Source organism: Dermacentor albipictus, chromosome 10 (genome assembly GCF_038994185.2).
Source record: "Dermacentor albipictus isolate Rhodes 1998 colony chromosome 10, USDA_Dalb.pri_finalv2, whole genome shotgun sequence".
Classification (NCBI taxonomy): Eukaryota; Metazoa; Arthropoda; class Arachnida; order Ixodida; family Ixodidae; genus Dermacentor; species Dermacentor albipictus.
Window position 1 is genome coordinate 25,972,417 of NC_091830.1, and position 60,158 is coordinate 26,032,574.

The 60,158-nt window shown below is 44.8% G+C and overlaps 2 protein-coding genes across 8 annotated transcripts; both read left to right on the top strand.

The window, feature by feature from the left end:
- The first annotated feature begins 2,846 nt into the window (after positions 1-2,846).
- Positions 2,847-33,418, top strand: LOC139050918 (uncharacterized). 7 transcript variants are annotated; one of them, XM_070527771.1, is made up of 6 exons: positions 2,847-3,294; positions 4,286-4,390; positions 9,032-9,176; positions 20,156-20,732; positions 23,126-23,326; positions 28,786-33,418. In XM_070527771.1, exons 4-6 carry the CDS (start codon positions 20,172-20,174, stop codon positions 29,512-29,514), a joined length of 1,491 nt encoding a protein of 496 aa, XP_070383872.1. In that variant the 5' UTR covers positions 2,847-3,294; positions 4,286-4,390; positions 9,032-9,176; positions 20,156-20,171; the 3' UTR covers positions 29,515-33,418. The 7 variants fall into 7 exon arrangements, with proteins under 7 accessions (XP_070383872.1, XP_070383875.1, XP_070383877.1 ...); XM_070527774.1 differs by having other exon boundaries at positions 20,180-20,732; XM_070527776.1 differs by having other exon boundaries at positions 9,032-9,163; positions 20,180-20,732.
- A 9,300-nt stretch (positions 33,419-42,718) lies between these two features.
- LOC139051017 (uncharacterized) lies at positions 42,719-58,767 on the top strand. The gene is made up of 4 exons (XM_070528000.1): positions 42,719-42,894; positions 47,082-47,656; positions 50,374-50,580; positions 56,858-58,767. The coding sequence occupies exons 1-4, from the start codon at positions 42,891-42,893 to the stop codon at positions 57,578-57,580; spliced, it is 1,509 nt and encodes a 502-aa protein (XP_070384101.1). The 5' UTR covers positions 42,719-42,890; the 3' UTR covers positions 57,581-58,767.
- The last annotated feature ends 1,391 nt before the right edge of the window (positions 58,768-60,158 follow it).

The window sequence follows — 60,158 nt, forward strand, 5'->3', positions numbered from 1 at the left end:
CAAATGTTTCTGTGGGATTAGTAACGACCGTGGTGGATCCCGGGCCGCGTATATTGAATATCTAGAAGGCAGAGCGCCTTAGCAACCGCGGTTGAACTCAAGTGGCTGACAGGCCGCAAGTAACGATGACTGACCCAGTACCAGCGCCGCAAGTGCGACAAATCTGTCCGACGTACCTTCAGAGGCAAAGTTCTGACTGATGTTGCAGAAGTCGCAGGGCGTGGTAGTGCTGAACTTAGCGTCACAAGTTGGCGGCTGGACGTAATTATATTTATTCAATCGTGTTCTTCACTAATTGCAACAACGTGTCATTTTTTTCGCATTATTCGTGGCGCCTCCAGGAAACCAAAGCGGCATTAGCTAGGGACACCAAAGCTAGCACCCGGACTGGTCCGTGGGTGGGGGCTCGCCGAGGCCTGCGCGTGCCAGGCGTGTACGAGATCGGCTGTCCGCTATCACGGACATGCAATTTTTTATGCCAGCACCCCCTGGAACGCTTCAGCCTGCGGCCCCAACCAACGTGCCACCCTGCTTCCAGCCGTGATGCCCCCCCCCCCCGCCCTCCCCTCTACCCCATAGAATAAAACTGGCTGTGGCTTAGCTAAGGTTAAGCCCAGGATGCGAAGCATACTAGCCTTTATTTTAACGCGACAGCGTTAAGGAGCTCGTGTCGCAGAAAAGCCGGTGTCGTCGGCGTCGGCTCAGGCGTGCGGCGCTTGCTCAGGTGCACATTTCGTTGTCGCGCCGAACGCTGCGTTGCTCGACGCTCACCGCGTCCGATGCGGGGCGCGTAGTCGCTGCGCCGTAGCAAAGCCAGTCGTAGAAACAGTCTCTGTAGCACGCCGCAACCTTCGCTTCTCATTCCAACGAGCAGCTCTGACTCCAGGAGGCATCTCACCTCGTGAGTGTCTAGCAGAGGCAAGCGCAGCTGCTTATATACCGCCGCGAGCGACGGCGCGAGTTGGAGCCCCGTTTCTCCTCTGTCGTGACGTCACGGTGTCACGTGGTCAGCCTTGAAGGCGACGCCGCGAGTTGGAGCCCCGTTTCTCCTCTGTCGTGACGTCACGGTGTCACGTGGTATTGAAGGCGACACCGCCGCGCCGGAGGAGCTGGGTTGAGCTCCAGTAATATGCTTCGCATAAAAGAACCAGCTACCCCTTGGATGCCCTGAACATCCTGCGCCACGTGCTTTACTGTGCTCTCCAGAGGCCTCCGTAATTGCGGTTACATGTGCCCTCCTAGAGCAGTGCTTGTAAAAAATCCAGCCTGTCGTCGCGACGAAAAGAGCGACCCGCGACTTATACAACACCAGTCAGAAATTAACATGCCCCTTCAGACACAGCGATCACCAAATGGGGCGCCCGTGCCCACTGCCTCACCGCGCGGGCAGCCAGCGGCGGAGCGTAAAAAATTACCGACGATTACGTTACTTCCTAATGCGAAATTTGAGCGCAGCAAATAAGCTGTTTCACCTTTTCGATAGATTGAGGCAAAGAAATCGAGCAACACATGTATGCGCTATCACAGAATTTTTTTTTATTTTTCACACGTATTCCTTTAACAAAGACTCCACTAACAGTTCTTGACAGTCATGAAGGAAGCTTTGTGGTCGGAGAAATAGACTGATATATGTTCGACTTGGTACACCAATGCTTGATTCTCAAAGACGAGATCTATACAAGTGCCTCGCGAGGTTGTCACAGCCGTGGGACGCGTTACGAGCGAGAGGAACGGGATGTTCTCCCGCATAAGTGTTAGGAAATTGCTGTTTGTCTTTATGTCAACATTAAAGTCCCCTACTACTAACATCGGTGTGGATCGATGGACGGTTAATGCGAGTTGCAGGAAGTGCACGACGTCTTTCGTGAGTGCGGTAGGGGCGGTGCACATATACAGATCCGCCGCCACCGATCTGGCTCTCTGATTGCCACCGCACAGGGCGAACGGCTGCGGCAATTTCGGCTCGGGCGGTGCACATATACAGATCCGCCGCCACCGATCTGGCTCTCTGATTGCCACCGCACAGGGGTTGCATTGGAGGAGGAGCGAAGAAAGGAATTAAGTTCGAGCCGGCGCTTTGACAACCGGAGACTCGCAGGAAGAGGGGGGAGGGGCGCGGCGTGTACACCCAGCGGCAAACGATGGGGGCAGAAGCGCGCGCAGCAAGCGGACAACACGATAAAGGGAGGAGGGAAGAGATAGCAGCGACTGACTGATGCCGCTGACGCCGATAGTGAGTCAACCCCAGCTGCGGAGTTGGTTTCAGGGACAACGCCGCCGATGCCGACACAAACAATATGATACCCTCGCTCTTCCGCAGCGCTAAGTCTAGCCGTGGGAAGGTGGTCATGTATTCGTCGACGTGCCGGGGCCTACGTGAAATAACCGGCGCGTTGGCAACTGAAGAGCACCCTATCCGCCACACAAGAACAGGGGGGGGGGGGGGGGGGACCCTTTCCTCCTCTTTCTGCATGGCGGCGACGGTGTTCTATGCAGTCACGTTATCTTGACTCTCTAGCGGCGTCAGCGGCATCCAGCGGTATCAGTCGGTCGCTGCTAGCGCTGGGGGGATGAAAGGGGGGCGGAGCTGGTTACGAGGCCGACGACAACGCCGACGACGACGCGAAACCCAGGAACGGACGCCAAAGAGCTGCGCTCTAAAACTCGACCGCACTCCGCAATGCCGGCACGTCTAGGGGACAAACCCATGCAACGCGCGCTAAGAAACCTCCTCCGTAGTGCCTAGGCAGAGTCATATATTCAGGGAGCAAAAGCCCCCAGATTTTCTCTCTCGCGCCCGCTCTTACTCGCGCCTGCGCACAAACGACTGGCGATCCCTCAAATGAACGTCTCGTGCTACGCGAGAGTGCCATAGGTGTTCTGTGAGAGTGCGCTCTAGATTTGATGCCGGTCGACGTGGTTGTTTACCCGTGTGTACGCTGTGCCGAGAGACATTGTGGTGCATTTTGTATGCATTGAGAATCACAAAGCCCCTGGGACCGCGTAATGTAGCTCGCACTATCTTTCATGCGGTGCGCCAATGTCGAATATTGTAGGTATGACTCTTCGCGCTTTCTTAGTTCCGGGCTCATGAGAAGCCTGTCTTAAGAATCTCCTCCTCTGGCACTCTCGCATTGTATCACACTGTACGAAAGAATTTGGTGAAAGTTGTGCTATTACGTCCTGTAGTTGATCCGCGATTGAACAGTGTGTGCGCCGGAAAGACCGTCATTGCAGTCGATGCCGCGGCACCTGTGACACTAAAAGCAGCGTTTCCCGAGTACGCCTAGAAAGGTAAGTTCGGCGCTTGCGCGCATTCTTCCAGTCTATGGTTTGTGAAGTGTGCGTTGTTGTACAGATCGCAAGATCCGTGCAACGACCGAATCCGGATTAGTAAAGCAACAAGAATTATCAATGTGCTTTTCAGATGTTCGTTTCTTAATGTCGCAGTGCATGTTTAGCAAAAAGTTGCATGGAAATTGCGCTAAAACGTATTGATGTTGCCAACAGCTTTATGTATGGTTTATTTGCTTTCTCCTATGAAGCACGCTAGCGCGGATGGTTCTTTGATCTAAATGGGCACAAAAATTCAAGCAAGGAAAGCTACTGTTCGTGTACGTAATTTTTCGTTGACAAATGGTATAGGCATTTCCAGAAGTAGTACGTCGATGTGTCATCTTCACAGCTAACAGCTGCGCGAGATATCACCCGATTGCTGTGTCGACGCATGGCCAGATGTTTAGCTTGTATGCAAATTCTTCTGTTTGTAGAGTGTCGTCAGGTGGCGTGTATTGGTGTCCTATGTGTTTTCGCGTATCTGTAAAGGGTTCCGATCTTGCAGACAAGACGAAATTCCAACAGCAATGTTTTTTTTTTAATCGAAAAATCTTTCTCTTTTCTGTATTGTCTCTCCAGAAAAGGAGGTGGTCTGTTGTAATTTTGAGTGCATAGTCCTTTCTGACAGTGTTTTGTTCCGCCCATAAACAAATTAGGTTTTGCAACGCCTTTCATGTCCTAAGCAATTTTCTTGATAGTACAATTCACATTTCACTTTATACAGATGTAGGTTTGTGGGAAGCTTTTCATAGTAGATACATGTTTGCTACAGTTTGATTTACGTGTTACATAACCGCCTGTGATATAACAATCAGATATTTGCACAACCAGATGCAGCTTCATGTAACTGGCTGTATGAGACTTTTCAAAATGTAACATGATCTTGTTATATCACAAGTTTGCAGTTTCATCAGGGATTACAATAAATTAAACATTTCTTATTGTTTAGGGATGTCAAGATTTTGTGAACCAGAGGCACCTCCACATATGCACCTGCGGCACTTCTGCAGCCTCAACAGCACGGCAAAGTATCTGATGGGCGTGCTGCGACAAGGTCTGTACAAAGCAGTCGCTGCAACTTACACAAGCTGCAGATTTTGTTGGTATCATTCATATTTGGAAACTCTCCTGAATTTTTCGTCGGTTTACAAATTTGGGCTCATTTTACAATTTTATGAATGTCACTTTAGAAAGAGAATGAAGTTGTGTTGGTTAGGATGTTTTAAAGCTGTTGAGAGATGGGTGGCATGACATCATAATGCATGTAAAAACTTATTGTAATGGTACTTGTACTGCTTTATTATTAGCAATGCAATATCTCTAGCGAGAACATCAGAGGGGCACCTGCTTTACGGAAGTTTGGTCAGATAAATTCCTGAAGCAACCTAAAGCGGCAGCAGCAAACACACTGAAAAAGCTCTGTAATCTAAAAAAAAAAAAAAAAATTGTCAGTTACTGGTTCCAAGTTCGCTGCTGCTTTTTGTGCTGCACGACAAGTTTAATAATGATTGATTATGTGTGTGTGATGTAATAGTTCTGTGGAAACCCATGAGGTGGAGATAGATAGTGGAGATATAGTAGAGTAGAGAGTAGGAGGTGGAGATACTCCATACCTGTTCGCCACTTTCTTGAGATTGTGGCTAATCCTGTGAAAGGTACAGGATCATTTGTGCCTTTTTTCGAACGCTACACTGAACTTCATTGCTCTCCTTAGGCTTTTTCTTGCCTTTCAGCTTCCGGAGCAAAGTAGACGACTAGCGAGGGTAGCCGGCTTTTAGAAGCCGCTCGATCTGATTTTCAAAACTCGTCTTGATCCTATGAACATGCATACTTTAAGTGCAGACCCGAGGCAGGTTGCTGCGATCCCTCGTTTTACAATTTTCGAATGGGCGGAATCGTTTGGTAACAGCTCATTTTTAGAGCATGGTGAGTAGTACAGACAAACGTGTTCTTTTAAAAACATCATATTTAAATCTAAAGACTGCAGCACGTCCTCCACTGGAATCTCATGGGTAAAACACAGGGCCTTGTCATGAAGCGTAAAAAGCCTTAAAACTGCGCTGATTTCATTATTGTCAGTTGAAGAACACTGCTGGTCCAAAAGGACTACAAAATTGTCTACATATCTAAAAATCTTTATCATGTGCGCGTTCTTAACACATTTGTCGAGGGTTATATCCATTTCAGAAAGAAATTGGTCGCGTAGCAGAGGCACTACCTGAGTACAGGTGACAGTAAGTACAGTTGATTGCCAAAAAGAATAAAAGTACTTTTGAGACAGCCTTCCAATAAAGCAGGCCTTATTCTGTGAAGGTATGAAACATACTTTCACAGGGTTAGCCACAGTCTCAAGAAAATGGTGTACGCGTATGGAGTACCTGTGGTCTTCACCATCCCGAACAAGCTGGCCCGTCTCTGCTGCTGAATCACGGGTGTCCCTACGAACGGGTGTACAGTACAGCTCGTTAAGCGTTACGTGCATTGCTCCATTGGAGTGGTTTACCTGATTCGGCTCGGCTGTGGCTGGGCAAACTGGGCGTTGCGTCAACGACCGAATGAGAGAGCATGCAAGTTATGACTGCATGCTGAATGAGAGCATGCAAGATATGACTGACCACTGTTGCTTAACATCAGGATCTTAGGCAGAAGGAAAAACACAACTGCATGTGAACTGTTCGAGGCCTTCCATATCCATACCACTGGTCTACCTCACGCGAGTCAAACTTCTGTTACGCTTTATGATTTGGAATTCAGATTGCGAAGCATATAAAAATTCACAACAGTGCCTTTGGCTGACTGACATCCTTTGCTTGTTTTATGCGATTGTGCATGTGCATTTTTGTGTGTACAGTATATGGGATGCTCTGTTTTTTAGAATAAACAGTTGTAAGTATAGCGCTTGTCTTTCCTTTACTTTTGCCTCTCACTGTCTTCTTTTTTTTCGAGTTTTCAGCGCTAGAAAGCAACATTTTAAGTGAGCACCAACTTACCCAAGAAGAATTTATCCTCGACAACTTGCATGCATAGCCGAAATAGGGCACCACAGATGCAGCAGCATATTGTGGTAGCATTTTATTTTCTGAAAGGATTTTTGCAAATGGTTAATTAAAGTTGAACTCATTCCTTCATCCCTGCGAAAGCCACCCATCATTCTGCTTTCACAATTAGTGAAGTAGGCTATAGGCATTGCTCTCACTCCTGTGTTGCCGGAGTAGGGGCTCCTATTTTTGAGGTGGCAATCCTAATGGAAAAATTCTGCTTACGAAATTTCTACGTGATATTGGAACCCCTGCAGGTATAGCTACCTCGAGAATGAGCATTTAATTGTGCCACAAATGACCCGGCTCCTAAGAAATCTGTTCTCAGTCCCTTTAAAACTCTGCCGTTGCGTCACACACGGAACATCCCATTTGTCCCTCTCTTTACAGTGACTCCTGTTGTTCAGTTTTGTGTTGCATGGAATACCAAGGTACTTTAAACGAGGCCAAGAATAAGTGCACGGTTTGAATGCCTATAGGATGACGAGGGTCACATGACTCGGTAAACAAGCTTAGAAATTTAGCTTTAAAGGAATGCTAAAAAGAAACATTAAATAATTTTATATGGATTAAGTATTCTCTAACGACACTTTCTCTAGTAAATTTTGTAGTAATAGTTTAATTATGAAGAGTGAAAATGAAGGTGAAAATTCTATTTTTCAAATCTTGTGCCAGGATTTCACTGCCAGCATGTTAGGGGCACATCATGCATTCCGGAGTATTTTCTTGTATATTGGCTATTGCGGTTCGGTTCCCTTGCTTAAAACTTGCTAAGTTCAGTTTCTGGCTCACTTATAATGCAATGTTGTCAATACATGCCTAAGTCAAAATAATTAGACTCCTAACAGGCTGCGCCAAAATTCAAGGCATCAGGGCAAGTTGGTGCGGGAACCTTATTGTGGTTTCACCGTCCATATTTCATTCTGTCTTTTTTGGCATATGAAGCCTCCTCTCTTGGTAACTATAGTTTTTTGGTATTGCAGTAGAGTGATTTACTAATGCAGCTCAAATAATTATTTTCTGTGTAGCGCCCTTTAAAGTTTTGCATGAATCATGTGGCATGAGATGACACTGCCCGAGAGTTCAGTTGCATGTCAGCAGTTTGTGATATATAATCACCAGCACTGTCCTCAGGCGCTCAGAGATGTCACATCACTGGCTCCTCATTGTAATCATTCCCTGAAAATCCATAAAGAGGATCTATTTATTATCCTCAGCAGTAAGCTCAATCGTACTGGAGGAGTGACAAACCATGACAGCAGAAAAGCACTAAATAACTCTAAATATTTGCTTTTTAACATTTTTAATTCTGATATGCTGTCTCCTCCAAAGCATGTTGAGTGTGTCGGGAATGCTTCATCACTTGTTTTTACCTCAACAGTCATGGAAAGACCAGTTCACCATTTTGTCTCCTGCATACTTCTACCTGGCTTGATCTCTGGAGTTGACTGCGTGATTGTTTTTTACACAATAATTAAGATGGTTTTCAATGATGCCACCTTTCCACAATACTCCGTAACCACCAGTTTGTCGAAGTAATTGAACAAATGCAGTCTTCTGTAAAACAAGCTTGCTTTGCACAGAAAATCGAATAAGCCTTTTTCAGTGCAGTGGCAGGTATAGGATATTGGTAGAAAGCTGTTTCATCAAGATGTACTGCATCAGAAGGTATGTTTCTTGCTCATTCTATCCAACATAACATTATCTGGTCTTTATGTTCCTTTCAGTTCTATTGACAATGCATACACACTAAAGTTATAAGGGACAGGCAGATGTGGTGTTCACAGTGCACACATATCAAGGAAATAACAATTAGAGGTTGAAAGAGCACAGCGCTCTTTCACTTTGATTGTGAGCACCGTCAAAATGAACTCTTGTCAATTTTCCCAAGCTTCAACTGTTGTGGTTGGTGCCTTCTGTCTACAAAATGCTCATATGCGATTCGTTGCACTGGTGATTTTTGTATGTATGGAAAAGGCTTATGCAAATCCAGAATAATTTCGCTTGTTCAAAACATGGTACGGAACTTGCCACTGTTTGTTTTAAAGGGTGAATTGGATAGGGAGCTATTGTGGTATTCTTTATGGTGCCCTGGTGCGTTAAGCTTGTGCAGTTGCCTAAAGCTTGTACTATGTTGATAAAAATGAGGTTGAAGCGATAGAAGAATGATTATCGAAGTGTAATAATGGCTTCCGGGCACACACGCCAAGTTATGCTTCTGGGGACACTTATTACTTAACCTTATCAGATAATACCATTAGCCTTATGGGTGCTATAATGTTGCAGTGCCTACAGGATGGCCAGCATTACAATACACATTGACATTACTGTACAACTCATGCAGTGGTGTCAGGATTGGCCCACCAAGTGACAACCTTTGAGTACACTATACCTGGGATCAGCCTGGCTTACTCAGCCAGGGAGACATCCATGCATAAGGGGAGGGGCATGCCAAAAAGAGAGCGTTCGAGTAATCTTTCCCACATAGATAGCTCATACATATAATCTTTCTTCACTTGGATGCTTTGTTGCTCAAAATGAGGTTAGTTATGAGCATAATGTCTGCATTTTCGATCCTATTTATGCCTAACAAAAGTTGCTTTATTCATTGTCACTTTTTATATCATTTCGCTTGTGACACTAAGCTCGTTTTATAGCTGCTATAGGTATGGCTGCACCAGGAGAAGAAGTGTAAGCAGGCCATGCTATGTTGCTGATCTGCGCCGATATCCACATCCAAGCTTATACCGCTACAGCTGGGTACCACTGTGCCTTGCTTCATTGACAAGGTGATATAATATGGTGAGCTTGTACCTCAATATTGGTATGGAAAAATATGTTAAGGAAAAAAAAAACAAGGGTTGGCATTTATGATAGATACACTCACGTTCTTTCTTAAAGGCGCTCTTTTGACACTGTTCTGCATGGACGTATTTTTAGAGAATGCTAACACTCCTTTATTGCAAACTGCCATGGAGCTAGTTTATGTGTAAAATTAGCACTCTTTCACACAAAAAAAGCCTTATTTAGCCCACAATACACAAGCATGGAAAGGAGGCAACAGGACAGAGCGCTACTAACAGTTCAGTTTTATTACTCGCACAGTGATATCGTGCGAAAGGTGAAAAGGGGAGAATAGATCTGAATACATGCTGCTCACACAGAAACGAAAAGGACACATGGCATGGCTAGCATGACACTTGTTTTACAATGATAATAAGCAGTCTCAGTGTGTAGTAATTCTCTGCATGGGTAGCTAGTGCTAGGTTCCCTTTCATACATATAAGAAAAGCCTCAGATATCTCTCCAGTGCTTTTGTCTGATACATAGTCTTCTGGTATCTTTTGAATTTTTCATGTTTACTGAAACATGGTGTGCACAAGAAAATGATCTCATCTCGAAAGAATCATTCTTGCGCTTTTTCTTGAACAGAGGGACCCGTGGGGGCGGCCTGGCAGTCTATATTAAACCTTGTTACGCATTCGAGCTTGTTGATGAATTTTCAGCTATAACAAATGACTATGAAATTATCACATTACGTCATAACCATCAAATCTTTTCGGTAGTTTAGAGGCCCCCGAGCGGACGCAGTGACCAGTTTCTCAACTATGCTGAAAAATTTCTAGAATTTTGCTCTAATAACCGTTACATTGTGGTCTTGGGTGGCGATTTCAATATAAATGTAGCTGAAGATAATTACACGTCACTTAGTCTTGCCAACATAATCAAATCGAATGGTTTTACAAGCGTGGCAGTGTCTCCTACGAGAATTACTGCTTTCATCCAGACAACTATAGATTTATACTATGTGAACGCAGGCACTACTGTCGAATGTGCTGGTACATTGTTGTCCGAGCTTAGTGACCACTGTCCAGTTTTTGTGTCGGTTGTACAAAGACTTTCAACTTTCACTAGAAAAGTCCTTACTACCTATCAGTCGATTAATGACACCAATCCTAATAAATTTACAGAAATAAACAGTGCTGACTGGTCCGAAATTTATACTTATAGCAGTGCAGATGAAGCGTACAATATATCTATAAATAAATTACGTGAAATATACGATGCATGTTTCCGTGATCCACAAAGCGCCAATAAAAAAAAAGAAAACCGTGAATTATGCCGTCTCTTTATAAACAGATAAAAAAGAAAGACAAGATGTATCAAGAAATTTTTATCCAGCCGAGATGTGGCTGACCTGACCTTACTGCCTTCAAACAGTTCATAAATAAATTAAACAGTCAGTTGCATAATGTGGGTAAGGAATATTATATGAATGTTATTTGAAAAAGACTGCTGCTATGATGGGAAATTAGTTTGGAAAACAATAAACACAGTCATTGATATGCTCAAGCCCTTCAATTCAATAGGAGGTCTTACAATAAACTGTGTAACCTTAATAGGTACCGAGCTAGCGGATAGCTTTAGTAAACACTTTATTGGTCTCCCTTAAACCGACTACAACAAAGATGCTACCTGCCTAATTTTTGTGCAGACACTTGACTCCTTTTTCTCCACCCATTCGAAGTTTTTGCTACACTAATGGCCTTGAAGGATAGCTCCAGCCTTTACGCAGAGGGTCTGTCAGTAAAACCAATTAAATTTGTAGCTGATCTTCTTGCACCTTACTTGTCGTGTATATTTAACTTATCGATATCCTTCTCTGCCTTCCCAGACAGACTAAAACTAGCCAAAGGGATTGTTATCCATAAATCTGAAATGACACAAGACATGGGCAACTATCGACCAGTATCGATTCTGCCAATTTTCGTGAAACCACTAGAAAAAATGTTGCTTAGGCACTTGGAAATTTACTTTAACGATAATCGACTGTTTACAAATTCCCAACTTGGTTTTAGACTAGGCTTATCTACAGAATCTCCGCTACTTGAACAAAAAGAACTAAATTTGCAGAACATTGAAAATTAACTTCTAACAATGGGTATTTTTGTTGATTTCAGCAAAGCATTTGACTGTATTAATCGTAACATTCTTTTAGATAAGCTTTAAGCATACTGTATAAGAGGCAATCCGCTTAAGCTGATACAGGCATACCTTAAAAAACGGCAGCAATCTCTATGTGTCAATGGTTGTAGCTCCAGTATTTAATATATAAGATGCGGAGTACCGCAGGGCAGTATCTGAGGTCCGTTCCCTTTAACGTGTATATAAACGATCTTGTCCATATCTCCAAGAAAGCTAAATTTATAATATATACCGACGCTAGTTTACTTTCACCTGGAAACTCATCGAACAAACTCCTGCTTGAAGCGAACATCATATTAGAAAGCCTCCATAACTGGTTACATATAAACAGCTTAAAGATGAATTATAATAAAACAAAGGCGGTTATTTTTCGTTCGTGAAATCGGAATGTTACGATATCAATCCCACTGCTTACTGGAGACTACGCCATCAAAATCGTAAGTAATTATAAATATATTGGCGTAATATTTGACGAACATCTTAAATGGGTGGATCGCTTCAGTTATCTTTGTTTTAACTTGTCAAAATCTGTAGGAGCTCTATAGCAACGTCGCGACTTGTTCCCGGCAAAAGTTAAAAAATTAATGTATCATTCATTATTTCATTCTCAAATAAGCTACTGACATCTTGTGTGGGGAACTGCAGCTCGCGTGCATGTAAACCAACTACTACTGAAAAAAAAAAAGCTATCCCCATAGTTTCTAGCTCGGAGTACCTAGCTCAAACCAGACAATTGTTTATTAAACATAGAATATCTCCCATCCATCATCTAGTTGTCATTTACCACGCTTCGCACCTTGAATAACTTGAGCTTACCTCGCGCTAAGTTCATAATCCAATAATCCAACACTAATACAAGCACCAGACGCAAAGAGAAATGGCATCTACCCCGACTTCACAGAGCGTATGGCTCCCAAATGTTGCATTTCCTGGTTTCGAACACCCTTAACACAAACAACTGATACACAAAAAATATGAACCTAAACAAAAAACTACTGTACAGCAATTTTTTTAGGTCTGGTGGGCGCAGACCCAAATTAGGGTATTATTTTTATATTTTTCTCCATGGTATAAAAGGAAAAATACTACAGTAGAAGCTCGTTAATTTGAACCGCAAGGGGAAGCCACTTCAGTTCAAACTAACGAAAGTGAAGGAGAACAGCAGTATACTGCGATTTGGAAGCAGTAGGGCATGTCATACCTGCCAACCCTCCCAATTCGCCCGGGAGACTCCCGATTTTTTACTGAACTTTCCGATTGTACGATCACTACCTTATATCTCCCTAAAAATGATCTGTTCATGCAAAAGCGGTTTTTCCGAAACCGACACCGCTGAATCTACAGCCGCATCGTAATCGTCAGCATCAACAACGGCCGGGAGACTCCCAATTTTTACTGAACTTTCCGATTGTACGATCACTACCTTATATCTCCCTAAAAATGATCTGTTCATGCAAAAGCGGTTTTTCCGAAACTGACACCGCTGAATCTACAGCCGCATCGTAATCGTCAGCATCAACAACGGCCGGGAGACTCCCGATTTTTTACTGAACTTTCCGATTGTACGATCACTACCTTATATCTCCCTAAAAATGATCTGTTCATGCAAAAGCGGTTTTTCCGAAACTGACACCGCTGAATCTACAGCCGCATCGTAATCGTCAGCATCAACAACGGCCGGGAGACTCCCGATTTTTTACTGAACTTTCCGATTGTACGATCACTACCTTATATCTCCCTAAAAATGATCTGTTCATGCAAAAGCGGTTTTTCCGAAACTGACACCGCTGAATCTACAGCCGCATCGTAATCGTCAGCATCAACATTGGCCGGGAGACTCCCGATTTTTTACTGAACTTTCCGATTGTACGATCACTACCTTATATCTCCCTAAAAATGATCTGTTCATGCAAAAGCGGTTTTTCCGAAACCGACACCGCTGAATCTACAGCCGCATCGTAATCGTCAGCATCAACAACGGCAGCACTAGCACTATCGGTATCATCGACTAAGCAGCTGACTACAGCGCCTAGTAAGCTGACCAAAGCCAGAGCCAATGTAGTTCTTGCATTTAATGCATGCCTTCCTCCATGGTGCATCTTGTTGCTGTTACTTTTGTGTATGATTAGTGTTGGCTAGGCCGTGTGTGCGGTGCACCATTTAGAGTTAGAATTCTCGAGTGCTTGATGCCATGGCGCTACCAAAGTCGAAGAAAAGGTATTTGCAGAAGTTATTGCGAACTTCTGAATTTCCGTGCTTTTTGACATCAAGAAAAGGAGAACATTTTGCATTTCGTAGAATGTTTGGATGTGACGTCAGCGTGTCTCACGGTGTCAACGGCGACTTGAAACTGCACGTTTCCACGGCGAAGCATGAAAGCTATGTTCGTACCGCTGAGCGGCAAGGCAACATAGTGAACATTCTCCTGAACAAGTGCGACGACAGTGTCATACGTGTGGAGTGCCTGTTTACGGGATTCCTCGCGAACGCAACCTACCCCTTAGTGTCAGCGACTACGTTGGGCCTCTTCTACGGAAAATATTTCTGAAATGAGACGAGGCGAAGCGCTATAGATGTAGATGCGACTCTGAAACGCAACTATGAAGAATGCGGAGGTGGGCAACCTGAAATATATTACACAGGCATCACTCTCCAGTCTTCGTTTCTTTATTCAGAGTTTCCCTCAGATGCTGCCCCGAGAAAACAATGAATCTGCTGAAGATGCTTTAGATGCTCTCGAAGCTGAGTTTGCCACACTACAGGCATATAGTCTTCCAGAGGACATTCTTAATGAAGAAAGGTGGGATATGCAGTGGTCTATGGTTGGAAAAATGAAAAACGCTGATGGAAAACATGTTTCATCAAGTTGCTAAGGGCAACGGAAGTTGAAGCAGTGATGCAAACCCCCCCCTCCCCCCTTTGGCATGAGCGAATAAAGTCTCCCGATTTTTTATCTCGCCAGGTTGGCAGGTATGGCATGTCAGAAATTTGGCGCGTAAGATAGTGATGGCGTGTACCTAGGGCACACGCCATCTTCAAGTCGCAGCTCTGGGCCCAACTGTGCCACATCGCCGATGTCCACCGAAACGAACGTTAGCCGAGGCTTCGCACCATCACAAAGAATCGCGACGGCCAGTACCTCGTAAGCTGAAAACAGACGTGCAAAACCGATGAAGACTGTCGAGACAAAGATGCTGAACTTGTGAAGGTGGCAAAGACCCCGATTCATCAGTTCTTGATTGCAAGCGCACCTGCGATGCACTTGATTCACTGTGTTTTGGTGCTTGCCACGCCATCTGCCACACATTAGCAGCTACAAAAGATTTGCAAAGCCTCCGAGATTCGCGACGGGCAAGAAGTCTCGGAGGTCACGTAGAACTGAGAGGAGGCAGCCACCGCTATGTTCTGTCCGAGCGTGCGCCGGTTAGATTTTTCCCGATTTTGCCACAGAGTTTCTTATTAGTATACCTAGAGGGAAATCTGGCGCTGCGATCGTTCAACCATCATGGGAATGATGGAAAGTACAGGCTTCGGATTGGCATTCTGACGACTGGCAAACTAGTCTACAAGTATTTTTTGATAGTTTTGGTTTCGGTCCAAGCGCAATTGATGTAACCTGCAGTGGGACAGTACAACGCAAAGCTCTCTGCCTTTGTTATGCTGCTCGAAGTGGCGATAGCGCGCTCGGCCAGCGACTGGGACGATGCTTGTGTCGCGGTGTGGCATCGAAGCCGTGACGAGAAAGCGGCGGCATCGTAAACGTTGAAAGAACATGTTTTGAGCGTTTGAACGTTACGTGCTTTATGAAACTTTAGAATAGGACAAAGAAGGCACTACTGATACAAGACATGTACAGTTGTACTTCTAGTGGCTTGACAATACAATTTTATTGAGGGCTTCATTAAGTGCTCGTTTATGTGCACGCTCATTGAAATGCACGAATCCGAAGAAGTTCGCTTGAAGAACGATCGAGGATTCTTTGTATCAAATAAACAGTGCTGTATCTTACTCAATGACACATTTTCATCATCTTTTTCACAAGTTGCATCAATAACCGTTCCTATTATTTCTGCAGTGACTTCTTTCAAATGGACCCTATCCTTATCGATTGGGTAGGCATTTGTAAACTCATTCAAGTTGCTTAACTCTCATCGTCAGCTGGCACCGATGGTATCAACTACAAGTTTCTGAAAAACACCCAGACTTATTCATCCATTATACTGTCGTATGTCTTTTCTCAGTCATTGCAGAGCGCCACGTTGCCGGACGACTGGAAGGTGGGAAAGGTGGTTTCGGTGCTTAAATCTGGTGATGTTCATAGCCCCCACAACTACAGGCCTATCTCATTAACATCAATTCCATGCAAACTTCTTGAACGTATCATATATTCTAACCTCGCATCTAGAATCAAACTGTTTCTTCGTACCTAATCAGCATGGTTTCCGCAAACACCACTCCTGTGAAACTCAACTGGTCGCGTCTACTAATGACTTGTTTTTCATTTTGGACTGTTCATCACTTGTGGTTTGCATTTTTTTAGATTTCGCGAAAGCATTTGATACTGTATCTCATCAACTACTACTTCTCAAGCTTAGGAAACTAAACCTAGATACTAATCTGATGAAGTGGATCGAGTGTTTTTTGCAGGGCCGTACCCAGTACGTTTCAATTAATAACTGTGACTCACCTGCATGCCCCGTAACATCCGGAGTTCCCCAAGGCTCCGTACTAGGTCCTCTGCTTTTTCTAATTTATATTAACGACCTTCCTGATTCCATTGACTCACAAATTAGACTCTATGCTAATGATTGCGTAATTTACAGAGAAATATCTAAACCTTCTGATGCAGCCATTCTTCAATTTGATCTGGATAACATCTCCACTTGGTGTCACACCTGGTCTATGAAACTAAATATTGGTAAGTGCAAAGCAATGAGAATAACGCGCACACCTAACCAGCCTTCATGCACCTACTTCCTTAATAACTCCTCTTTAACTTCAGTCTCTGATTATAAGTATCTTGGCGTATACATTACTGCCAACCTATCATGGAAAAAGCACGTTGAACATATCACTAATAATGCTAACCGCACACTTGGTTTCCTTCGCAGTAATGTTTCCCTGGCTCCTGTGTCCCTAAAACTACTTCTATATAATACTCTTGTGCGCCCAAAACTAGAATATATGCTTCTTCCGTTTGGGATTCTCACACCAAATCACTCATACAAGCCCTCGAATCCATCCAAAATCGTTCTGTTCGTTTTATACTCTCTAACTATTCTCGTTCAGCCAGTGTAATTAACGCTAATGAAGAAAACATTAGATCTTCCTGACCTTTCCTTACACCGTCGTATTTCTCGATTATGCCTCTTTCACAAAATATATTTCACCTCTGACACTCGCAATCACTCTTTACTACTCCTACTTACTTTGCATCCCGCATGGACCACCGGTTCAAAGTTGGCGTGCCAAGCTGCAGGACTAATCTTTATTTTGATTCGTTTGTTCCGAAGACAAGCGCGGACTGGAACCACCTTCCTGCCTCCGTCGTGTCCATCGCAGTACCCGAAGTCTTCAAGTCTGCTGTATACGATCACCTTCATTAAGCTTCCTGCTAAAAAAAAAAAAAGAAAACAATGTATTCGTGTATAGCCATTTGCATTTTTGTATACCCACTCCTCTCTGTAACGCCGAACGGCCCTGAGAGTAAATAAATGAAATGAAATGAAATGCGCGTTTTAAGACTTTGAGAACACAAACTTAGTTGTGGTAGAAAAGGTTGCTGCTTCCTGGCTGTAGTCTAGTGTCGTAAAATGGGTACGTGCAAAGCCACGCCGGAACACTTCGGAAGCGGTACATCAATATAAAATATGATGAAGCATACTCGTAGGAGGCCACAGGCATCCCAACTAGCAGTGCAGCAGATGTGCTTGAAAGTACTTGAAGACGTTCAGCAGGTTCAGCAATCGTGACAGCCAACGCAACCTTTCGAAAGAGCGAGAGAGTTCGCAAGTGCCTGTCGTCTGCGAGAAACGTCTCGCGTTTGCAGCGAGCAGGCGTCGTAGCAGACGACACTTCTAGCATTCCGCTCAAGGGCGCAACGCTTTGTCACAATACAACATTTTTATTTCCAGAAATACTTGATGAGTATGTTTATATAAGTACATGCACGGTTGTTTTGTTGTTGCAAAAATGAATAAATAATTATTCTTTGGCGTTAAATTGGGAACAGAATCGCACAAAAATGCATACCCTGGTGTGTCCTGGTGACATACCATAGTAAACCATGCTTCCATCTCAAAGTCATACAAAGTTTATGCAGCGTGTTGTACATTATATAACATACTGCAGAAATAGAATTAGATTTTACGCGATAATTGAGTATAACTTCGTTTACTGCGCCAGAAGCAAACGCCACTAGTCTAAAGACCGAAGTCAATCCGAAGCCTGTACTTCCCATCATTCCCATGTAGGTTGAGGCAACGCTCATGAGAACCCCCGTAGACACTAGCGCCACATTTCCCTCTAGGGTACTTATTTAGAAACTCTATGCGATTTTGCCTTCTCTCGCCATTCTCTCCGTTTCGTGGCAATGCAGCATTGTGTGTAGGCAGTAGGCGTGTTTCTCTGGCTGTGTGCCAGGCGCCAAGCCGCCGGCACGGTGGCGCCTAGTTGGAATTATCCGTGGCACAACCTTCTCCCATTCGAATTAACAGGCTTTTTTATACACAGTTCTGTGGAGCTTGGCCGGACCAAATCGTACAGTTCGAGTTATCCATAAATTTGAATTATTGAAGTCGAATTAACGAGCTTTCAGTGTAATATGTATTGGATTTGAACTTCATTTACTATATCACAGAGTCAAATTGCAATTGTATTTTAACCTACTGTGCCTGCTATACCATTGTTTTATGCTTTTTGCTTCTCAGTGCATTGTATTTTGAATTTTACTTTTGTCTTACATTAAGCTTACTTGTAATTCTGCAGTGTACGGCTCCTTCCTTCGTGATCTATGTGCAATTGCATTTTTCCCATCACTGCTGCCCTTTTGTACATGAGCCCCGGACCTCATCAAGCTGCTTCATGGCAACTTTTTTTCCCGGGCCTTTTTCTCCTGGAGAAATAAATGAATGTTGAAAGATGCTGTTTTTTTACCAAGAAATGCAGATTGTGGACGATACCTTTACCCTTCAATTGGAACTTGACTGTATATCAGATTGGTGTATCAAATGGCAAATTAGACTGTATCTGTTTCAATTTAGTCATATTTGTTTTAACAGAAGACACTCTAATATAGAGGCAGTGTACAACCTAGAAACGAAGTCAGTCACGATGGTCAATGAGGTCAAATTCTTAGTTTTCTTTTTATTTAACCTTACTTGTGCTAAACACGTTGAATATGTAGCTTGAAGGCTACGCAAGTTACAAATTTTTCCAAAAGAAATTTCTAAAGAGCTCCCACTGATGCTAAGTGGATTTTGTATACATCTAATGTCCAGGCCATCCTTCAGTATGCAGCAGATTCATGAGATATGGATAGCAAAATATTGCTAGAAAGCCACCAGAGCCAAGCTACTCGCTTCGTAATGAATTCCTACGGACGTAGCGCCAATGTCACAGCGAGGAAACATCCCTTATGGGGTCCCCTCGGGGATCGTCGCACTTTCTCCCGTCTCTTCTTGCTGGAGGAGACATTGCGGAATGAGACAGTCATCAGCACAAAATTGTATCTGCAGCTGCCAGCGTATCTGTCTTTAAGAATAGATCACTTGAGCAAAATAATTCTCATAATGTGTACATTGCCCCCTCCCCAATGTCTGAAGGACTTCTGGCAGAACATTTCCCAGCTAAGGTTGGCCGATAGGAAGGAGAAAAACTCTTTCGTGTTCGCATTTGTGAAAGCTTCTTCGTGCCTGTCACACAGAAATACAGATCTAATGAGAGGCCTTAGTGAAGATAGACAAATGATGCGATAGCCAACATGAATGTCGTATTCATGAATGTTTGAGTGAGATTCGCAATTGATTGTCCTGACCCAAGACCTGATCAAAACAGTGAAGGCGTCGTGCAAACGACAGGTTAAACAACTGTACACGAGGCTTCGGTGCTATCACGTGCAAGGAAAGCAACGCGTCATGTTTTCAGTGAATTAGGTACTTCAGCAGAAAAATAAAAGCTTCAAAATAAAATGAACTCAGCCAAGATGCTGATTAATGTGGAGCTACTCCTGGCAAAGTGAAGGAAGGCAATATTCTTTTCTGACGTCGACAGTGGTCAAGCTCTGTTGGAGGAGGGAAATAAGCTGACAGAGACTTTTTAATAACGAGGCATTGCAAAAAAAAAGAAAACATGCACTACGCTTCATTGGCTTGAAGGCATCAAAAGTTATTGCGCATTTATGTGCTGCTCTAGAGAACTTATCAGGGCATACGTGTAAGTAAATATGTTTCTACGTTCTGCCAGCTCAACTAGGAGATCATAGGTGCATTATTTTGCTTTCTACAGCGTTTTACATAGAACAGAAATGGTGTGGGGTCATAATTTATCTTTCTGCTTCGTGTAACAATCCAAAAGTATGTGGTATGAAAACCAAGATGTCTGCTACAAAGCGAAATTTTTTTTTGCTACGGCAGCTCCAAAAGCTTTCCTATTCCACGACTGGTAATGTCTGATATATATATATGTATATATATATTTGTGTGTGTTTGTTGGCTCTTATACATCGTGACAAGACGCTGAGCAGTCGGTTGGTGTGCGGGGTGAAAGCTAACATCTTGTCATCTTGTGAATTCTAGGCATTATTTTCTGCGCATGTGCAGTACTATGGAGTTGGTGAGAGAGTTCGGAGATCCCCGTGTCCTGGTTCTCGCCGAAGATCACGTCATTCTCAAACTGGACGCTGCTTGGCCGAGGGACGTGGCAGTCCCAGAAGGACTCTCGCTGTCCGACGACCGCCGTCTCCTCCTGGTAGCGAACCAAAGATCTTTGGTTTCCACGGCGAAGAGAGGGCTGCCACGCGAGGCGAGGATCTCGAAGGCCTTGTTTTGCGGCTGCGCATCCTTCGACTCCCAGGATGTCTACGCCACTTCTGCTAGCACGCTGCTCCAAGACGCACATGAGATATGCATCGTGCACAACAAGGACAAGCTGTACAAGCTCGTTCGCATGTTCCCGAACGCCAGAGTGCTGGCTCTGCTGCACGATCACTGCGATCATCGTTTGGAACTGGATGAGCCGGACACGGACCACTCCACGCCGCTGGTAGAGCGAAGTCGGCTGAGGCAGCTCGTCGGCAGCTCAGGCATCGTATGCGACGGGTACCTTACTATGTCTCGCGAGACCACGCTGGCGCTCCTGCACACTTGCCCTGACGTGAGTGACATCGTCATAGCCATAGCTTAACATTGCCAGGGTTAGGTATAATGCGTGTCTTGACGCGTTCACTGGCCTAATTGGCAAGGAATAAAAGTGTTCTTGAATAGCGCAGGGGAACATTGCAGACAACTAGGCAAGAAAAATGGAGCGCATGCATTGACTGTTCCTAACACCTGCTCTGAATATCACTGCGTACAGTGTTTCCTCTTGTTCTTGTCCTGTCGTCGGTGCTGTTCACAATGTGAATAACAAACCAACTGACCCACTTGAAGTGCATGTGATCGGTAGTGATTATCTGGAAGTTTCGCAAGAGGACACTTATGTAGGCCAGTTAATTGCAAGGGGACTCTTATAGCAGCAAGGAAATCATCTAACGAATGAAAATATCTTTCCATATTACAAACACTACCAAGTCAGTCAGCACCTTACCATGTTCGTAGAAACCTGTATGCTCATTCTGTTCTACCGGCGCTAAACTGTGTGGCTGAACGTGATATATTAACAAAGAAGCTTCAGAAGGAGTGAAGTATAGTGGCACAAGCGATGAACAAAAAAAATTGAAAAGAGCAGTGTATATTCTAACTGGGAATAAGGTGGTACAGACAAGAAGACAGACATTAATTCGTGAAGAACACTTAACGCATAGAGTGCAAAATGGATTGCTTACAAGAGTAACAAAATGCCGCCAACAAAAAGGAGACACATCAATTATGGCACAGAATGGTGCGCTATCGTAAGGCTAGGATATTTCTACACATAAATTGGAGTCGATACTCAGCTGGCACAAGGTAGCGGTAACTGGGGATAGCTGGCAGAGGCCTTTGTTCTACAGTGGCGAAGAATTATGCTGATTACGAATGAGTTGATTACAAATACCTGTGCCAATCTTGCCAGTTCGGCTATCACCGCCAGCAGCTTGTCTGTGTAAAGGGATGCTAAAATTAAATAATAAATCAGTTGAGACTAATAAAGCATTGTCTGAGAACCCTGCAGGAAGTGATTTCAAAATAATAGTTTGATTATTAGATGAGAAAATGAAGGTCAAAGTATCAGTATTTGAAGCGGCGAAACCCCGATGCCAGTACGTCAGTGTGACGTCAGGGATAATAAGGTATTGTTTTCGCATTTGGGCCGCGTTGGCTGAATAAAGGCTCCCGAAACTTGCCATATTTAATATTTGGTTCCTTTAGAACACCATGTAGTCAATCCGTACCGCTGTTAAATTAAGTAGGCCCTAGAAGATGCCATCGAAATCCATGACGTCACAGCGACCAGGTGTGGAAACTTCCAGGAGGCGTCGCCACCCATCTTTTGTTCGTGCGCTTTTTCTGGTTTACCAAGCGTGGTGAAAGTGGTGCTTTTGGTGTCAAAGAAAAGTAATTTACTGATTCAGAAGAAATCATTTTTCTCTATGGGGTCCCTTAAACTTTCATTTCCCTTTGCGTTATAAAATTATGAAACATATTCCAGATTAAACTCATCTTCGCACTTAATTCTATGTTGGTGTAACCAAAACATCATTTTTTAGATTGTCCTTCCCTGCCTGGTTTGGGAGAAGAAAAATTGGTGCCTTGGATCCCCTGAATTATTGCCACTGATTACGGCTTTGTTGGCCTAGGAAAGATTTTGTCAGCAATTATTGGCATTACACCATATAGAGATTTTTAACTACTGTTACGTTTTTTACTGCCACGAAAGCAAGGCGCATAACTCGTAGTGGACCAAAATTTGGGAGAAACTGATCTGCGAATTTGAGCTGAATGTTGCAATACGAAGAATGGAACGTTGACATAATAGCCGTAACGTTAATACACAAACCAACAACAGTGTGGTAATGTGTGTAGCTGATGTTTTAGCGGCAAGTAAGTGTAGGAAGTTTGGTTAGACAGGTCGTGTGATGCGGAAAGGAGGGCAATTATTGTCTATTAGAGTGAAAGTTTCCCAAGCACGGAAAGCCTACGTGAGGTTCCAAGAGGGCCATGCCAGACTATAAGGTTACGCAAGTCCTAACATAGATTAAGTTATACGAAGATACGAAGAATATAATGTTGACATAATAGCGGTAACGTTAATACACAAACGAACAACAGTGTGGCAATGTGTGTAGCTGATGTTTCAGCGGCAAGTAAGTGTAGGAAGTTTGGTTAGACAGGTCATGTGATGCGGAAAGGAGAGCAATTAGTGTCTATTAGGGTGAAAGTTTCCCAAGCACGGAAAGCCTACGTGAGGTTCCAAGAGGGCCATGCCAGACTGTAAGGTTACGCAAGTTCTACCATAGAATAAGTTCGGCTGAAGGAATTGGTGTTAGTAGACGTCCCGCAGAGCCATTTGCCCTACAGTGAACTTAAATAACATCAACGATAGTGATATTTATTACTATCCCGTTTTAGGTGTGCCACATCGACAGCACATGGGTCGCGCATTGCTTCATGGGGCCGCGCAGCATGCCCACCTCGACGGGACTTCCAAAAGCAAAGGGATTCAAGGACCTCATGGTGTACTCTCGGGATCAATTGCCAAGCGGACACCTACCGATGGCGACTGACGTGGCACTTGCTGCGAAAAGATTTCCCTCTGTCGAAACGCTGAAGGTAAGAGCTAATTATGGCAAAATCGTTAGAGGGACATTGAAGAGAAAAATGATTCCTCCTTCATAACTAAATTACCCTTACGCAATACCAAAGACACAGCTGTTATGCACTTTTCTCTTGATGGATAATGGCAACCTGCTGTTCATGATCTAAGAATGCTTGCAAACGCACCCCAGCCCATTAATCAGAAGAATAAGAATGGGCTGGGGTGCATTTGGCAGGCATTCTCAGATCATGAACGGCATGTTGCCATTATCCCTCAAGACAAAAGTGTATAACAGCTGTGTCTTACCAGTACTCGCATATGGGGCAGAAACCTGGAGGCTTACGAAAAGGGTTCCACCTAAATTGAGGACGACGCAACGAGCTATGGAAAGAATGATGGGTATAACGTAAAGGGATAAGGAAAGAGCAGCTTGGGTGAGGGAACAAATGCGAGTTAATGACATCTTAGTTGAAATCAAGAAAAATAAATGGGCTTGGGCAGGACATATAATGAGGAGGGAAGATAACCGATAGTCAGTAAGGGTTAGGGACTGGATTTCAAGGGAAGCATAGCAGAGGGTGGCAGACAGTTACGTGGGCGGATGAGATAAGTTTGCAGGGACAACATGGCCACAATTAATGTACACGACCGGGGTAGTTGGAGAAGTATGGAGACGCCTTTGCCCTGCAGTGAGCATAACCAAGCTGATGATGATGATGATGAATACCAAAAACACCAGTCTTGCTGCAACAAGACACTTGAAAAGCAAGCAAATACACAAAAAGGCAAGGTGGGTGGCATCCTTACCAGCCCTTCGTGACGTCTCATATTTTGACGTCATCTGCCAAGGGGCTTCATTAACATCTTAGCAGTAGCGCTTGCATCCCTTTATATGAAGTTTCTATCGACTTAAAGGGTCGCAGAAAACTGGAACAGTGCCAACATTATACTAATCCTTGAAAAGGGAGACATTAAAGAGTTGAAAGATTATAGGCCCATTAGCCTACTTTCCAGTATTCTATCAAATATTCACCAAGATAATTTCTGATGGAATCAGGGCAACACTTCAGTCAACCAAGGGAACAGACTGGTTTCAGGAAGGGATACTGTACAGTGAATCAAATCCATGTAATCGATCAGGTAATTGAAAAATCTGCAGAGTACAACGAGCGTCTCTAGATGGCTTTCATGGATTGTAAAAAGGAATTTGATTCGGTTGACATACCAGCAGTCATAGAGGCATTATGTAATCAAGCAGTGCATGAGGCTTACGTAAATATCTTGGAAAATATCTGGAAACATTCTACAGCTACCCTAACTCTCCACAAGTAGGAAGATACCTATAAAGAAAGGGGTCAGACAAGGAGGCACAATCTCTCCAATGCTATTCACTGCATGCTTGGAAGAAATATTCAAGCTATTAAATTGGGACGGCTTAGAAGTAAGGATCAATGGCGAATATTTCAGCAACCTTCGGTTTGCAGATGACATTCTCCTGTTCAGTAACAATGGGGACAAGTTACAACAAATTATAGTGGACCTTAACAGAGAGAGTTCAAGAGTGTAGTAGAAGATTAAAGTGCAGTAGACAAAGATAATGATGAAAAGCCTGGCAAGAGAACAATATTTCAGAATTGGCATTTAGCCTCTAGAATCTGCAAAGGAATATGTTTACCTAGGTCATTTACTCACAGGGGACCCTGATCAAGAGAAGGAAATTTACAAAAGAATAAAATTGGGTTGGAACGCATACAGCTGACATACTCAGGTCCATACACGGAAGCTTACCATCATTACTAAAAAGAAATGTGTACAATCAGTGCACTCTACCGGTGCTAACATGGGCAGAAACTGGGAGTGACAAAGAAGCTCGAAAACAAGTTAAGGATCGCACAAAGAGTGATGGAGCGAAGGATGACAGGCGTCAGACTGGAATGGAGCGGTGTGGATCAGAGAGCAAACGGGCATAACCGATATTCTAAATGACTTTAAGAGAAAGAAATGGAGCTGCGCAGGGCATGTAAGGCACAGAATATAATCCGGTAGACCATTAGGATTACAGAATGGGTGCTAAGAGAAGAGAAACGCAGTCGAGGATGCAAAAGACTAGATGGGGTGATGAAAGTAAGAAATCGGCTGGCGCATGTTGAAATTGATTAGCGCAGCACAAGGGTAACTGCAGATCGGAGGGAGAGGTCTTCGTCCTGTAGTGAATTTAAATTGGTTGATGATAATGATGATGATAGTGACCAACTGCCTGCATAGCATTCTAAATGATCCAAGGACTGAACATCGGAAATTTCGGGAGCTTTTACTAAGCCAACGCTGCCATCCCAATTTAAAAATATATATACTTTGAAATCCGTGACGTCACAATGACGCACCGGCATTGGGGTTTTAGCACCAGATTTAAATCGAACCCTGACCTTCATTTTCTCCTCTAATAGTCAACCAGTTATTGCTAAACATAATGACATTACTTAGAGTATTTAAAGGATACATTATCAACGTAAACAGACTTAGTGTTCTTCTTTAGGGTTGCATTAAGAAACAACTTAAGGACACTGGACACGGCGTGGACAAGAACGAATGTTTTCAAACAGTTGTCCCATCATTGCACTTCCTCTTCGCCATAATAAGTTATTACTTAGCTCACTTACGTACTTTGCACTGGTAAGACCTGTTATTTTGTCAACCACATCAGTAATGGAGCGTGTCGAAAATTTCCGTTATGAGGCGAAGCTTTCTTTTGGGTCTCATATCGAGTTTGGCGGGGTGGCAAGGGGCTGCTTAGTCAGTAAGGGTGTCGGCGAATGTATTGGTGGAGAAATATTGTGGAGAAAAATGCAAGTCGTATGCAGACTGACAAATGAGTGGTAGTTCACACATTCCTTTCTTGCGTATTACCCTATTGAAAAATCCATATGCCCCATAACCCCCATATCCAATAATCCAATATAAAATATAATACATTTCATACAAAAATCTGTTTTTGCTATATGTCAAATGGCGTATTGGGTATAGGAGTTATGGGGAATACGGGGTTTCTTCAGTAGCGGACTAATATGTAAAATGTGAACATAAAGTGCCACATCATGTGTACAGCTGAACAGCATGCATCTCTTACAGGAACTGACAACCAGTTTTTATGGTACTCATTCGTCTTTAGTGCAGTGGAATGTTCAATGGTCAAAATGTCTAATCTGAACTGGTAATGCGGAAAATGCCATAGAACATTTTTTTATCACAATTTTTCCATCGGTGTTGAAGACGTAGTCGTTCCTTGGAAGCGTGCTGAAAACGGTGATAGCTGAGCGCGATAGCGATTATAAGCCAGCACTCGTGGGAGACAGGCAACAAGTGCGGTCACAGCTGTGAGAAATATTTTGTTCTTTATCAAGTCATGTCCCTGCGATTCATGTTTCCCAAAGTCTTAATGTATTTCTCTGACAATACCTACGTGTTTTCGTGGTTTTCTATCCAACTGTTTCGGTATTAATCGCTCAAAACGAATCGGATCGAAAACGAAATGACGCATTTACACATGATACGTAGTTTAGCGGGTTGCCTTAGCCATGCGTGCGCTTTTTATTTCCGAAGCACAGAATAAAGCACAAGCCTCTTATAACACACCAACCGCAATTTGAAGAAGTGATTATGCTATACCGAATAACAGCCGACTTACGTACAGCAATCTCATAGACTACATCCGGAGTACCAAGATTTCACAGGCAGGCCTGGCCACTTACTGATTATTGAGGCTTTCTTTGCTAATTTAAAGTTATAATTTTTACTTAGATCGCAAACCTCGTGCTGGATTCCATCACTACACATCATAGTCATTTCATTTCCATCAACGTGTCACAATACATTATGGCCACTTGTCAGTCCAGTTAACAGAAATGCGCATGATATTGGACGGGTTCTTCCATTATTTTGAGAATTTATGATTTAATCATTCAGAATCTGCCCATTATTGTGTGCCTTTTCTTGGCATGTCCTAAAATATGAGCATGTTCCACAATGACGGAAAGATTATGGAAGCCCTAACTATCACGATATGTGTCATTGTGAAACACAAGTTCATTGTAATCAATAGCTCCTTTGCTTGACTTACGCTCGATAAATTTTACTTCAACACAAGTTTACATACCACGCCCTCTTTGGTTTTTTATTTTCATTCTTTAGTACATTTTGCCTATTGTAATATTCACCTACTGGGTATGTGCCATTGGGTATGTGAATCAAGTATGAACACGTTGCTGTGACCGAAACTGGCGTTGTATGAGCGTGTGACCACTGACTGTAAGGATCACATTTAGAACCAGGTATCAACGCAATGAAACCTCACCTTTACTTTTCATACTTCGCCATTCAGAGACCTCTCACTGTCCTACATACCCTATGTCCCCAATAAGGAGATTCACTCATGTAATAGTCCGATGAGATGGCTTGTAAAAAGTCGCATCTTGTAGACAAAATAACTCAGATTTGCTGCTAAATGACTAAAAATTTTATCATCACCATCAGCCCAATTTTTTTTATATGTACACTGCAGGATGAAGGCTTCTCTCAGCGATCTCCAATTACACCTGTCTTGCGCAAGCAAATCCGACTTGGGCCTGCAAATTTCGTCATTTCATCACCCCACCTAATTTTATGCCGTATTCGGCTCAGCTTGCCTTCGCTTTGCACCCACTCTGTTAATCTAGGTTCCACCGCTTATCTGCCCTAGGCATTATATGGCATCTCCAGCACTACTTGTTTCTCCTAATGTCAACTAGAATATTGGCTATTTGCGTATGCTCTCTGATCCACACCGCTCTCTTCCTGTGTCTAAACGTTACGCCTAACAAATTTTTGTTTTGGTACTAAATATAATTATAATCTAGTGCAGAAATTCGAAAACAAGCATTGAGATGACCATACCAGTCTTTATATAGCGTAATGTAGCCACCACCAATAACTAATAATAATAATAATATTTGGGGTTTTACGTGCCAAAACCACTTTCTGATTATGAGGCACGCCGTAGTGGAGGACTCCGGAAATTTTGACCACCTGGGGTTCTTTAACGTGCACCTAAATCTAAGCACACGGGTGTTTTCGCATTTCGCCCCCATCGAAATGCAGCCGCCGTGGCCGGGTTCAATCCCGCGACCTCGTGCTCACTAACTAATAACTCGACCTCGTGCTCACTAATAACTAAAGCTTCGCTTCATGTACATTCAAAGATGTGCGTCCGATGTGCGTAACTTCTATTTCCTAAAGAAACACCCTAATGTGGCTTAGTAAAACATTTTCTTGCACGAGTTGGTTCAGAACTGAGAAGGAAAACAGCAGCGCGAAAGAAACAAGGACCATACAAGTACATGCCAGTCTTTTGTACTGGTCTCGTCTTTGTATCTGTTTTTTCCACTGTTCTTCCACTGTTCGTTCCTTCACAGCGTAACAAAGTGTTCAAACCTTACAGGTGGTTGTAGGCACGCCAAAAGCACTCGCCGATGTCTCGGCGTTTGGTAACCTCCGCAGCCTCAGGCTGACACTATATCCATACTTTGCCTTCGCCGACGTGAATGCGGAACTCAAGCAGCTGCTCACACGGTGGCCGCGGCTCGAAGAATTAACCCTGAAGAATTGCGGCGGCGTTGAGATCTCCGCAATCGCAAGGTTGTGTCCAAAGGTCAGGGTCCTCAAGCTCCGAGGCTGCGTAGGAACCGTCGATGACGTTCCAGTGCAAGCTCATGCATTCCCTAAACTGGAATGTGTCGAGATAACTTGTAAGATGCTGACGGCCACGTTCATCTCATTCTTGTCGGCCATCCGCGATACGCTGCACACCGCGCGCTTTGGCGACGATGAAGCCTGCTTCGAGTTTCTGCGATACTGCGTTCTCTGGGGCCAGCTCCTGCCGTTTCCGCGCCTCGAACACCTGACCTTGGACACGAAACTGTCAGTGAGTGTGTTGGAACTTAAGCCCGGGGCGCTGCACGACGTATTGAAAGCCCTTCCTGCGCTCAGACACCTGGAGACGGACAGTTATGACCTGCGACTGTTCTTCGAGAACTACTACGCTCCACGTGGCCAGCTGTCCTTGTCCTGGGTCGGATGTGTCTACTGCGATACTAACGATCCACAGCTGGCTCAGAGATATAAAGAAATGGTGGCCACCTGCACGGCCGGTTCGGTTCCGGGCAAGTAAAGGATGCTACTGATAAGTGTGACGGGCAGTTTCAAAAGTGACAGTGTTTTGCAAATTTGTGTATACATAGGATAACCACCGGTGGATGTCTTTTTCCCATTGTCGCAGTGTTTCCCATTGGCACCTAATTACAATAGACGCCTGAATCTTCTTTGACGACATACGTGTACCGGACGTTCTCACAGGTCAAACACAGCTGAGCAGCACTGTGTCATCAGGCCTCAATATCACGACACATGATACAATTTATCCCCGCCGTGAAATGCTTGTTCCCCAAACATTTGCCTTCAAGCGTGCTTTTTGAAAAAGACGAAGCACTTCTGTCATGTACAGAAATTCGCTGTGCAGCTAGAAGCCAACAAACCTGACAAAGCCTGACGGATAACGTTTAAGCAGTTTGCCATTCAATATAATCATTCTAATATGGCGCAACCACTTGTCAAAGAGAAAAAAAGGAAACCTCACATCAATATTTCTTTAAATATGCATACACAAAGAGAAACAGAAAACATAAATGCAAGTATTGTAGTTGAGGTATTCATTCACTACTTCTGACACGTAACCACCAAACTGAAAGAAGTACCGATTTCGCAAGCAGCGAAAATCCTGGTAGGCATATTATTCACTTTTAAATAAAGCAATTCTGTTGCTGATGGGAAAATAATCCTCACAAGGTCGCGCAAATGATTTAACACTTTGACAATTGGTACGAGAACAAGACTGTCCTATAGATTAATCTTGCTGTCGTTACCTGATCATGCTGATCACGTAAGCATACCGCTCGACAGCCTCCTCTACTGGAAGTATAATTGCATTTTTGTAAAATCTAGAATCTTTCATTCGTAAACGTGTTCGTAAGCACAATAAATAATTTCTGTAACATAATCGGTTAGCTGATACGAAATCTGAAAAACTGAATAATTCGAATGAGGCTAGTTGTAATAAATCAATGCAAAAGCAGAGGTGCAAGTCATGGGTTAGAAAAAGGTTGCGTTCGAATGATGGTGTCTCGGGCTCAAGCTATGTTTAGTGTTCTCACGATGCACAGCGTTGTTTCGCTGAACTGCGGTCATCGAGTGTTCCTTTTTAATACATTGTCATGGACGAGTGTTAATTGGTTCCACTGCTGCATGAATGTATGATGAATCAGTGCATTTTGATGTGTGTGAATGCTTGTTTTGATAATCAAAGTTGGTGGCTCTCAGGTCCCGCACTCGATTTGTTAGCTTATGGATGCTTTGATTTCTTGTCTTTTTACACTTGATCGCCGTTTTATTCTATTATGGGTTGTAATTCGTATATTCTTATTTATAAACCCACTCCTCTAACAGTCCCAAGTGGGACTAATAGCATATTCACATAAGATATATAAAATGCCGCCACATTAAAAATCTCAGATATCTATCTAATAATAACCCCTATTCTTCCAACATCTTCCTAACGCCTCACAGTAGTACTTTAGCCAGATTCAAAATAGCTTTAACGTTTTTACCAATGCCTAACGTTTTCGGGAAAGTGAAATATATTTATACTATATAGGGATTAATGCATGTTTATACTATATAGGAATTAATGCATGCATCAGACGTGTCTGATGTTATCGCGCCGATTTTAGCCGACAGATTTAACATTTGTTGAACTAACTCTGTCTTTCCTTTAAATATGCAAATAGCGAAAGTGACCATGCTCTACAAAAAAGGTGACCGAAATAACTTTGGCAATTATAGACCGGTGTCTGTCTTGCCTGTGTTCTCAAGGGCCTTCGAAAAAAATTCTGCGCACGATTTTCAAGTTTCATTGATAAATATGATTTATTTTCATCTAATCAATTTGGTTTGCGGAAAAATAAATCAGTTGTACGCTCCTGGAGCAAAAAGAGTATATTCTTAAACATTTTGAAAATAAGGCGCTCGTTCTCGGTATTTTTATTGATTTTTCAAAGGCCTTTGATTTAGTAAACCATAAGATATTGTTAAAGAAATTGCATTGCTATGGTATTCATGGACAAGCCCTAACGCTTATTGACTCTTATTTATCGAACAGACAGCAGGTCATTCAGATAAGCGACTCTATTTCCGGAGTGAAACCTTTGCTGTGTGGAGTGCCCCAGGGCAGTATTCTAGGCCCACTATTATTTAATATCTATCTTAATGAAATTGTAAATATGAATTGTGAGGCGAAATACATAATATATGCTGATGATACCAGCATACTTTTTTCAGGGCATGATATTCACGAGCCTATCAGAACTTGTAATCACACAGGGAAAAGGCTAGAGGGATGGTCAGCAGCAAATGCTATGTGTATTAACGAAAATAAAACAAAAGCTGTTATATACTGACCAAAAAATAAAGTTATTCCACCTCATGAAGACATAGTACTGAGTACTCACACTATTGAAATAGTTGACCATTTTAAATGTCTGGGCATATCTTTTTCTGGGAATATGAGTTGGGATTACCACGTCAGACATGTCCTGCAAAATTAGCTCAGGTGACAGGTGTAATTGGTCAGCTTCGACACTTACTTCCAAAAAGAATCAAGCTTCTACTCTATCACTCGCTTTTAGCTCTCATTTAAATTATTGCCAACTATTATGGGGTACGATGGTCACTAATCTAAATAAAATATACTTGGTTCAGAAAAAATGTATTAGGCATATTTTCAATGCACCTTTTGTGGCATCTACTACTGTTTTATTCTGCAGTTCAAGAATAGTTAAAATACACCAGACGTACAATTATACGTTAAGCAGAAAATTCAAATCTGAAACTTGTAAGAACTTAACAAATTTGCGCGTTCTGGCCAATTTAAGAATTAGGCATTTAAACTATCCCACGCATCATGGTGAAAATTAGGAAGTAGACATAGTAAGATTAAACTCCGAAAAAGAGTGTTTGTCTTACACTCTTCCGTCCCTTCTCAATCACTATGACCTTAACAATGTTGACTTGTTTGATTGTTCATATCAGGATATCCGCAAGTTATACACAGTGATGTATAGCTCTGAGATTTCTACTACTTAACACTGGTTTTATTACAAACTTTGTCTCGTTTATCAAATCCATAACCGTATCGAATTGTTTCATCTGGTTGTATGTAACTGTTTGTAACAAGTTGATTTCTATATCCTGTTTTCCTGTACATTCAGTGTATTTATTCCAGACATTTGTGATTTGATAGCATTTCAGACATTCATTTTTTCTAAGAAACTGTTTTGTATGTACTTTTATGACGACTAAAAACTGCCTTAACTTCTGTATTACCTTAACATTTCCTTTACTTAGTGTGTGCCCTATAGTACTACGCTGTCTGTTAAGTTTCAATTTTTTTATTTATTTTACGGTAGTGCTGTTACCGCTCTGAAATTTTTCTATGGGGCTGCGGCCTAGTCAAGCTGTTACTGAAAAACAGCTTTTTGTCACAGTCTTTCTTTCTGTATCATTGACAGAATGAAAATAAAGATTGATTGATTGAATGTTTTCCCGCTTGCGATAATAGAAAGTAACAACTTTTCATGTGTTTTCAAATATGTGGTCAATTATAGAAGGTTGTCCGAAAGCACATGATGCGTGCAATGCGCTTGCGTTTCGTATCATGAAAACTTCGATTGTAAATAATTATTTTGGTGTTATAATATTGTACTGTTCAACATGTTATACCTACACTGTGCCTTTTAGTTTTCGAGTGCATGTAAGGGTATGTGAAAAATCCTTCAATATATTTCCCCTGTCTTTATTTCTACCTATCTACACATGAACGAGAAAATGTGTGCTTGAGTTAGCGCTTGTATACCAATCAAATGAGCGCACAACAAGCAGTAATGCTAATCCATATGACGAAATGTCACTTACATTGTATGTATCTATTTCACAATAATAAAATCCTGATTTTATTTGCAACATATTGGACCTTATCTGTAAGCACATTTCCGGTGATGTTGTCCCGCATTAGTGTTCACTTTGTTGGTCACCTTTCCAGACGCTCGGGTGTTGCCTGTCTTTCTTCATTTGAAGTTTCTGGTCTCGGATTCCTTGTTGGTGACTGATCCCATTCTGTACTGAAGCCACCAGGGTGTAAGCTCTGGCAAAAATGAAAACCTCGGGGAGGAAACGCTGCTTGAAATACTCGTTCCGAAGCCCGTGTGTGAACCAGTCGCGTAGCGTTGCCATCAGTGGCAGGAGTGACGGTTTTTCTCACCGGAGCTGGTGTTATCAGGCGCATTGAGTTGCAGCAGTGCGCAGTCGGTCCCGTAACCTGCGTACCGCAGAAAGTGACGAGAAGGCCGTGTTTCCCATTTGGATGTGGCAGGTCGTTAGTGTGTAAATGAAATGGTAGATGTGCGTACCAGCGCTATGCTGCGCCGTTCCTGCCGAACTCCCCATTCCGACAGGCGAAATCCGTTGCAGTGTGCAGTTTCGGCAAGTCGCTATCCTAGTGTTTTAACGAGTGTGTGGGTGTCTTGCTCACAGTGGTAGTGATGCCGAGCGATGCGATCGAACAAACTCATTTTTCTTGTTTAACATAAATTAGTTACGTGTTGCTGCTGTCAGCCATATCTTCGCTCGCACTGCAGCGTAAGTTCGTCCCTGGTGTCCGTAGCTAATATGTTTTGCTTAAATTATTGATGACCAGTGTTCTGACAAAGCACAGAGAAAAGAGCGACTCACTCATTGCGCTGTGTACTTTTCGGTATACTTCACCTGAACGCTGGTCCTCTAGAATTTAAAACGAACACACCGAGCAGTTCAAGTTTCTGCCATCTGGAGATTCTTTTACTTGTGACCAATGTATATCCCAATGATTAATTTATAGGTAAGTTGCGAGACGGCGCTATCATTAGGCGCAATATAGATTGTAACGTTCAGGTAGAATACTGCAACTGTTCCCAGGAAATTTTGTCTATTGGTTTTAGCTAGACGGGCAATCGTTACTGAAAAAAGTTCCGATTATGATTATCCGCACTTCACTCAGAAATTGACCAATTGCTGCCCTGCAGCGTTTACTAACATTGCAAAAATGCAGCAAACATAACCAGCTTTCCGGGCTCTCAGTGCGTCTTTTGCAGCTTCACGTATTCTATGGTTTCACTAAAAATTGCTCTCAAAACTTCGGTCGCTAATTTTCTCTCGTTTTCTTCTAAAGACATCAGCAGCAACATCGAAAACTTTCTCTATGTGGACACCAGCGAGAAAAACCAGTGTTTTACGAACATCTTCTGCAAAAGGTTGCAGTCGCCGAGTGCTTCGAAGCTGCCGTCCAAGTCTTTTGTGATGCTCGGCGCGTTATTATTGCTAGAGCTTGCAGAAGGCGTTCCCGCTAGGGACAGTGAAAAGCTAGAAACATTGCCCATAGGTGATTTTCTGGCATCAAGCCAGGAAGCTTCCATCGCTATTGAGCCACAGAGACACAACTTCCGTTCGGTGAGCAACATGTGGTGGAGCATATAAGGTGAAGAAACAAACACTAGGGATTCAGCGGCCTGAACGTGGACGTCCACGAGGATGCTGCCGTGACACTATAGCATTCTACTCTACTTCCCGCCAAACTGAATGGCTCGAAGCTGCGTCATTTGTCACGGCTTTTTTTTTGTTAGCAATGCAAGTAATTACGTATCATTGATTACTGAAAAAAGTAATTAAATTACTGTCAACATTATTGAGTAAGAAAGTAATCGATCAATTGGCGAGCTATAGCAAAGCTGTTATTGTGAACAAGCAATTACTTTCATGCTATTTGTTACGTGTAAGTTGGGTCAAGTCACATGTTACACCGGGTGCATCGAAGTTGCGTGGTAACGAAGCAACGGTCCTGAAACTTGTACTCTAGGAATGAATAAATGTGTGTTGTTTACTGTCTCAAGGGCCAGGTATGGTCAGAGTGCCAAGAAACTTGTACTATTTTTCAGATGTTCATCACAAGAAAGTAGCGAAAAGTATGGTGGTGCTCTACGAAGCCTTGTCCCACCATAGACAAAGAAGGCTTTACCAAATTAAAAGTGTAATGCCCAATGTAATGCGTAGCATATTTTGCGGAAGAATGTCTCGAAATCTTGGCTAGCCGAAGGATTTCGCCTAATAAACATGACGTTATTACAGCGTATCTTATGCAGCAGCGTAATAAAGAGTTTATGAGAACGATTTTCTTAAGTAACTAAGTGATCAAACATAAACATTTGTCATGCACATTATGTTTGCGTCAAGTGATCTACTTGAAAATGTAGAATTGCACTGCCACGGGATGTTCTTAGAAGACGTGTGTTTATTTTGAAAATACAGACGTGCGGACTATATGCTGCTGTCGTTTTATCAACTACGAATTCTCGAAGAAGTGAGACAGCCTCAGGAAAAATAATGGTACTGATCTAGGAAAAACAACAGCATTGCAATTTCGGAATAACCACAAAACAAAGAAATAAATGCTGAAGTTTCAAGCTACCTTCCTGGTTACCACCAACATTATGGTGTTAAAGCCATTGTAGCGCAATGAAACACGGACAAAGAGAACAGGACACCACGGATACCATAGCACCCGTGGTGTCCTCTCCTGTTCTTCCTCCGCGTTTTATTATGCTACAATTGTTTCAAAACATATCAACCCACTCGCCCAAGAAGGTTTCCAACATTTTGGCGGCATGTGAAGGATAATCTTGTGAGAATGTCTAAGCACGTGAAACGTAAGTGCCCCTCGGAAAATAATGTTGACGCCTGGTTTGTTCTATACTAGTGTGAAAGAGTTTAGAAGTAGCAAGAGGTATCGAAATGATTCAATATTTTTTTCTAGGACCAGGTGTAGACTGCGAGGCACCAACCACGAATTAAATTACTTCTGTATGAAGTCACTGAATCTTTATATACTATATGGTTGATGTATATGTGAATGTAGAGGTGACCTGCACAAGAGAAGGTTGCGGGACTGTTTCGGATTAGTGCGCAACGTTTTACAAATAGGGGGCGATTTGCGTGTACGTGATGTCTTCCTAATAAAATTTTTAGCGTTCTCTTCTGCTTGCACAGAACCTCTTGAACAACTTTAGTTCATCTAAACTCGAGCTTGCATTACCTTACCAGCATAGGGGAAGGCCAGGATTGCTGCGACTAGCCGTCCATCTTCGGCTCATCAGTTGTCTATACAATCACTTATACAGACCTTAAAAGTGTTGTTATTGGCACACTTGACACATTCAGAGTTGAGCAGAGCTTTTGCCGATTGGGACACGGTTTCCGTATAACATTGGCTGAAAACGCAGTGAGATGTATTGCACGCCTCTGTTCTGCCAGGACACTACGCACTCTTACGAGTTCAAAATGATGCGCTTGAGGCAGCAATGAACGATGCTGTCAGATGTAAGCTCTTCCATGAAAATCGATACCTTAGCCGCCCATAGTTTCTTGCATTGGCACTGCCAAAGTAGTTTTTCCAACCTATTTCATTAAAAGAGCTTTCCGCGGCCACTGAAAACAAGCTAAATGTTCATATATGGCCTTCGCGTTCAACTTATATATTAGTTGCGCATTCAATTAGCTCAATTCATTTTTCTAAAATGACGGGAACTTGGTTCATAAATAAAAGGCTGATAAAATATATTGCCGAACTGTAAAATTCTTGAAACTAACATCCTTTCTAAGTAACGAAGGGTCCTGCTACTTACGTCACATGTGCGCTTGTCAAGTTGTGTTCTTCCTTCAAATTCGCACATTTCTGAAACTACGTTACTTCTCCTTTCTATGAGCAAGGAAGCTACAATATAAGGAGTGCCGGCAGGGGGTAGATCACATGCCTATTTCAAAGCGGACGTTCCACTCCGCCGCACTCTTTACCATTTCTCTGTGCCACGCCTCCGAAATTCCGTATATGACGAGGCCTCCATATGAAATTTAAGTTCTGGGGTTTTTAAGTGACATCAGATGCAGGGTGTCTACCAACCGGGAAAACCGGGAATTCTCGGGGAATTTGAACAGTCTGGAAAAACTCAGGGAAAACTCAGGGAATTTGTGCTTCCATCAGGGAAAATTAGCTGTAACTTTATTGAAAGGGAACGAAAGTCGTGTTAATGCTGGCTCCAGTAACAGAGGAATCGCAACGAATCATTATTGACGCCGTGTCATCGGCACGATGTATTGCCAGAGTAGTTAACGACCGATTTTCTAGACGCCCGATTTTTCGGACATGCCCGATAATTTGCACGGTTTTGCGGCACCACCACGTACTCCATATAGTCAATGTATATTGCCCCGACTGCAGGTCTGAAATGACATTAATCAAAGCCGCCACCGCCGCTATTTTGATTATCTCGCCGCCTCGAACCGGCACTCTCGCAGGCAAATCCGTAACCACCACCGCGGCAACGTCAGGCCTAGCTGCTTCTATGTTCGCTATTAAGCTTCTTGCCGTGCGGTGCCGTGTTTTTCATTGAAAGAATTCGCCGCTATCACCAATGGCACCGACTCCGCCTTTGTAATCCTAGCGATTGGCTTTGAAGCTCGCAGAGCACAGCGCGTTGCGTAATGCCAGTCTGCGAAAGTTAGCTTCGCCTCGGTACACAAGTGTTAGGCGGTGAAGCATAACAAGCGTGGGAAGGGGGCAATTGTCGCGGGACACAGTATACATTACTTAATTACACATGCGTGCACGTCGTCTTCTGTCACAGTACAAGCCCTGATATGCCTAAAAAGCGTACTGGCAGGCCTTCAGAGCTTTTTGAGACGTGCCTGTGGTAATTTTAGCCCTTAAAGGCAGTTAAAGACATGCATTAATTTTTTTCAGACTGCCCGTTTTTTTTTCAATTTTTTTTTTGCGGCCCCTCGGAAGTCTAAGAAATCAAATGTTGACTGTACAACTGACCAAGAGGATGCTTCAGATGATCCATGTGGTGAAAGCGTGGTAGAAGGAGGATGAGAACAGAAAGGACCGACGCACTGAGGAATTAACGGGAAAGGAAGGGTGCCGCCACCTTTTTGAAGGAGCTTGAGCTAAAAAAACTAAGTGATGGCTGATGCTGAGACACAGGTGTCCCTCATCCAAACCAAAATAAATTGTTTACGCAGTGAAACCCAACACTGAGATGTGTACGGGCTGAGAGTTGTCAGGACAGTTGAGGTTGACTTCCCAGCTGCTGAGAGAGAACCTTAGTTGTGACAAAGTTCAGGACCTCATACAGATGAGCTTGCTATCAGTTGATAGAAATAGCTGATATTAAAAAAATATTTACTTATGTATGCATCTCCTTTTCATTCGTATTTGAAAATGTTCGACTCAATTTGGAATGGGCTTTACCATTTCTTTCGCTGTGCATTTTACTAACACCTTCCTTCTGTTTTATTTTTAAATAAAATATATATTACTCCTTACTATTCAAACTGGATTAAGTCATTTTTTTTTCAGCATGCTTACTAGAGAGTGACAGCATCGGGCAACGTGGTGTCAGCCTGTCTTGACATAAAACAAAGATCTGACTCATTCAGGGAATTTCGCAAAGGTGCTCAGGGAAAACCTGGAAAACTCAGGGAGTTTGGAAATGTCAACTTGGTAGACACCCTGCATCACCAAAATCATATTTAGAGGCAGGCTTTAGTGGGTGACTCCGGGTTAATTTCGCCCACCTAGCGTTCTTAAACGTAACCTCAGCGCAACCTTATTCAACGTAAGTTAACGTAACTTCAACGTAAGTACTCGAGCGTTTTTGGTCCTCCCCCGTCGGAATGTGGACGCGTTTGAACGCGTGACCTAGAGTTCAGCAGCGCCAGTCACTGTATTACCCCGGCGCGTCTGAGCTCCACTATACTGAGCACAATGTAAGACGTCAAGGAAAGACTTGCCCTCGCACGCTCACGTTCTCACCCACGTACCTGCAACAGACCACGTGACTTTCAAACTGCGCGCGGCAGGGACAGCGCAGAAACTGTGCCAATGTGTTTGGAGTGCCCGTATTATCTCGATTGCAATAAAACATGTACGTATTGCGATGTGGCTGTTTTAGGACTTGTGACACCACGCGTGTTATCTAAGGAATGTTTCCTGCAATTTATATTACACATAAGCATGTAACCTTAGTTTCGCCAGGTACGATTTCCTAGAGTTCGTAACTTTTCAGAGGTTTCACAAGTACTGCTTGTAATGTGTTTCAATGTGCCAGCCTAGGTGAGTAGAGGGCTACATTTCGTCGAAAGATTGTCGGACGGCCCAGCGGCCCACTCAAGCAAGGAAAATCGCGCAGAAACCGCGCAGGATGATCATACTGCGCTTGGCAGGCACTGTCCAGAAACCGAATGGAAAGCATGTAAAAGTTGCCTCGGTAGAGGTGAAAGGCAACTGTTAGGGTCGCACATTACGTCAGCGTCCAAGTGGGTGCTGTTAGAAGATACGGGCCCTTTTCCTGGCATCCTTCGAGCTCACCAGACCACATGGAATCGCCGTCGCGCCTAATTAAAGTCCGCAGAAGCGCATCTACCACGTCCCCGAGGCGCAGCATGTCAAGACAAGTTGGCGTCCCCCACCTCGTGCGCCGCATGTAGAGCTATTGTCCTACTGCTTGACTCCTCCTGAAAGTGTAGCGAGAGCCTGCCACGATTCCAGATAACCTGGGTCGCGAGCAAAGCTGCTTTGCAGCTCCGATAGGTTGCTGGAAGGCAACCCATCTCCCCCCGCTGAGCGCTTGCAAACCCGGAGGGAACAACATCTGCAAGTCACCGTGTACCCTCGGAACCCCCATCCGCCTATTGTGACGGCGCTTGCCAACCCGGTGGGAACAACGGCTGTAATTTACCGTCAAGCCCTGGGAGCAACCCCCCACCGCCTGTTGTGACGGCAGTTGCAGACAAGCAGGGCAATACCGGAGGCAAGTCATCCCTCGGGCAGTGAAGCCCATGGAGCGACCCCCTGAGCCGAATGTGACTGCACTCGCACGGGCGCTTACCATCAGCCGAAAATGACGACACCTGAGCGGGCTCGACGATTGGCCGAAGAGGACGTGACCTCGAGGAACCGAAGGGGTTAAAAGCCAGAGACCGCGAGCAGAACGAGCATTCATTCCTTCATTAATCTCTTTCGGGCTCCTTGCCACAGGCCGCAGCGTCCGATTTGCTACCGGCCATCATTGACCTAATGAGTGTTAATGACCTCATGTTTTTGCTGTAAATAATGTAAATAAACCTATAGTTTTCATCTCAAAATCATCCTCAACGTCGGCCAACTCCCGCACTCAACGACAAGATCCAACAGTACACGTATTATGAAACAAGAAGCTCAATCCATCTTGCGTCAATACATTACAATATTTGAAATAGCTGGCAGAGTAAACATAGTCACCTGACTTTGAAAGAATACATTTTTCCAGTCATGTTTACCTATACCTTATTCATATTCGGTAAATGATGCATGCCAAGAAGCATTGCAAGCATGGCACGAGAGAGTGTGGCCCGCGGCGTGAGCAGTGCGCGAGGTTCGGCGTTCGAGGGCGAAGAGCTTCCTCGTTGGGCGTCCGGCCCGCAGGAGCTATCGCCGCCTGCGTCACTACGGCAAACCCGAATCAACGCTGTCACCCGCTGAGAGGCTACCTCGCCCAGTTCTTCCGCTGGGCAACTGGTCCAGGAGGGCTGGCGGTCCTGAAGCGTGTTGAACGAGCGTTCGGGTGAGCGGCCACAGGGCTACCCCGCCAGCTGCGGACGTGACCCGGTGGCTGCTGCTGTGGGCTCCCGAGCGCAAACCCCGCCGCAGGGAAACGGGGCACGCGGAGGCTCCGGTATATCGACTGTGGCGCAGTGCCACCTGAGGCCCGCGAGTCGGTCTGGCCCTGCTGTCCGACACTGCTGACCGACCGGTATCGATTTCACGACGTATCCGACACGGCGATATATATATATATATATATATATATATATATAAGGTATAGCTGCATGTTGTCTAGGAGGTATTTGGGGGAACTGTCGCGTGTGTGTGCCGTTTTCTATGTGTTATGTGCGTCAACACAAGTCTGATGTGTGTTTATGCTTCTGCGTGTTGCTTCTGCCTCTTTCTGGAGCGATCCTCCACCCAATAACATCACAACGGGGACACCAAAGCTAGAACCCGGACGGCTTCGGGGGTTGGGGCTACCCGAGGCCTACGCGTGCCAGGGGTCTATAACACCGGCTTTGCCGATTTTCAATGCGAAGAACCCCTGGCACGTTTCGGCCTCTGCGGCCCCAACCCACGGGCCGCCCTGCTTCCAGCTTTGATCCCCCGTTCCCGCTTGGGTGCCCTGGAGATCCTATGCCGCCTGCTTTATTATATAACCTCAGGTGCTCTCCTGAGGCCTTCCGTTTGTCGGTTACATGTGTCCTCCTGGAGCAGTGCTCGTAAAAAATCCAAGCCATCGTCCCGACGAAAAAAGCGACCCGCGACTCGTACAGCACCAGTCAGAACTTGGCCCCTTCAGACACAGCAATCAATAAAATGGGGCGCCCGCGCCCACTGCCTCACCGCGCGGGCAGCCAGCGGCTGACCGACTCGACTGCACTCATCTATGCTGGCATGTCCAGTGGACAAACGGATACAACACGCGCTAAGAAACCTCCTCTGTAGTGCCTAGGCACATATTCAAGGAGCAAAAGCCCCCAGATTTTCTCGCATACGCCCGCTCTTACTCGCGCCTGCGCATAAACGGCTGGCGATCCCTCAAATGGACGTCTCGTTGCTGGAACGGCACGTCCTCCGTGCTGGAACGGCGTGCAAGAAGCTAGAGCGCGGTTGCTTGCTATCGCTTTCAATGCATCCACCTTCGGGCGAAACCGTAACGATGCTCGGCCGTTGCTGTCAAACTGGCGTTATCGCGTTGATAAGCCACTGGGAACGAGTGGAGAGCGAAGTATGACAGGAAAACAATACGACTAAATAAAGTCGCTGCAAAATGCGGTCCTGTGGGCATCAATAAGTTAAAGGAGCTTTTCTGCCGTGATACCCCACAAAGCACCAACGAATGAGGCAACGAAGTAAACGCATTGGAAGCCTGCGTCACCAAGGCCCCGGAAAGTATTTCCACTCAGCGCCCAGGTAGCCAGTAATTAGGCAAGCGGTTTTCACAGAGTTTGCAATTGCGCGACCATGCGACATAGTTCCGATCTCGATGGCCACATTTGAAAGCAGCGCTTTTTACTTGGTTTTGTTGTTCGCCGCCCGATGGCAGCACCGACCGGTCTAGAAATTCAAATAATCTGGTACCGTCGTTATCGTCGTCGCCTCGATGCTGCCGTAGCGTGTGCTTTCGCATTCGACGTTGCGTGCTGCTGGCAGCTTCGGCCGCTTCGGTTCGTTTGACAATTTGTGAATGCGATTAATCCTAATTGCGAAACCTGTCGTTGACGGTGCTGTCAGGCGGGCTGGACAGGTCTCCGTACAGTATGGGTAAGTAGCTGCTCCTCTTTAAATAGCAACACAAAAATTCGAACGGTGTTTGTCGCTATATTACTTGCCGGCGATACACGGCGCCCAATGCGAAACTATGGTGCCATGTAATTGTCGTTTGCCCAGCGTGTGTCAATTGCGCTGGCGACTTGCTTGATATGCATTTAGTTCAGTGCACGAGAAGTATGTGTTTCCGGGAACAGGAAGGGGAGACCTCGTTGCGTTCAGAAATGTTTTACTTCGTTTGCTTCTATGGCATGAGACTTGCTGGTGCTATCATCCTCTTCGCGGCTACCTTTGTGGCCTATGTGGCACCGGTGTTCTTTTCATACAATTTTTGTAGCCTTGGAAGCCCATACTTCACGTTATCTACGCCTTTTTCGGCGGGGCGCCTGCAAAGTTATTCAGTCTTGTGAATATATTTGGCGTATTGTATATAATTTTTTTTTGTCTCCATACTAGGAATATTATCTGTTCGATATTTCCGCGACGGCTGCCTTAAGAGTATCAAAAACGAGTAATTATAGGCGGAATCGTAATTTTCCTTTACCAAACGAGGGTTCTTGGCTGGGCTTGTTGGTGCGCATTAACTTTCGGGTGAACAACCTTCGCATTTCTTTCCTTCCTTGTCCCGGCCTCACGCAGTTCACACAAATGTTCCCTGATCATGTTTACCGCACCGGCGCGCATGAATATTACCGCGGCAACGGCCTGTATGATTGCTAATCAATAAAATTTCAATAAATAAGTTTTTTTTTAATATTGCTCTGGTGGAGTATGTTCTTCATAATTGTTCTTCCGATGTATAACCCGCTGCGAAAGCCGCGCCTAGCACGAGCTTCGGGAAATACGGAACCCATAACCTGTAGCGATATACATTGCTGTTCAAGCTACTAGGTTTAGATAGTGTACAAAAATGCACTGAGAAAGCGCGTTAGCTTGAACAGGAATGCATTTCACGGAGCCATTTGAGTCCGCCTTTCTCGAATCCGGTGCTTGGCTCTAAATGTCATTCCGAAACTATAGAAAGACCCTTTACCCACTCTGAAATAGAAAATGTACTATATTGTGGCAGTTGTGTACGAGTCTACAACAAACATGTAGCCGCAAACATTTTTAATTAGTATGCTTATAATTATGGTTCTTGATGGTCTTAAATGCGGATGATAAGTGAGTTTAAATGAGAAAAAGAAGAGATAAGTACAGCGCCGTTACTGGCTCTCGTGCGAGGGCACCTCCACAGCGCTGTGCGGGCGGGGGAAAGGGATAAAAGAAGGGTAGAGGAGAAAGTGCATAGAGGGGAGCCACGCCGCCTCGTTTCTCCCTCTTATTCACGTGGCTTCCGTCGAGCGGTCATTTCTCGCAGTGTGCCACACTAGATGTCACGTGCACAATACGTCACTACTGACGCACATGGTTGCGCTTTTCTCGTGTTTAGAGCGACACTAAAGGTTCCTGTGAAGTCAAGACAGAGTGATAAAGCAATGCTCTAGAACGTCTAAGGCGTCAATATAATCGCGGACAGAGCTTTAGTAACCGAGAAATTAAGGTAAATGTACGACACAATTTGAGACTCCCTAGCGACATTCCGGTACTAGCCCGAAGACGAAGGCACTCCTCATCATAATTTATGTCACTACTACTCAACTACTCGTATTAAGATCATTTCATTAGATTATAAGACGGAAGAAAATGCTACATGTCTACTTCTGTTTGATTTAAGAAAAAACAACATTTTGACGTCACCCTTGAGTAGTATGGGTGATCGAAAGGTTTCGTTTTCGCTCGACTTCGCGCCGCGCGCGCTTTGGAGTTTCAGTTGTTTCTGGTTATCTTCGGTTGGTTCGAAGGCTGGTCGGCCCGATATAGGAGGTGATGGGTTCGCGTGCGCTGCGTTCTCGCGCGCCTAGTACGCATTACCGCTAGAGACAGTATGAAGGGGAATTCGCTCGCCGCTGCTGCCGCACTTCATCACGTCAGCGTTCTGACAGCGAGTGCCCACAGCTTTCCAGTTTCAGTTTTATATTTCAATGTCTCACATAAAAAAAGTTCTATTTAATGTCAATTTAAGAATTGGAAGTTTGGGTGAAGCGATAGCGAGGTGTAGATTTCTGTTTCAACTCCTGAGACGGTGTTGTAACTACATGCGGATGCGACATGCGTTGTTGGGCGAAAATTTCTGACACCCTTAGAAGGTTTAACTCGTCGTGTAGGGCTTGTAATGGCATCGCACACGGCTCCGCTACGCTGCCCGTAAGGAGCGGCTCCAGCGAAATTGCATCACTTTCAGATTGCTAGCAGAACAGTTTTGTACTTTTCAAGAGCCTGAAAAGTTTTCAGATAAAAGGCTTGCGATGTGAATGAAATGTTTCCTAACTTTTGTGTGCGTGCTGCAATTCTGAATGCTCTGACGAGTAACTCGGGGGAAGAACATGAAAACTGGTCTAAGCAATCGTGGCGGTTCAATGGTATGCCATCTGTCTTGCATATATGGCATAGGCAAATATATAGCATACATATGCATAAATGTACATATACGGCCATTCCGGTGGCTCCGGCAGCGAAATTTTACTGGAGTTTAATTATCAATGCTGTCGCAATAGTAAAGGAATTGAGTTACAGTTCGCCTTTCCCATTCACTCCTTGTTGTTGCAAGGAAAAAAATGACGTGCACTCAAAATTTGTACCCTTTGTTTTCTAGTTTGTAAACAATAATTGTTATCTACGTTGCATGCTTTATCCTATAAATAAAGCTGCGCGCCCTGTACTTCTAGGTCACTAGCTTAACGATATTCGCGTTATCACCGTGACAGCATTTTGAGGAGAAGGTAGCGAGCGTAGAGCTTTGAAGAAGAGAGACGCAACGAAGACATATGATTATTATCTGGGGACAAGATACACCGCAAATCGTTGTAAACTGTTTTATAGGTATAAATAATCCTAACAAGGGCGCATAATGCACATACACTTCGGTGCCCAACGCTAGCTTTCGGGTGCGCGTAGCAACAAAGAGCTAGTGTTTAGATGCTGTGGTGGGGCACTACGGCTGTTATACCGCTTAACATGTTCTGGTTAGCGGCTCAGTTCTCTACGAAGTCATTCGTGAAACATCAACTGCTGCCTAAATATCATTCGTAGTTCGACAAGCCTAGCCCTTAAGTTGTACAGATTTCTCGAAGCGTTCGGCTGTTCTCTTGCATTGGAAATTATCGTCGAAGGCTGTTGCATAATGTTTTCTCTATACTTTGTTTGATTTCACCGATTGCACAAGGCGCTCCGGGCTCCGTGCATTGGGATCACTATGTACCGAGTTTATTAGTCTTTTTATTGCGATAGCAATTACACGGACACTGCGAGGCATGTTTGCGACGTCGCCCTTGCCTCTTTTTTCTACCCGGTGTGACTTTTTAGTCGTTGATAACTTTGCAAAGTAGTTCTCCGACTGAAGCACAATTTTCTTAGATGCTCCAACCGATTACGTTCGCTTATTTCCGTGATGTCAAGCAGATTTGCGCATTTTCTTTTCAAACTGCTGTTTCCTCCGAACATATTTGGTTTTGTGTCACTTGTTTTAGAAGTGTGGGGAAATTTAGGGGGTGATACTAATATCAGTGTTCAGCCTATGGTAATATTTTAGCTTGGAACAACCGTCTTTTATTTTCCAATTAGCCTACTAGCAGAGCAAAACCATTAAGCTGTAGCCAGACTCAGGCTAGCTCTGCATTCATCATATCTTGTGGGGTAATCAGCCAACTCACCCAACTTTCCACATTACTGCATTCTTTCAGAGTGTAAGGGCAGGTGCACTCCGGTTGTCTGAGTGGAGGTTGTGTACTGTATTCTTGGGTTGTCACCGACCATAGGACACGTGATCTGCACGGAAGGTGCGAGGGAAAGCAGTGTAGGCTCTGGGTACCTTGATGCGCGATGTCCTCACTCGTCCTGTTCTGGAGGTCACATGGTGTGCTGAGTTGCTTGGGCGCGACCGGGTGTTGGAGATGGTAAAATGCTAAATGAAGTGCAAGTGCCGAATCTGGGCTTAGACGCTTCCCTTTGCCGGCGCTCGTAATCTCGCGCACAATAGTGGAGTGTAAACTACGGTCGCCCTTCTGAAGGTGACCGTAGTTTGCTGTCTGAAGATATATGCTGGGTGAAATTTCAACAGCTTATCTCTTTGCTACTTTCAGGCGCTGCTGACTACGCATACCGTGCCATGGACCTGGTAAGAGAGTTCGGTGATCCCGACGTCCTGGTCCTCGCGGAAGACCACATCGTCTTCAAACTGGACGCTGCCTGGCCACGGGACGTGGCGATCCCCAAAAGACTCTCGCTCGCCGACGACGACGGTCTCCTCCTGATCGCGAACCAGAGATCTCTGGTTTCCGTAGCGAAGAGCGGCTTGCCAGGCGAGACGAAGATCTCGAAGGCCCTGTTCTGCGGTTGCGCCTCCTTTGAGTCCTCGGACCGCTACGGCAGCGCCGCCAGCAAGTTGCTCCGAGACGCCGAAGAGATATGCATCGTACACAACCGCGACAAGGTCTACAAGCTCGTTCGCATGTTTCCGAACGTCAAGGTCCTTGCCCTGCTGCACGATATTGGCAAACACCGCTTAGAATTGGACGAGCCCGGCAGGAACCGCTTCGAACCGCTGGTGGAGGGAAGCCAGCTTAGGCTGCTGATCGGAAACGTTGGCAGCTTGTGCGATGGCAGCCTTCAACTTAGTCGCGAAACTACGCTGGCACTCTTGCGCACTTGTCCTGACGTAAGCAACGTCGTCATACACTCAACTTGTCTACGCTCTGCCGTGACTAGGTCTAACGCACCTGGTAACGTGGCTAAGGGGGCAGCCGCCGCTGCAACTCGATGTTAGGGCTACGCATGTGTTGTGCGGAGGTTATGGGTTCCGTTCATACTCTTGTATATATATGCTCTGGGTGAGAACATTTTGCCGCACGCCGTTGCCACGTCGCATAATATAATTAAGTAAATGCATACAGCCAGTCTTCGTAAAAACACCTATTAAGTGGTCTTTGGAACATTATCTTCCGTAATTAAGAGGTAGTTGTAGCTCAGTGGCTCATCTCTATATATACGTACGAACGGCTAAATCCTTCTCTGCAACATCTGCACCAAATTTGAGGCAGTTGGTTGCATTGAAAAGACAAAGTCACAATCTAGTACTGTGCGACGCCAATGTCTCGTAGGCCGTGAATGTTTTTTTTTTAGAACTGTTCGGAACTGCAATATTTCTAAACACGACACTAGCTACGAGTTTAGTTTTACTTGGATTTAAAATAAATTGATCTGTTGTACACCAGTTAACAATAGTAACTGGTGCGCTATTTGAATTAGAAATAAGCGATGGTAAATATATGTCTGAGATAGGTTTGTCAGTCTATAACACACATTGTGAGTATGAACCTCATTGTGGAATGCCATTTGTATGCAGAATGAACAGCGGTCCCAATATAGAGCCCTCATGCACCTCTGATTGTTTTACTTTGTTGTCTGTTATTTCGCTAGAAGAGCAGCTTTTGCTTGTTAGTTTTCTATCCTGGTGTTAACAGCGCAAAACGTAGCAGGGGCACGAGACGAGAAGATGACACCACAAGCGCTGTAGTGATGCGCTTGTGGTATCGTCTTCTCGTTTCGTGTCGCTTCTACGTTTTGCGCTGTTCACACCAGCATGTCTGTTATTGTTTTTCAAGGCTTCGTTGTCTTATTGGTGATAACATAAGTAACCACCGAGCGGGTGTTAATTCATTTTCATGTTAATGTAAGGCTCTCTACAGATGAGAACGGAGGTCTGCGACTCATCGAAGGCACAGTTTTAACTGTTTTGCGCAGAATGATAAGCTCCATCATCTTGAAGAGGCGGGCATGCTGTTCTCTTCGTTTCTTGTGTACGTGTTTTGATGCACTACCCAGAGACCATTCCAGGTTCTTGAATCATCGGGACTGGGATAAGACGTTGCAGTGCCGTCATTATCCTCATGGCCTATCTCTTGACAACTTGAAGACAAGCCCACGATTTAGCAGTCAACCGAAGGAGCTGAGCTTGATAAGCATGTGTGGTCGGAGTTTAAAACATACGAGCTCAAGACCAACCTCAGTGGAGCCCCACCTTTGCTTTGCGCAATCCTGCATGCTAATTTCAGATGTGGGACGGCCGACTTTGGAATAGGTTGTATGATAGGCTCTTAGCATATACAGTTCGTAGCAACATACGTTATTCCATTTACGTTGCAGGCACTCTTATCGCTAAAATGGAGTTGCTTGAAAGGAGGCACAGCCGGTATTCAACTTCTCTGAAACGTCGTAGTTGAGGTTACGCCCAGCTCTCCACCCTGTAGTGCCTATACCTTTGCATATTGCTTAGTTTTAGCTCTGTGTATCACTTGGTTGCGGCGGGGCCAGAATTTCGAGAAAAAGTGAAAAAGTATAAACGAAATTAGAGGCACTATAATACGCATGGAACGGATAAATGCCGTAACGAACATAGATAGCTAAACATCAGTGCGGATTAGGTATCAAATGCGGGTAGACAATATTGCCGCGCTGTAGTGGAGGTGATGAGTCAAGCACAGTCAAAAGTGCGTGCGAAGCATCCACCTTAATATTGAGCAAACTTGTGCCTACTGAGACAGGGAGCTCTTAAATACTAGTGACTGCGCCAAGCAGAGTCGTCGGCGGTCAAATCTAAACTCACGGATCAAGTCCATGGACTATTTATGTTTCACCGCACGTACCAGAATAATCGCTTGTGCTCGGGTGCATTCGAGAATATACGACACTACTACAGTCGCGCGCTGTCTGATGTCAGGAGTTTCCTTTTTTTTCTATGTAGGCACGTGTTCGCGCCGAGTCACGACTTGATAACAGCGGTAATCTGGTGAAACACGGACTCCAATCCACGCTGTGAAGGTGGTTGACTAGCAAACCTGTGGCATCGCCTCATCCGATAGACCAACGTGACGTAGCATTGAACTGGCTCCTGCCGAGCCTGTGCACGACGCCGCTGTACATATTGATCTTGCGGTTCCTTTAGTCGCTCATCATATTCGCGCTCCTCTTCAGGCGTCCTAACTATGCGTGGCCTTTCCATCTCGCTATGAGAGCACAAATGAAATCAGTTACTAGGCGGGTACTTCTTTTACATATGAAAGTGTAGTGGCGTCAGGGGGAGCTATACCTTGCTATAGGGGGAGCTTTCTAAAACTCTAGGGGAGCGATGAGGGGCGGGGGTATGGAGGCAAAAGTTTGGGGGATTGGGTAGCTCCCTCCTTTTGTCATCTCTGGCGCCGCCCCTGAGAACACAGCGATAAGAAATTTCTCATGAGGTGGTTCCAGATGACGAGTGATTGGATACTTGGGTGACCACCGGCCCAACTGTTCAAAAAACGCTAAAAACTAATAATTGGACTCCAATATGCTGACAGTGACAATGATTGTGGTCGTCTCTGTTGTCTCGCAATTTAGATTCGTCGCATTGACTGCTGCTGGGTCGCCAGTTGCTTCATGCAACCGCGCGGCTTGAGCGCCGCTACCGAACGTCCAAAAGCAACGAGCTTCGTTCACCTCTGGCTCTTCTCTCCGGACCACAAGTTTGGCTTGCTGCCGAGCGAAATTGGAGCAGTTGACGTCGCGCTTGCTGCAAAAAAATTTCCGTCCATCGAAAAGTTGCAGGTAAGAGCTCCTGTCGGCGACGAAACCGCCCAGCCCTGTGTTCATGACCAGTTGTTTCGTCTTCGCAGTGTTATTTGTCAGCCGTAATTTGTGCCTTGCAATTTACTATTTTTGGGGGGTTCTTTATTAGGAGGTCGAAGATCAGGGCGACGAAGGGTGCGGCGCCACCGCCTTTTTTCTAAGATACTTAGAAAAAAGGGCATTTATAGTTTCTGATGATAAGGGCCCTGTAACGTAAAAATATTCCAATATGTATTTATTCCAATCTCCTGGCGTCAAATTTGCGTAACCGCCGACGCAAGCATCGGGCGGTCATCCGCAGGGTTGTCTGAACAGACCAATCGAACGCTCTCCTCGTTCATACGAGGTCACTTTTATTTGCTTGAAAAACGAATAGCGTTGCCTACACTGAGAGGCTTGTCGTATTTAATTGACTGACAAGAGGCGAGGAGCACACTGAAATGGACAGGGATTTGATGGGGCAGAGCCAGTGCACTGAAAATCGATAACCAGATGAGGAGGGTGCTGCCGGTGTCTGTGATTGGTCCACTTTCCCTTAGCTTGTGGTGGCTGGTTGAAAATCGCGGCGGCATGCAACGGAAGCTTAAGAATGACGCAAAAACGAATCCTCAGCGAATAAGAGTTGGTAGAATGAGGTCGTAAACGTGCCGAAAGTACTCTAAAACGATGCATGGCCACGCAAGAAGTTTTATTATGCACAAATCCATGCTCTCCGGCAGGTGCGAGTAGCCAGCGCTTGAGCGATCAGCGGCAGCCATCTTTTATTCCTTTCGGAACGGGGCAGCCTGCGGCTATTCAGAGGGAAATTCAGTTTTGTTCGCCATATTAATGCATCTTTAATGCGTACACGTCACTTTGAAACGTGAGTTTTCATGGTTTTGTGAAGTAGGTGCAGCCCTAAAGCGTTTGACCAATAGCCGGGGGCTAATGGCGAAAGGGCGTCGAATCAGAAATAGCTATTTTTATTTTTTCGGTCAACTCATGCATAATCAGTGCGTACACGTCATATCAGATGGGGAAGTATCGCGGTTTTCGAGACCTCTTGTGACAGACAGGTGAAGTGGGGGTCGTCCAAAAAAGCTTTTGACCAATCGCGCAGGGCTGATAGCAGAATTGGAATAGAAAAGTTTGGAATAGTTTTATGTCATAGCGCCCCAAGAATAGCGGCTGGCGAATATACGTGGAATGAATTGTTCGCCGACAGAACACAGTGAGGAATTGGACAAGTTCGACCCACCCCGTAGGGTTACCAGATCGGATGTTTGCCTTCTCTAAATAATTCTTTATGCTAGAAGGCGCGCTGCCACAGTAATAATAATAAAAAAAGAATGTTCGCCCATGGTGGGCTGCGAAGCCTACGCTGTTCACGGGTGCCGCCCCATGAACCCGGTTTGAGCGCATAGGCTCCGACCTTGTCCACTGCGCCATAGGCAGAGACCCGTAGTTAATTGGCAAATAGATTGCGACGCTCTGAAGTATCGGTTTTCTGCACAGGAGAGGGTCAATTCGATTTCTTTTTCTTTCTTTCTAGCTACCTTTTCAGAGTAGCAGGCTCCTCAGCAGGCAAACTTCCCATATTTTTGATGTTTATAACAATAAAAGCAATCTCAATTCATTGAAGCAGGGCATAGGGTGTTGCTTGCGTATCGGTCGACACTGAACTTATCTAACGTGTCCAACCTAGGCAGAATTGATTGGAGGGAAACCCACCCTACACAGATAACGAGTTACAACATAACGCGGTCAACAGGCCTTTGAAGATTAGGAGTGCAGATAATTTCTTGCTCATTGCACTATATATGTCAAATCCCCTTTCACGAAATTGCTCAGCTACTTGATGACTTCCTTTGCATCTTTCGCATTTTGATATGAAAATCAGAAACTGCGGTGCTTCTCTAGCAAGAACTATCGTAAAGAACACAGTGAAATCAAGAGCGCTCTCGTGTTTTGCAGCGTTCACACGCGTACGCACGAAGTTCCGTTACTGGTCCCTTCAAGGTAATGCTTTGACATTTTGCCTTCGCCCCTGCAGAACACAGCGCTAGCGCAATTGCGAGAAGGCAAGAAGAATGTTGTCATATACATTTCAGCGTGCGATGAAAGCAATTTTGCACAAGCGCGGTTCCTGGGGAATTACTGCTTGTGGATGAGCGATTTGCCGTCCATTCTAGCAGGGGCCCCTATTCACAGAAGTTTCTTCGCGAGAATTGTTCGTAAGAAAAGACTCGAGACGATCGCGATGCTGAACATATGATCAGCGAAGCCCACCGGCCAATGACACTGGAGCACTTACGAATGGGGAGCTCTGTGAAATCGGCCCCAGCTTCCCTCGCTGTCCCCAATCTCAGCTTTTTCTCCGTATGGGACGCCTATGCATACATATTAAACACACCTTCCGCAAATTCATTTCATTGCATGCTAAAACCTATAGGAGAAGCTTTCTTTGTTGCCGGTGCCTGTGAATGTGTGTTCCGTAGGAAACTGAACATATCCTACCGTCCTATTTCAATTTCCCAGTTCCTCACTTTACTACTCAACATGCTTATACCTGACCTGGCGAAATTCTATCGTACTTCTGTGAACAGTGTTTAGTCCACGTTTGAAGTCTGCATTACACTTATTGTAATGTTATTGGATATGGCCGATTGCAATGTTATTGGAAATATACTCCGGGCTTTGTTTGAACTTGTTCCCAGGCACATTGCTTCAGCCTGGACGCTTCATCTGAAACCGTAAAAAGAAAGAGGCGTGTCAAAACGCGGGAATAAGCAATTTAGTGGCGATCTTGGGGTAAATGCCAGAGGAATACGTCAGCATTACGTCGCGCCGCTTGAAGTCTCCGATGAGTGTTTGAAACCGCGTTCACCACATTGCACAATGTTCAGGGGCTCATTCGGCATACGTCCCGCTTCTGGGAGCTAAGGCGAAATTCACGTCGGTCAAAATTTTGACTCTCCTTTTGTACCAGTCTCATCCGATGTTCCTCAAAGAAGTGTGCTCGGTCCATTGCTTTTTTAAATTTGTATAGATGACTTACCCTCCTCCGTCAAATGTAGAGTTAGTCTATTCGCTGACGATTGTGGTATTTACCGCAACATCTCTTCTGAAAGGACTTCTTCTTGGGCAAGTTGGTGCTTATCTCTGCAATCTGACCTTGACTCCTTAACTTCGGGGTGCGCAACGTGGCTAGATAGACTAAATCCTTCGAAAAACTAAGTTGATGTCTCACTAAAAAAGCTTCTCGCATTCCAACGTCTTACTTGCTAAATAATACTTCATTGGAACTTACGACCACGTACAAATACCTTGGAGTTAACTTTCCGTCTGACCTGTCCTGGCATTAGAGACTTTTAGCTTGTACGCTATCCGGTAAACGGGAGCGGTTTGGGCGGATTACCGGATGGTCGGGGCGTAAACGTGAGCGGTGAAGCCGCCTGGTGTTGTAGAGCTCAACCAGACAAACGCATAGCTAAAACTGCAGTAACTCACCATATCCTGCTTCGCCACTCGTGGAAATTTTTGGCAGCGGCGTAATTGTGAACACGATTACGCCACTGTCGAAAATTTACCCCAGTAGCTAAGCAGAATACAGTAATTAGCTCTGTGTTTGTGTGGTTGAGCTTTGCGCCACCAGCTGGCGCCACCGATCGGGCCGCTCACCTTGACGCCCCCGCTAAACAGGAAAACCGCCCGCGCTTGCCCGAATACCGGACACGCTAAAGGTCCCTATTTCCATATTAACGTCACCCTTGCTTCAGCAAACCGCTCACTTGGGTTTCTTAAACATAACTTGAAACACACCCCATCGCACTTACGTAAACTGGCTTATATCACTTTAATCCGTCCTAAAATAGAATATGCCACAGCCACTAGGGATCCCGATCAAGAATACACTATTAAAAACATCGAAGCCCTGCAGAACCGTGCTGTGCGTCTTATTTTTTCGGATTACTCACGTCACACCAGCGTCACTTCATTGAAGAATCGTGCTGAACTGCAAGTGTTATCATGTCGCCGTAAAATCGCTCGCTTATCACTTCTTCATAAGCTCTACCATCATGCATCACTTCGCGAGGACTTCTTCAGGCCACCCCCTGCCATCTTTCCCCACCGTGATCACCCTCTTAAAATCGAACGCTTCACTTGTTGCACGCTCACTTATGCCAGATCGTTCATACCGCGCACCATAACCGAGCGGAATAGCTTGCCATCACACATCGCAACCGTCACCGACATAAATGAATTCCAGAAATTTCTAATCATTTATGAAAGTGCGTAAACCTTTCTTGTGTCATGTCCCCCCCCCCATTTTTTCGCCACTACGAATGATGTTAAAAGATGTTCTTGTCCTCTATGTAACATGCATATTTTTATGGTTGTTATTCCTATTTTTATTGCGGTGTTTTGCCTTTTCCTTTTAAGTTCACGTGTTGTATTGTTTTCTGATTTGTTATACATTAATGGTCTGAGCGCTTTCTATGAACCAGATTACCCTCCATTTCTGCGTGCTTGGGATTCGTCTTCTCTTTTTGTACACTTCTGATTATTATTACTACTACGATAATCTTATTGGCCTTGTATTATTATCGTTTGTGATTATTGTTTATCAGTTCCCGTTTTTTTTTCAACTTATTGCTCACTTATTACATCTGTATGCGTTACTGCACCCCCCCCCCTATGTAATACCTTCCTGCGAGAGGGCCTTTAGGGGTATTCTGAATAAATAAATAAATAAATAAATAAATAAAAATAAGTGAAACTGACAATAGTCCGGAGCTGACCACCGTCAGCTACGTTATATATACAGGGTGTCTCAGCTAACAAGAGTATAAAAATATGCCGATGCATTCTACGACTGTGCGACCAAATGCATGTTGCTGACTATCGTATGCTGTAAATCACACTGATCTTCTTAATTACATAATTAGTCAAAATTAATTAACAAACAACAAACTTCTGGACAAGCCAAGTTGGGCAAAATATTCCAAATAGAGAATTGTAGAGCGCTTTGCAAAACGCCCGATTAAACAGTTTCGAACTTTCTATCTCTTTAAGAATTAGTTTTTTCCGCTTACTGCAGATGCCCGCGAAATAAAATTTAAAAAAAATTGGCTGGGGCTTAGCTTGGTTAAGCCTAGTCAACTGCGAAGCATATTGGTGGCTAAACTTGGTAAGTAACTTGTCGCCGAGCCGCATACTGAGCACGTTGCTTGGCCAGACGTTCTTCCCGCTCTTCATCAGTCTCTGTAGCACGCCGCAACCTTCGCTTCTCATTCCAACGAGCAGCTCTGTCTCCAGGAGGCATCTCACCTCGTGAATGTCTAGCAGAGGCAAGCGCAGCTGCTTATGTACCGCCGCGACGCCGCGAGCGACGGCCCGAGTTGGAGCCCCGTTTCTCCTCTGTCGTGACGTCACGGTGTCACGTGGTCAGCCTTGAAGGCGACGCCGCGAGCGACGGCGCGAGTTGGAGCCCCGTTTCTCCTCTGTCGTGACGTCACGGTGTCACGTGGTATTGAAGGCGACACCGCCGCGCCTGAGGAGCTGGGTTGCGCTCTAGTAATATGCTTCGCATAAAAGATACCACGTGACATGCTCTCTTGCGCGTCGTGATTGCAGTGCTCTCATATGTTCCGCGTAGAAACAACCATAGCATTGAGCAGGATGTGCTACCGCTTAAAAGGCTACAGGGCAACAGTTATTTCAGCGCAGGCGATAACAGTTGCTGGTGTAAATCGCACAGCCTACGCCTCCTCCGTTGCCCAGTCGCCTTTTGAGAGCACTGCACTCATGGCGCGCATGTCACGTGGTATTCTTTTGTTTCGCTAGCATCTGCGGCAAGTGGAAAAAGCTACTTAATAGATAAAGAGTTAGTGTTTAATCGGCCGCTATGCAAACCGCTCCGACTTCGTAACTAATTTCTTGCCTAACTTCGTTGCCTCAGAAATCGGAGAATTAATCTTGACTAATTCTGCAATTAAGCGGAATACAAAAAAGTGTGACTTACTCCATACAAAAGACAACAATATGCATTTCATCGCGTCGTCGTAGGGTGCTTCGGCATAGTTTTAAGCTCTGGCTAAAATTAGCTGGGGCACCCTGTATATCCAGCGGCCGTGGTACACCCTTTTAGGCGCTTTCATTCCCTCCCTACCTCCACCACGTGAATGGCATCACGCACATACGCGTGTTGCGACTTCGACGCTCCTAATGCCGACGAATTAAACAAAAAACTATAATGCGCTCAATTATCTTGCAGGTGGGTGTGGGTTCCATGGAAACGCTCGCTAAGGTATCGGCGTTCCGTCAGCTACGCAGCCTCATGGTCGGACTCAGCCCAAACGGTGCCTGGTGCGACGTGGACTCTACGCTAAATCGGCTGCTCAGAAACTTGCCTGAGCTCGAAGAGCTGGTACTCGAAAGTTGCGGCGGTCTGCAGTTCTCCACGATCGCGAGACATTGTCCCAAGATAAGGAGGCTTAGACTCGCAAGCTGCCTGGGATCCGAGGACGACACCCCGGTGGACGAGCACGCGTTCCCCAACCTGGAGTGCGTCGACATGTACGTCAAGGTCCTGACTGTCGCTTTCAGCTCCTTCTTGTTTGTCACTCGCGACACACTGGTCACCGCGCGCTTCGACGGCGAGGGCACGTGCATCGCGCTTCTGCAACACTGCGCCCGTCACGGCCGGCGCTGGCCATTTGCGCGTCTCGAACACCTCACCTTGGCCACGGACCACTCTCTGCGTGGGTTGCAACTGGAACCCGACGACCTGCGCGACGTAGCGAAGGCCTTGCCCGCGCTTCGACACCTGAAAACGGATAGCGACGACCTGCGCATGTTCTTCGAGAAGAACTGCGTTCGTCGTGGTCGGGTGTCGTTGTCCCGGATCGCATGCGCCTACTGTAAAGCCAATGATCCAATGGTGGCCTTCGGTGAGAAATTGTCGGCTTTGTTTAAATTGTTGACTCCGCGCCAGTAAAGGACAACTCGTACTCGCTCGGTCGGCTCCACTACGGCGGGCCTCATAATCAGAAAGTGGTTTTGGCACGTAAAAACCCCATAATTTAATTAATTCTTCACGCAAGAGTGGCTAATTCGATAACGAAAATGTACGAATGCAATCTCTTCTTTCTTTCACTTTAACGTGCACACACTGGAAAATGACGTGTGTAAAAGGAGTGACAACTGGTGAAGCTTGGCTACCTTCTGACTAAAACTGCGCGGCATCCCGTATCGGCTGTTGGCGGTGTCCTCGCATTAGTATGCACACGTCACGCTGCTGGTCAGCTTGTGCACGTGCAGGGATGGCTGGCAAACATTGAAATGAGGAATCTGCCATAACCGAAATATGTTGACGAAAATACGTTGACACAGCGCCAACACTCGGAAGGAGTGAAATGATAATTGAATATTTTTTCTTTGTTTAATGGCTCATTGGTGAAAATTTAGTCTAGGGCTTATACTACTTTACACCACTCGCTTTACTGTGTAAATGATGCAACAAACGCGGCTCACACCCTGCGAAACACCATGACGGAAAGATAAATGCCGTATCCATGCGCCCCAAGGGTGGGCCTTTTCCAATACGTGTGGAAGATTTTTTGAGAGTTCCACCTGTTATGTAACGTTTTTGTAAATCATTGGTTGGGAGCTCGAAGATATTTTTGCTTAGGTCTTTTTGCAGTTCCGCGCAATAATTGCCTTCTCTTGTCTGTGCTAATTCCCACATCAGTGTTTTCTTGTCATTTTTCTTTTGTGGCATGAGCTGATCGCGCTTTCGCAAATATTCGCGTAAAGCAGTGCAAGTTATGCTATATAAGTTATGTATAAGTTATGTGCTCTTCCGTGCGCGCCTGCGACCCGCATGCGCTTTGTATTTTTCTGGCGATTCGCCGACACTGTAGCAGAGCCATTCCTATTGTAATTTGCAAACCTTTGTTATCTCTATCACCACCCTACGGCGTGCAGTGCACATTGCTTTGTGTTTTACATGCAGAAATATATTTCGTTGCTTGCTGCACAGGGGATGCCGCAAGCGTGCGTCATTTCATGTAGTCTTCTTATCTTCTTATCTCTCTGCCTAATCCTTTATTTCTTTGTATTGTTTCGTGGAAAAAGCTACTCTCATTTTGTGTGAAAGAACGAAATAAAGTTGCATCGCCTGTTCTAATAACATGTTATTTCATCATTTTTTCTTGTTTAGTCGTTGTGCGGCTCAGGGGGGCTTATAAAGTGAGCAACTATTGTCACACTATACGCTCAAAACGTCTACAGAAGGTCGGCAAACACTTCAACGTGATTAGTCGCCCCGCAGGTGGGCTTTCAAACTCTAACTAGACTCTCGTTGCCCTAAGTCTTTGTCTACTTATGTAAATGTGTTGACGAACTCGGTTGTTTTGCAAAGGGCAGGATTGGGAGCCAACGACAGCATTATCTGTATCGCGTTGGTTTTGAATAGGATATTTCACTATTGTTTAAGTAACACTGGCTTAAAAACAAAGTTGCAGGCAAATGTTGAAGGATAAATGCAAGCTCTTCTTCATTGCATATACCGTATTGTACCGCTTCAGCGAGAAAGCTATCGTGAATGCAAAGTAAGAACATTCGAGCTGGGGAGAAAACGTAGGTGCGTACGCATACCGATATGATAGAATGTTAAGAACAGTAAATGAGCTCGTACTTGCGCACACAGCAACCGTGAAATATCGCCGCTCTTTAGCCAGCGTTGAATGAAAAGAGCGAGAACAATTGTATCTTGATGCTGCATTGCTCGGTGAATGAATCATGAATACCATATATGTGTTTTATGTAATCTGCCATGTTTGCCAGAATCGCTTTTGGGCGGCTGTCGCCGAACCGATGTTAAAGCAGTGATAAGCCGCCGTGAACGACGCATGATAGCGAAGAAATAAATGAAAGAGTCATTCGAAAATACGGTTGCTGCCTGGTAACCGGGAAGAGCAGCAATAGATGAAAGAAAAGTAAGCCCTGTAAATAACCTGCACACCTCGCGCAATCAACCTACTGATTAAAAGTATTGAGGCTTCGCGTGGTTAAAGCGGCACGTGCACTGGTACCAGGAACATAATTAAAGAATGCTGGAGTAGCAGCCTCTGCAGTTTCTTATCAGCAGAGATAACCTGCACTCCTCACGCAATCAGCCTAGTGATTAAAAGTATTGATGCTTCGCGTGGGTAAAGCGGGTGCACTGGGACCAGGAACATCTTTAAAGAATGCTGGAGTGGCAGCCCCGCAGTGTCTTATCAGCAGAGACGATGCCACAGCTTGCCCACACTTCACCTCTGAAACAGCGCCGCGACAGCTCAATTCCGCTTTCGGCTAAGTTGATTTCGGCCATGCATTATACAAGCTAGGCGAATTATAAAAAAAAAAAGCTTCCGGCTGCTGGCTTAAACAATGAGCGTACGGATGTTATGATTTATCTTAACATTTTACAAGACGTTTAAGTTTCCTGCTCAAGCCAGTGATAGAAACAAACACGTCGATCATTATGGAGAGCGGGGGAAAAGCGGCAGTGGCGGTGTTACTGCGGTGTA

Bases quoted from the DNA above. Each gene is read 5' to 3' on its own strand.
- LOC139050918 (XM_070527771.1), top strand. From the start codon at position 20,172: ATGTGCAGTACTATGGAGTTGGTGAGAGAGTTCGGAGATCCCCGTGTC. The intron at 20,733-23,125 runs GTGAGTGACATC...ATCCCGTTTTAG, and splicing joins TCCTGCACACTTGCCCTGAC to GTGTGCCACATCGACAGCAC. The intron at 23,327-28,785 runs GTAAGAGCTAAT...CAAACCTTACAG, and splicing joins CCTCTGTCGAAACGCTGAAG to GTGGTTGTAGGCACGCCAAA.
- LOC139051017 (XM_070528000.1), top strand. The intron at 47,657-50,373 runs GTAAGCAACGTC...CTCGCAATTTAG, and splicing joins TCTTGCGCACTTGTCCTGAC to ATTCGTCGCATTGACTGCTG. The intron at 50,581-56,857 runs GTAAGAGCTCCT...ATTATCTTGCAG, and splicing joins CGTCCATCGAAAAGTTGCAG to GTGGGTGTGGGTTCCATGGA.